Source organism: Arachis stenosperma, chromosome 3 (genome assembly GCF_014773155.1).
Source record: "Arachis stenosperma cultivar V10309 chromosome 3, arast.V10309.gnm1.PFL2, whole genome shotgun sequence".
Lineage (NCBI taxonomy): Eukaryota > Viridiplantae > Streptophyta > Magnoliopsida > Fabales > Fabaceae > Arachis > Arachis stenosperma.
The window spans coordinates 87,981,853-88,053,941 of NC_080379.1; the positions used below are offsets into that span (position 1 = coordinate 87,981,853).

The 72,089-nt window shown below is 38.9% G+C and overlaps 1 protein-coding gene and 1 non-coding gene across 2 annotated transcripts; one reads left to right on the plus strand and one right to left on the minus strand.

The window, feature by feature from the left end:
* Positions 1 to 37,304: 37,304 nt before the first annotated feature.
* LOC130966357 (uncharacterized) lies at positions 37,305 to 38,912 on the minus strand. The gene is made up of 2 exons (XM_057891148.1): positions 38,187 to 38,912; positions 37,305 to 37,682 (listed from the first exon to the last, which is right to left on the minus strand). Exons 1-2 carry the CDS (start codon positions 38,910 to 38,912, stop codon positions 37,305 to 37,307), a joined length of 1,104 nt encoding a protein of 367 aa, XP_057747131.1.
* Positions 38,913 to 67,670: 28,758 nt separating this feature from the next.
* Positions 67,671 to 67,778, plus strand: LOC130972450 (small nucleolar RNA R71). The gene has a single exon (XR_009083617.1). It is a non-coding gene; the product is annotated as a small nucleolar RNA R71 (small nucleolar RNA).
* Positions 67,779 to 72,089: the final 4,311 nt, after the last annotated feature.

The window sequence follows — 72,089 nt, forward strand, 5'->3', positions numbered from 1 at the left end:
CTCTTACTGTCCTCAAAGGGATTTTGGGCAGTGGTTTGGTTATCCTCTGTCAGTTGTTCCTTTCTTGGCTTTTTGCTACTTTGAGCAGTGTTATTCAATATCTTCCCACTCCTCAGTTGAACTGCTTGGCATTCTTCTGTTATCTATTTAGATAACTGCTGTTTTGTCTGATTCAACTGTGATTCTATATTTTTGTTAGCAATTTTAGTTTCTTGGAGCATCTCTTTAAATTCTGCTAAATGTTTTGTCATCAGGAGTAATTGCTGATTAAGCTCAACAATCTGTTCTTGAGGATTAGGATCAGTAGTTACTGCCATAGCTTCTTCTTTTGTAGAGGACTCACTGCTTGATTATAGATGTTGATTTCTAGCAACAGTATCTATGACCTCTTGAGCCTCTTCAATTGTCTTCCTCATATGTATAGATCCACCAGCTGAGTGGTCTAGAGACATGTGAGCTTTTTCTGTAAGCCCATAGTAGAAGATGTCTAACTGTACCCACTCTGAAAACATTTCAAAGGGGCATTTCCTTAGCATACCTCTGTACCTCTCCCAGGCATTATAAAGGGATTCATGATCCTCTTGTTTAAAGCCTTGGATGTCCAGTCTCAGCTGTGTCATCCTTTTTGGAGGGTAAAATTGATTCAGGAATTTGTCTGATAACTGTCTCCATGTTTTTATACTTGCTGTGGGTTGGTTATTCAACCACCTCTTAGCTTGATCTTTTACAGCAAATGGAAACAGTAATAATCTGTAGACATCATGATCCACTTCTTTATCATGTACTGTGTCAGCAATTTGTAAGAACTGTACCAGAAACTCAGTAGGTTCTTCCTGTGGAAGACCGGAATACTGGCAACTTTGCTGCACCATGATAATGAGTTGAGGATTTAGCTCAAAGCTGCTTGCTTTAATGGGAGGCATATAGATGCTACTCCCATATGCAGCTGTAATGGTGTTAGCATATGACCCCAGAGTCCTTCTGGACTGCTCCATTCCACTTAGGTCCATGATGGAGAAAGGAAAATGATATGGATTCACAAGTAAAGTAAATTTTTTTTTTAATTAGGAATGACCAAAAATAATAAAATAAAATAGAAAATAAAATAAAATAGAGTTTCGAAAGCTAAAAGAAAATAAAATCAAAGTAAATTGAAAACTAGATTAATTAATTAAAAAGATTTTGGAATTAGCAATTAGAAATATATGATTGAAAATTATTTTGAAAAAGGTATGATTGAAAAGATATAATTTTGAAAATTAATGCAAAATTTCAAAGATTTAAAGGAAAATACAAAAAAGACACCAAACTTAGAAATTTTTAGAAAATCACACACAAATTTTCGAAAACCTAAAGGAAAACACAAAGAAGACACCAAACATAGAATTTTTAAAGATCAAGAAAGGACTAAGAACATGCAAATTCGAAAAATTAAAAGAAAACAAAAGCATGCAATTGACACCAAACTTAAAATATGAAACTAAACTCAAATAAAAGACTCTAAACCAACAAAAAAATAAAACAGTCCTAATCTAAGCAACAAGATAAACCGTCAGTTGTCAAAACTCGAACAATCCCCGGCAACGGCGCCAAAAACTTGGTGCACGAAATTGCAATCACACTTTTGTAATTCCGCACAACTAACCAGCAAGTGCACTGGGTCATCCAAGTAATACCTTACGCGAGTAAGGGTCGATCCCACGGAGATTTTCGGCTTGAAGCAAGCTATGGTTATCTTGTAACTCTTAGTCAGGATATCAATAATTCTTAGGTTTAATTGTGAAAAGTAAAAGAACATGAAATAAATACTTGTTTTGCAGTAATGGAGAACAGGTTGAGGTTTTGGAGATGCTCTATCTTCTGAATCTCTTCTTTCCTACTGTCTTCTTCTTCATGCACGCAAGGCTCTTTCCATAGCAAGCTGTATGTAGGGTTTCATCGTTGTCAATGGCTACCTCCCATCCTCTCAGTGAAAATGTTCAACGCGCTCTGTCACAGCACGGCTATTCATCTGTCGGTTCTCGATCATGTCGGAATAGAATCCAGTGATTCTTTTGCGTCCGTCACTAACGCCCCAAAATCGTGAGTTTGAAGATTGTCACAGTCATTCAATCCCTGAATCCTACTCAGAATACCATAGACAAGGTTTAGACCTTCCGGATTCTCTTGAATGCCGCCATCAATTCTAAACCACGAAGATTCTGGTTAAAGAATCCAAGAGATATCCACTCAATCTAAAGTAGAACGGAGGTGGTTGTTAGGTACACGTTCATAGGTGAGAATGATGATGAGTGTCACGGATCATCACATTCATCAATTTGAGGAACAAGTGATATCTTAGAATGGAAGCAAGCGTAATTGAATGAAAAACAATAGTAGTTGCATTAATCCATCAAGACACAGCAGAGCTCCTCACCCCCAACCATGGGTTTAGAGACTCATGCCGTAGAAGATACAATAAGAAACGTGTAATGTGTCATGAGGTAAAGATACAATGTCAAAAGGTCCTATTAATAGTGAACTAGTAACCTAGGATATACAGAAATGAGTAAATGACATAAAAATCCACTTCCGGGGTCCACTTGGTGTGTGCTTGGGCTGAGCATTGAAGCTTTCATGTGTAGAGACTTTTTCTGGAGTTAAACGCCAGCTTTTGTGCCAGTTTGGGCGTTTAACTCCCATTCTTGTGCCAGTTCCGGCGTTTAACGCCGGGCAATCTTGAGCTGATTTGGAACGCCAGTTTGGGCCATCAAATCTCGGGTAAAGTATGGACTATTATACATTGCTGGAAAGCCCATTATGTCTACTTTCTAATGCAATTGAGATCGCGCCAAATGGGCTTCTGTAGCTCCAGAAAATCCACATCGAGTGCAGGGAGGTCAGAATCCAACAGCATCTGTAGTCCTTTTTCAGCCTCTGAATCAGATTTTTGCTCAGGTCCCTCAATTTCGGCCAGAAATTACCTGAAATCATAGAAAAACACACAAACTTGTAGTAAAGCCAAGAAAAATGAATTTTAAATAAAAACTAATAAAAACATACTAAAAACTAACTAAAATGTACTAAAAATATACTAAAAACAGTGCCAAAAAGCGTATAAATTATCCGCTCATCACTCAGCCCAAGCACACACCAAGTGGGCCCCGGAAGTGGATTTTTGAACTATCTGTAAACCTAAGTTACTAATTTAGTATAAATAGCACTTTTTCCTATTGTATCTTTATCTTTAGACTGGGATATCTTTTGATCACTTTGAGGGAGGCTGGCCATTCGGCCATGCCTAGACCTTTCTCTCTTATGTATTTTCCAACGATGGAGTTTCTACACCTCATAGATTAAAGTGCGGAGCTTTGCTGTTCGTCATGAATTAATGCAAGTACTATTGTTTTTCTTTTAATTCACGCCCACTTATTCTCCAAGATATACTCTCGTACTAAATTTAGTTAAGTCAAAATGAAGGGGTGATCCGTGACAATCACCCACTATATTTGTTACTCGCTTAGCCAAGATCCGCGTGCTTGACAACCACAAGCGGTCTACATGATGTTCAATGTAGTCATTGGACGATAGCCAAAGTATAGTCTCTTGGGTCTCTGATCCACAGACCAAGTCCGTGAGGTTGGAACCTTCGTGGTATAAGCGAGAACTGATTGGCAGCATTCCTGAGTTCCGGAAAGTATAAACCTTCTCTGTGGTATTCCGAGTAGGATCTGGGATGGGATGACTGTGACAAGCTTCAAACTCGCGAATGTTGGGCGTAGTGACAGTGTACAAAAGGATAGACAGATCCTATTCTGACACAAGTGAGAACCGACAGATGATTAGCCGTGCGGTAGCTGTACCTGGTATTTTTAACCGAGACGAGAAATTTGACAGTTAGTTAGCCATACAGAAATCGTAGCCTGGACTATTTTCACTAAGAGGATCATACAACTTGCCATGGAAGGGAGCACGCGTGATTGGATGAAGACAATAGGAAAGCAAAGGTTCAGAACCAACAAAGCATCTCCAAACACTTATCTGAAATTCCCACCAATGAATTACATAAGTATCTTTATTTTAATTTACGTTTTATTTATCTTTCAATTATCAAAACTCATAACCAATTGAATCCGCCTGACTAAGATTTACTGGATGACCATAGCTTGCTTCAAGCTGGCAATCTCCGTGGGATCGACCCTTACTCACGTAAGGTTTTATTACTTGGACGATCCAGTGTACTTGCTGGTTAGTTGTACTGGAGTTGTGAAAAGTGTGAATCACAATTCCGTGCACCAAGAAGGCTAAGAAATGGTATGAGCAAAAGATTGCAAGGAGAGAGTTTATAGAAGGCCAAAAGGTGCTACTATACAACTCAAGGCTCAAGTTCTTCCTAGGGAAGCTTAAGTCAAGGTGGTCTGGACCCTTCACCCTAGTCAAGGCCTCCCCTTATGGTCATGTGGAGCTTATGGATGAGAAGACTCAGAGGACTTTCACTGTCAATGGCCACAGACTTAAGCACTATTTGGGAGACTCACTAGAGGAGTAGAGGGTGAACTACAATCTCAGTTGAAGAAGGAAGAATCGTCAAGCTAGTGACGTTAAAGAACCGCTAGTTGGGAGGCACCCCAACATTCATATCATTTCAATTTCAAGCTTTCGAGATAGTTTATGTTTAAGTCACTTTGGTTGATTGTTTTTCAATTTCAGTTGTTAATTGTTTGCTGATAGTTCCTTTAGTTTGAACTCCAAAAGTGTTCTAGTTGCTAGAAGTACAATTTGCATGTTATATTATGTGATGATAATCGAGTTGAGAAGTAGGCTGAGGAATTAAGTTTGGTGTGGCCACCAACCACTTAAATTTTGGACTTACAATAATTGGATTAAATTTTAAGAATAGGCCAAAAATGTAAGTTTGGTGTGGCCACCATCATGAGCTAGAAGCAAAGAACTTAAGTTTGGTGTCCCGGAGACACGCAAAATGAATGCCATCTAGGAGGATAAGTTTTTGGAAGCTAAAGTACACCTCAGTACAAGAAGGAGCCTCCAGGATGTGTCATTCAGGAAGAGGATAAAGGAGTAGGAACGTATGCATTAAAGCTGCACTATAATGAGCAAAGGTTGTTGAGTTTCATGTTGAAAACTTACTCTCTTAATTTTCTGCCTAGTGCTCCTTTTGTTTTGATGTGCCTGCTGACAATTTTAGAATCATTCTATGAGTTCTTTGATTTCCAAGTTTTATTGTGAGAAAGAAAATGTCTCTGCTAACTTTTCACTTCATTGATTGAATTAGTTTGTTCCCATAAAGATTCAATGATGAGTTGTTGCAAAATAAGGATAAGAAAACTAGACCCAAGTGAGCTGGATTCAAAATAAGAAGATGAGAAATAAGTATAAAACCATGAATTGGAGTTTGGAAGTGAGTAATCCATAATGGAACAAGTAGACTCATGGGACATTACAAGTAGATGCTAAGGATGACCCTCGAAAATCAATAGAACCTAGAAGTAGCAAGCAAGACCCAAGGCTTTGAGCATCAACTACAAGGATAAAAGAAAGAAACAAATAGCTCAAAGAGCCAAGATCTTAGTAGATGCTTGTGGTGAAGATGTTTCAAGAAGAGAGACCTGAGCAAGTAGATTCTTAGGGGTATTTCAACACCTAGTACCCTAAAACCAACTGGTTTGGGAGTGCTAATTGAAAGCTTAACCTAAAGGGTCGTCTTGAGACAAAACACTTAGAGTCGTGGTCTGGAAATAAAAGAAGAATGAAGGAAAGAAAACATTCAAAAGAAAAATAACAAAATCTTACTATTTCAAGGTGACAATCAATAGAAGGGGCTCTGATGAGCAGATAATTTATACGCTTTTTGGCATTATTTTTAGTATGATTTAGTTAGTTTTTAGTATATTTTTATTAGTTTTTAAACAAAATTCACATTTCTAGACTTTACAATGAGTTTGTGTGTTTTTTTTTTATTTCAGGTATTTTCTGGCTGAAATTGAGGGACCTGAGCAAAAATCTGATTCAGAGGCTGAAAAAGGATTGTTGATGTTGTTGGATTCTGACCTCCCTGCACTCGAAATGATATTTTTGGCGCTACAGAAACCCAAATGGTGTGCTCTTAATTGTGTTGGAAAGTAGACATCCAGGGCTTTCCATCAATATATAATAGTTCATACTTTGTTCGTGTTTAGACGACGCAAACTGGCGTTCAACGCCAGCTTTCTGCCCTATTCTGGCGTTAAACGCCAGAAACAAGTTGCAAGCTAGAGTCAAAGGCCAGAAACAAGTTACAAACTGGCGTTTAACTCCAGAGAAGGCCTCTACACATGAAAGTTTCAATGCTCAGCCCAAGCACACACTAAGTGGGTCCAGAAGTGGATTTCTGCATTATTTACTTATGTCTGTAAACCCTAATAACTAGTCTAGTATAAATAGAACTTTTTACTATTGTATTAGGGGTCTTTTTCCCTATTTTTGAATTCATATGCCATTTGGGGAGGCTGGCCTCACGGCCATGCCTGGACCTTCATCACTTATGTATTTTCAACGGTGGAGTTTCTACACACCATAGATTAAGGTGTGGAGCTCTGCTGTTCCTTGAGTATTAATGCAAAGTACTATTGTTCTTCTATTCAATTCATGCTTATTCTTATTCCAAGATATTCATTCGCACACAAGAACATGATGAATGTGATGATTATGTGACACTCATCACCATTCTCACTCATGAACGCGTGATTGACAACCACTTCCGTTCTACATGAAAACAAGCTTGAATGTATATCTCTTGGGTTTCTAATCAACGATTCACATCGACTCCCTTCTAACAATTGGACATCTGAATCCGAGATTAGAATCTTCGTGGTATAGGCTAGAATCCATAGGCAGCATTCCTGAGATCTGGAAAGTCTAAACTTTGTCTGTGGTATTTTGAGTAGGATCTGGGATGGGATGACTGTGACGAGCTTCAAACTCGCGACTGTAGGGCGTAGTGACAAACGCAAAAGGATAGTAAATCCTATTCCTATACGATCAAGAACCAACAGCTGATTAGCCATACGATATCTGTGCATCGTATTTTTCATTCGAGATGAGAAATCTGACAGTTGATTAGCCGTACAGAAATCGTAGAGGACCATTTTCACTGAGAGGACGAGAATTAGCTAATGAGCGGATAATTTATACGCTTTTGGCATTGTTTTTAGGTAATTTTTAGTAGGATCTAGCTACTTTTAGGGGTGTTTTTATTAGTTTTTATGCAAAATTCACATTTCTGGACTTTACTATGAGTTTGTGTGTTTTTCTGTAATTTCAGGTATTTTCTGGCTGAAATTGAGGGACTTGAGCAAAAATCTGATTCAGGCTAAAAAAGGACTGCTGATGCTGTTGGATTCTGACCTCCCTGCACTCGAAATAGATATTCGGGAGCAACAGAAATCCAAACGGCGCACTCTCAGTTGCGTTGGAAAGTAGACATCCAGGGCTTTCCAACAATATATAATAGTCCATACTTTATTTGAGTTTAGACAATGCAAACTGGCGTTCAACGCCAGTTCCGTGCTGCATTCTGGAGTAAAACGCCAGAAACACGTCACAAACCAGAGTTAAACGCAAAAAACACGTTACAACTTGGCGTTTAACCCCAAGAGAAGCCTCTGCACGTGTAAAGCTCAAGCTCAGCCTAAGCACACACCAAAGTGGGCCCCGGATGTGGATTTCTGCACTTAGACTTATTTCTGTAAACCCTAGTAACTAGTCTAGTATAAATAGAACTTTTTTACTATTGTATTAGACATCTTTAACTTTCCTTAGATCATTTTTGGAGACTATTGATCACGTTTGGGGGCTGGCCATTCGGCCATGCCTGAACCATTATCACTTATGTATTTTCAACTGTGGAGTTTCTACACACCATAGATTAAGGTGTAGAGCTCTGCTGCTCGTCGAGCATTAATGCAATTACTATTATTCTTCTATTCAATTCAGCTTATTCTTATTCTAAGATATTCGCTGCACTTCAACATGATGAATGTGATGATCTGTGACATTCATCATCATTCTCACCTATGAACGCGTGCCTGATAACCACTCCCGTTCTACCTTAAATCGAGCGCGTGTCTCTTAGCCTCCATTCTGAAAGATCGAAGTCTTCGTGGTATAAGCTAGAATTATTGGTGGCCATTCCTAAGATCTGGAAAGTCTAAACCTTGTCTGTGGTATTCTGAGTAGGATCTGAGATGGGATGACTGTGACGAGCTTCAAACTCACGAGTATTGGGCGTAGTGACAGACGCAAAAGAATCATTGGATTCTATTCCGACATGATCGAGAACCAATAGATGATTAGCCCTGTTGTGACATAGCATTTGGACTATTTTCCCTGAGAGGACGGAAAGTAGCCATTGATAACGGTGAAACCCAAGATAAAGCTTGCCATAGAAAGGAGTAAGAAGGATTGGATGAAAGCAGTAGGAAAGCAGAGATTCAGAAGGAACAGTATATTCTTGCGCTTATCTGAAATTCCCACCAGTGAATTACATAAGTATCTCTATCTCTATTTTATGTTTTATTTATCTTTATATTCAAAAACCATTATAACCATTTAAATCCGCCTAACTGAGATTTATAAGATGACCATAACTTGCTTCATACCAACAATCTCCGTGGGATCGACCCTTACTCACGTAAGGTTTATTAGTTGGAGGATCCAGTGCACTTGCTGGTTAGTTGTGCGAAGTTGTGACAAAGTGTGATTCACTTTTGAGAGCTCCAAGTCTTTGGTGCGATTGTTGCTGATCACAATTTTGTGCACCTAGTTTTTGGCGCCGTTGCCGGGGATTGTTTGAGTTTGGACAACTGACGGTTCATCTTGTTGCTCAGATTAGGTAATGTTCTTCTTATTTTATTTTCAAAAAGTTTTCAAAAATCTTTCAAAAGATTTTTTTTTCTTTTTCGTTTTTCTAAAAATAATTTTCGAAAAAATCCAAAAAAATAATAAAAACATAAAAACTAAAAATATTTTTGTGTTTCTTGTTTGAGTCTAGTGTCAAATTTTAAATTTGGTGTCAATTGCATGTTTTTAAAAAATTTGTGCATTTTTCGAAAACTCATGCATGGTGTTCTTCATGATCTTCAAGTTGTTCTTGGTAAGTCTTCTTGTTTGATCTTCATATTTTCTTGTTTTGTGTCTTTTGTTGTTTTTCATATGCATTTTTGCATTCATAGTGTCTAAACATGAAAATTTTCTAAGTTTGGCATCTTGCATGTTTTTCTTTTCTTGAAAATTTTTCAAAAATAAATCTTGATGTTCATCATGAGCTTCAAAGTGTTCTTGGTGTTCATCTTGACATTCATAGTGTTCTTGCATGTTTTCTTTGTTTTGATCTTAATTTTTCATGTTGTGAGTCATATTTGTGTTTTTCTCCCTCATCATTAAAAATTCAAAAAATAAAAAAATATCTTTTCCTTATTTTACTCATAAAATTCGAAATCTTTGGGTTGACTTAGTCAAAAAATTTTAAAATTAGTTGTTTTTTGTTAGTCAAGTCAAGATTTCAATTTTAAAAATCTTATCTTTTCAAAATCTTTTTCAAAAATCAAATCTTTTTCAAAATATTTTTCAATCATATCTTTTTTCAAAATCAATTTCAAAAATCTTTTCTAACTTCTTTTCTATCCAAAATTGATTTTCAAATCTTTTTCAACTAACTAATTGACTTTTTGTTTGTTTCTTATCTTTTCAAAACCACCTAACTACTTTTCTCTCTCTAATTTTCGAAAATTTCCTCACTCTTTTTCAAAATTTTTTTAATTAACTAATTGTTTCAAATTTTAATTTTAATTGTATTTCTTCTCTCAATTTTTGAAAATCACTAACTATTTTTCAAAAATAATTTTCGAAATTCTCTCCCTCTCATCTCTTTCTATTTATTTAGTTAATTACTAACACTTCTCTTCATCTAAAAATTCCAACTCTCTCTTCTCCTCTATGTTCAAATTTTTCTTATCCTTCTTTTATTCTTTTCTTCTTCTACTCATATAAAGGAATCTCTATACTGTGACATAGAGGATTCCTCTTCCTTTTTTGTTCTCTTTTTTTTCATATAAGCAGGAGCAAGGACAATGACATTCTTGTTGGAGCAGATCCTGAACCTGAAAGGACTCTGAAGAAGAAGCTAAGAGAAACTAAAGCACAACAATCTAGAGAAACCCTTACAGAGAATCTCGAAAAAGAAAGAAACATGGCTGAACCCAATAACAATAGTGGAGGGGCAAGGAGGATGCTTGGTGATTATACTACACCTACTTCCAATTTTGATGGAAGAAGCATCTCAATCCCTGCCATTGGAGCAAACAATTTTGAGTTGAAGCCTCAACTAGTTGCTCTGATGCAACAGAACTGCAAGTTCCACGGACTTTCATCAGAAGATCCCTATCAATTTTTAACTGAATTCTTGCAGATCTGTGATACTGTTAAGACTAATAGAGTAGATCCTGAAGTCTACAAGCTCATGCTTTTTCCCTTTGCTGTATGAGACAAAGCTAGAACATGGTTGGACTCACAACCTAAAGATTGCCTTGACTCTTGGGATAAGCTGGTCACGGCCTTCTTGGCCAAGTTCTTTCCTCCTCAAAATCTGAGCAAGCTTAGAGTGGATGTTCAGACCTTCAAGCAAAAACATGGCGAATCTGTCTATGAAGCTTGGAAAAGATACAAGCAGTTGACCAAAAAGTGTCCTTCTGGTATGCTTTAGATATATTCTATGATGGTCTATCTGAGCTTTCTAAGATGTCACTGGACCATTATGCAGGTGGATCCATTCACCTAAAGAAAACGCTTGTAGAAGCTCAAGAACTCATTGACATGGTTGCAAATAACCAGATCATGTACACCTCTGAGAGGAATCCTGTAAGTAATGGGACGCCTCAGAGGAAGGAAGTTCTTGAAATTGATGCTCTAAATGCCATATTGGCTCAGAACAAAATATTGACTCAGCAAGTCAACATAATTTTTCAGAGTCTGAATGGATTGCAAAATGCATCCAACAGTACTAAAGAGGCATCTTCTGAAGAAGAAGTTTATGATCCTGAGAACCCTGCAGTGGCAGAGGTGAATTACATGGGTATACCCTATGGAAACACTTATAATTCATCATGGAGAAATCATCCAAATTTCTCATGGAAGGATCAACAAAAGCCTCAACAAGGCTTTAATAATGGTGGAAGAATCAGGTTTAGCAATAGCAAGCCTTTTCCAACATCTTCTCAGTAACAGACAGAGAATTCTGAGCAGATCCCCGCTAGCTTAGCAAACATAGTCTCTGATCAATCTAAGGCCACTTTAAGTTTTATGAGTGAAACAAGGTCCTCCATTAGAAATTTGGAGGCACAAGTAGGTCAGCTGAGTAAGAAATTTATCACTTATGTATTTTCAACGATGGAGTTTCTACACACTATAGATTAAGGTGTGGATCTCTGCTATTCCTCAAGTATTAATGCAGTTACTATTATTCTTCTATTCAATTCAGCTTATTCTTATTCTAAGATATTCGCTGCACTTCAACATGTTGAATGTGATGATCCGTGACACTCATCATCGTTCTCACCTATGAACGCGTGCTTGACAACCACTCCTGTTCTACCTTAGATTGAGCACGTGTCTCTTAGCCTCCATTCCAAAAGATCGGAGTCTTCGTGGTATAAGCTAGAATTATTGGCGGCCATTCCTAAGATCCGGAAAGTCTAAACCTTGTCTGTGGTATTCCGAGTAGGATCTGAGATGGGATGACTGTGACGAGCTTCAAACTTGCGAGTGTTGGGCATAGTGACAGACGCAAAAGAATCACTGGATTCTATTCTGACATGATCGAGAACCGACAGATGATTAGTTGTGCTGTGACAGAGCATTTAGACCATTTTCACTGAGAGGACGGGAAGTAGCCATTGACAACGGTGAAACCCAACATAAAGCTTGCCATAGAAAGGAGTAAGAATGATTGGATGAAAGCAGTAGGAAAGCAGAGATTCAGAAGGAACACAGTATCTTCATACGCTTATCTGAAACCAATGAATTACATAAGTATCTCTATCTCTATTTTACGCTTTATTTATCTTAATATTCAAAAACCATTATAACCATTTAAATCCACCTAACTGAGATTTACAAGATGACCATAGCTTGCTTCATACCAACAATCTCCGTGGGATCGACCCTTACTCACGTAAGGTTTATTACTTGGACGACCCAGTGCACCTGCTGGTTAGTTGTGCAAAGTTGTGACAAAGTGTGATTCACGTTTGAGAGCTCCAAGTCTTTGGCGCCATTGTTGATGATCATAATTTCGTGCATCAGTAGCCATTGACAACGGTGACACCCAACATACAGCTTACCATAGATAGGGGTATGAAGGATTGGATGAAGGCAAAAGGAAAGCAGAGATTCAGAAGGAACAACGCATCTCCATACGCTTATCTGAAATTCGCACCAATGAATTACATAAGTATCTCTATCTTTATTTTATGTTTTATTTATCTTTTAATTATCAGAACTCTATAACCATTTGAATCCGCTTGACTGAGATTTACAAGATGACCATAGCTTGCTTCAAGCCGACAATCTCTGTGGGATCGACCCTTACTCGCATAAGGTTTATTATTTGGACGACCTAGTGCACTTGTTGATTAGTTTTGCTAAGTTGTGAAAAAGAGTTGATATTACAATTGTGCGTACCAAGTTGTTGGCGCCATTGAAGATCACAATTTTGTGCACCAGGCTCTAAAAGCAGACACTTGAAATGATCCTCAAAGGTTGAAAGTTCATTATGAGATGAAAGCAATAACAAAGTTCATACATGATTTGATGCTTAGCCTCTATCTTTAATTAAGAACACAAGTTTTTTAATGGTCAAGTTTCAATCATTTAGAACAATTCATATTGATTTGCTTGGGGACAAGTAAAATTTAAGTTTGGTGTTGTGATGACTTACGTCATTTACCTATTTCTCTTATTTAAAAGGACCATAGAATTCGTGAAATCTCATTAAAAGATGCAATTATATGAGCTATATGATTAATTTATGAATATTGCTTTGAAATGAGTTTTGGCTGAATTTAAGGTGAAATAGAACAAAAAAAAAGGAGAGGTGCAGGAGAACCCTACGTTCATTAGATGAACGCTATGTTCACAAGTGACGCGCATGCGTACAAGGCGCTTACATATAGGATGACACTTTTGGAAATCGACACATATGCATGCATGGCGCGTACGCGTGGAAAGAGGATCAGCGTTCACCAGCAATGAACGCCAAGTTCACTTCGAATGAACGCCTGTGATACTTTCAGAATTGGAATTTGAATTTAGTCACTGATGTGTATGCTTGCATGACGCGCACGCGTCGATGTGACGATAGTGGTGATCGGCGCAAACGTGTACATGACACTTGAGCGTAAAAATTGTGATTTACCATCCACGCGCACGCGCAAAGGACGCGCATGATGCGTGAGCATCTTTCCTATCTTTTCCTAGTGAATTTGCATCTAATTTGTTGATTTTAATTAAGAATTAAATATATTTTAGCCACTATGGATGCTATTTTGAGTTTTGTGCAATTTTATTTATTTTAGGTAGCATTCGGCTGGATTTGATGGAGTTTTTTGCAGCACAAGAATCAAAGGAGAAAGCTGCGAGGAGTGACACGCACGCGTGCCTGACACGTGCGCGTGAATTGGAGGTATCCATGGCGACGCGTGAGCGTGACTGACGCGTACGCGTGAATTAAAGATTTGCCCAATGACGTGTACGCGTGACCAACGGGTACACGTGACCGACGCGTCCGCGTGACTCGCAGAAAAGACCATCGACGCATATGCGTGACTAATGCGTATGCGTGACATGTGCCACGTGCAGAAAATGCAGAAAACGCTGTGGGTGATTTTTGGGACCCATTTTAGCACCCGAGTTAGGCACGGATCCAGTGAAGCCAGGTGGTCCCCACGTTACAAGACGCGGAGTAGTTAGTTATTTCTGATTTAAATTCAAATTTAATTTTAAAATAGGAAAAGATAATTTCTTAATTTTAAATATTAGATTTTAAATTAATTAGGGTTAGTTATGAAAATGGGAGACTTCTCTTCTATTAGGTACATTCCATTAGGGGGGTTCCATTAGGGAATTCTATAAAAATTTACATTCCACATTCCATGAGCAACTAATCCTCCATTGTTAAGGTTAGGAGCTCTGTCTATTTGTATGGATTGATTTTATTGCTTTTTCTATTTTAATTTATGTATGGATTTATATTTCAATAATTGTTTTCGTTCTTTATTTTATGAATTTGGGTGGAATGGAAGTATGACCCTCTTTCTATTTGAGTTCTTGTAAAACTTGGAAAAGCTCTTTACTTGAACAACATGTTGAAAACATATTATCCTGAATTTCTAATTGTTTGTATTTAACGGGATACATGACATATAATCCCTTTATTTTTGGATAATTAGGATTCTTGTGGCATATAAACTGAAATTTGATCATCACCTTCTAATTGGAATTAATTGACCAAGGAATTGGCAGTTAATGAATTTTAGAGGAGACTAGCAAGGTCTGAGGAATTAGGGTCTAGTCACATATAATTTGCCATGAATTAAATCCTACATGATTAAAATAGTTAGGAAGACAAGTTAATCCGGAAAAATAGATAACTCTGAAGCCTTAACTGCCATCTCAATATTTTATTCCCAACTTATTTATTTGTCTATTATTTTTATATTCTGAGTTCGAATTTAAACATTTTGAATATCTCAAAACCCTTTTTTGCTTGCCTAACTAAGCTTATCACTCAATAACTGTTGCTTGATCCATCAATCCTCGTGGGATCGACCCTTACTCACGTAAGGTATTACTTGGTACGACCCGGTGCACTTACCGGTTAGTTTGTGGGTTATAAAATACCACACCAAGTTTTTGGTGCCATTGCCGGGGATTGACTGTGATTGACAACTACTGGTTGTTTGATTGCTTAGATTAGGCGTTTTATTTTTAATTTTATTAAAATTTATTTAAAAAAATTCGAATATATATATATATATTGATTTATTTTATTAAAATTTTTTTCCTGTTAATTTTTGAAATTAAGTTTGGTGTCCCCGTAGTATTTTTTCTCTAAAAAAATTAAAAAAAAAAATTTGTTCTATCTTCTTTGCTTTCCTGTTTACCCCATGATGCGTTTAATTTTTTTTGGTGTTTTGTGCTAAGAAAAATAATGGAGAGAGATCACATGGGTTACTACTCACACCCAAGTAGTGATTCATATTATGGTGGATGGAGGAACTATCCAAATTTTGGTTGGCAAAGTCAAAACCAAAGGAACTTCAATACTCTATATTCCAACTACCAAGAGCCACCACCTCCATACTCATACCAAGAACCACCATCTCAATATTCATATCAAGAACACATCTTTCTATCCATATCAAGAACCATCATCTTTCTATCCATATCAAGAACCATCATCTTTCTACCCATACCGAGAGCCACCATCTCCCTATTCATATCAAGAACCATCACCTCCTTCTTATGCATATCAAGAGCTACAATCTCCTTATTCATCTCAAATACCATCAGATTTTGAACTCCTCATGAAAGAATTCCTACATGATATAAAGACGAGTGTCAAAAATGTAGAGAATTATGTGCAGACGATGATCAAGAACCAAGAAGGGGAACAAGCAAATTCCTTCCCAAGAGATACAATGCAAGATCCTATGGAAGAAAGTGAGGAAACCAATCAAAGGAGTTTATACTCCAGTGAATTAGAGAACTTTCCATCCTCACACATGGAAGAAAAGGAAGATGCAAAAACAAAAGAGGAAGATGCACCCACAAAAGAGGAAGATGCACAACCTCCCATGCCCTTGGTAAGCAATAAAGAAGAGATTGAATTAGAAGAAAGCTACCAAGAGGAAAAGGTTGAAATTGAGGAAGCTTGCAAAAAGATAGATGAATTTAAAGAAGAACACAAGGGAGTGGAGCTTGCAAGACCTCTTCCAAAGCCATCACCATCCAATACAATATTCAAGTGGGTAAAATTCCTATCCTTAACCTTTACTTTCCCACTTGAATATGGGCTTCTAGAGATGGATGGTTAACTTAGAGCTCTTTGTGGCATTAAGAGTAAGAGGAAGATGGTTAGTGGCAAGAGTTGTCAAGCAAGGTTCAATATGGTTGCATGCTCCAAATTAAAGTGCAAGGATTGGTGTAGAGCTAAATTGAATGGGTCTAGAAGGTTGTTTGGATGTCTTTATGAGAATTCAGATTGCATGCCACCCGGTGGGAACAATGGTGATCCACAAGAAGACGGATGCAAAAGTAAGGTTTGGGAACCTGGAATTCATTCCCACAATCAACACTCTTGGGGCCTTGTCACGTGCTTCAACTTGCTCGAAGGCGTTATGCGCCTAGCATGGAATTTCGGTGGCCATTGGAAATGCAAACATTGGTGGAGATTCCTAGATCAGTACAAGCACAAGCCACCATGACAAGGAGCTCACCACATGTCCAACCTAAGGACTTTAACTAAAAGTGCTTGGTGGGAGACAACCCACCGTGGTATGATCGTTCCTTTTCATTCTTAGTTCTTTTTCGTAGTAGTAGTTTTCTTGCATATTTGATTTTTATTGAGTTCTTACTAATTTTCTGATCATGCAGCTATTTTAGAACAGGAACCGAATTTAAAAAAAATGAAAAGCACACGACGTGCAAACATCACTGACGCGTACGCATCAGATGGGTGTGCGTGAAAAATAAAAATGAACAGAGAGTTGCGCGAGAGTAGCGCAGGAATGAGGCCTTTCGCACAAACATGCCCACGCGTACACGTACCCCACGCGTGCGCGTCATTGGTGATTTTGGAACTCCACGCGTACGCGTCATTGACGCGTACGCGTGACTTGAATTTCGACGTAAATATGTGTTGGGCAGAAAGTTATGCTGGTTTGGGGTTGGAAGTGTGCTAGACACACAAAATTGACCATGCGTACGCGTCCCTGACGCGTGCGCGTCATTTGACCAAACAGCCATCCACGCGTGCGCGTCACTGACGCGAACGCGTCGTATGCCAATATTGGTTCCCTAGCCATGCGAACAGAGAGTTGTGCGTGCGCGCGGATGGTTTCACACGAATCGCACAAAACCACGGGCACGCGGACGCGTGCCTGATGCTAACGCGTCATTAAGAAAAATTTGGCGACCATTATAACCATAAGTATCTCTATCTCTATTTTATGCTTTATTTATCTTTATATTCAAAAACCATTATAACCATTTAAATCCGCCTAACTGAGATTTACAAGATGACCATAGCTTGCTTCACACCAACAATCTCCGTGGGATCGACCCTTACTCACGTAAGGTTTATTACTTGGACGACCCAGTGCACTTGCTAGTTAGTTGTGCGAAGTTGTGACAAAGTGTGATTCATGTTTGAGAGCTCCAAGTCTTTGGCGCCATTGTTGATGATCACAATTTCGTGCACCAAGTTTTTGGCGCCGTTGCCGGGGATTGTTTGAGTTTGGACAACTGACATTTCATCTTGTTGCTCAGATTAGGTAATTTTCTTCTTATTTTGTTTTCCAAAAAAGTTTTCAAAAATCTTTCAAATTTTTTTTCTTTTTCGTTTTTCTAAAAATAATTTTCAAAAAAATACAAAAAATAATAAAATAATAAAAACTAAAAATATTTTTGTGTTTCTTGTTTGAGTCTAGTGTCAAAGTTTTAAGTTTGGTGTCAATTGCATGTTTTCAAAAAAATTGTGCATTTTTCGAAAACTCATGCATGGTGTTCTTCATGATCTTCAAGTTGTTCTTGGTAAGTCTTCTTGTTTGATCTTCATATTTTCTTGTTTTGTGTCTTTTGTTGTTTTTCATATGCATTTTTGCATTCATTGTTTAGTGTCTTGCATGTTTTTATTTTCTTGAAAATTTTTCAAAAATAAATCTTTATGTTCATCATGATCTTCAAAGTGTTCTTGGTGTTCATCATGACATTCATAGTGTTCTTGCATGTTTTCTTTGTTTTGATCTTAATTTTTCATGTTGTAAGTCATATTTGTGTTTTTCTCTCTCATCATTAAAAATTCAAAAATAAAAAAAAATAATATCTTTTCCTTATTTTACTCATAATTTTTGAAATCTTTGGGTTGACTTAGTCAAAAATTTTTTAAATAAGTTGTTTCTTGTTAGTCAAGTCAAGATTTCATTTTTAAAAATCTTATCTTTTCAAAAAATTTTCAAAAATCAAATCTTTTTCATTTTTTTATTATTTTCAAAAATTAAAAAAAAGTGATTTCAAAATCTTTTTTTTAATTTCATTTCAAAATTTCAAAAACTTTACTAACAATTAATGTGATTGATTCAAAAATTTGAAGTTTGTTACTTTCTTGTTAAGAAAGGTTCAATATTTAAATTCTATAATCATATCTTTTAGTTTCTTGTTAGTCAAGTAATCAATTTTAATTTTAAAAATAAAATCTTTCTCAAAGTATCTTTTTAATCATATCTTTTCAAAAATATCTTTTTCAAATCAAATCTTTTTCAAAACAAATTTCAATTCATATGTTTTTCAAAAAAATTTTTTTCTCAAAATCTTTTCTAACTTCCTATCTTTTCAAAATTGATTTTCAAATCTTTTTCAACTAACCAATTGACTTTTTGTTAGTTTCTTATCTTTTTAAAAACCACCTAACTACTTTTCTCTCTCTAATTTTCGAAAATTCTTCCCTCTTTCTCAGAATTCTTTTAATTAACTAATTGTTTCAAATTTTAATTTTAATTTTATTTCTTCTCTTAATTTTCGAAAATCACTAACTTTTTTTTAAAAAATAATTTTCGAAATTCTCTCCCTCTCATATCTTTCTATTTATTTTATTTATTTACTAACACTTCTCTTCATCTTAAAATTCGAACCCTCTCTTCTCTTCTGTGTTCGAATTTTTTTCTTCTTCATTCTTATTCTTCTTTTCTTCTACTTACATAAAGGAATCTCTCAACTGTGGTAAAGAGGATCTCTATTATTATTTTCTGTTATCTTCTTTTTCATATGAGCAGGAGCAAGGAAAAGAACATTCTTGTTGAAGCAGATCCTGAACCTGAAAGGACTCTGAAGAAGAAACTAAGAGAAGCTAAAGCACAACAATCCAGAGAAAATCTTACAAAGAATCTCGAAAAAGAACACATGGCCGAACCCAATAACAATGGTGGAGGCGCAAGGAGGATGCTTGGTGATTATACTACACCTACTTCCAATTTTTATGGAAGAAGCATCTCAATCCCTGCCATTGGAGCAAACAATTTTGTGCTAAAGCCTCAACTAGTTGCTCTAATGAAATAGAGCTGCAAGTTTCATGGACTTCCATCAGAAGATCTCTATCAGCTTTTAACTGAGTTCTTACAGATTTGTGATACTGTTAAGACTAATGGAGTAGATCCTGAAGTCTATAGGCTCATGCTTTTCTGTTTCGCTATAAGAGACTGAGCTAGAACATGGTTGGACTCACAACCTAAAGATAGCCTGGACTCTTGGGATAAGCTGGTCACGGCCTTCTTGGCCAAGTTCTTTCCTCCTCAAAAGCTGAGCAAGCTTAGAGTGGATGTTCAGACCTTTAGGCAAAAAATGGTGAATCCCTCTATGAAGCTTGGGAAAGATACAAGCAGTTGACCAAAAAGTGTCCTTCTGACATACTTTCAGAGTGGACCATTTTGGATATATTCTATGATGGTCTATCTGAGTTCTCTAATATGTCACTGGACCATTCTACAGGTGGATCCATTCACCTAAAGAAAATGCCTGCAGAAGCTTAAGAACTCATTGACATGGTTGCAAATAACCAATTCATGTACACCTCTGAGAGGAACCTTGTGAGTAATGGAATGCCTTAGAGGAAGGGAGTTCTTGAAATTGATGCTCTGAATGCCATATTAGCTCAGAACAAAATGTTAACTCAGCAAGTCAACATGATTTCTCAGAGTCTGAATGGATTGCAAAATGCATCCAACAGTACTAAGGAAGCATCTTCTGAAGAAGAAGCTTATGATCCTGAGAACCCTGCAATGGCAGATGTAAATTACATGGGTGAAGCCTTTGGAAACACCTATAACCCTTCATGGAGAAATCATCCGAATTTTTCATGGAAGGATTCACAAAAGCAAGGCTTCAATAATAAACATGGTGGAAGAAACAGGTTTAGCAATAGCAAGCCTTTTCCATCATCTTCTCAGCAACAGACAGAGAATTCTGAGCAGAGCACCTCTAGCTTAGCAAACATAGTCTTTGATCTATCTAAGGCCACTTTAAGTTTCATGAATAAAACAAGGTCCTCCATTAGAAACTTGGAGACACAAGTGGGTCAGCTGAGTAAGAAAATCACTGAAACTCCTCCTAGTACTCTCCCAAGCAATACAGAAGAGAATCCAAAAAGAGAGTGCAAGGCCATTGATACAATCAAAATGGCCAAATCCAAAGAGGAAGGGGAGGACGTGAATCCTAATGAGGAAGACCTCACGGGACGTTCTCTAGACAGAAAGGAGTTCCCTATTGAGGACCTAAAGGAATCTGAGGCTCATATAGAGACCATAGAGATTCCATTAAACTTTCTTCTGCCATTCATAAGCTCTGAGAACTATTCTTCTTCTGAAGAGGATGAAGATACAACTGCAGAGCAAGTTGCTCAATATCTAGGAGCCATCATGAAGCTGAATGCCAAGTTGTTTGGTAATGAGACTTGGAAAGATGAACCTCCCTTACTCATTAGTGAACTAAATACATGGCTTCAGCAAACTTAACCTCAAAAGAAATAAGATCCTGGTAAATTCTTAATACCCTGTACCATAGGCACCATGACCTTTGAGAAGGCTCTGTGTGACCTGGGGTCAGGTATAAATCTTATGCCATGATGACAAGTCATCATATACCCATTTTTCAAGCTAATTTCACTTGTTTTATTAGTCTTTATGCACTTTCTTGCATCCTAAGTAAGTGATTTGGAATGAAAATGCAAAACTTTTTTTAAATCAAGCAACTACCATTAAATTGATGCTAAATCATAAGGTTTGAGCAAGAATTAATTGATTTTTAATGAATTATAAACCTTGTGAATTTAGAGGTACTTTGAGTGGTTGTTTTGGTTTTTTGAAGGTGAAGAAAAGAAGAAAAGAGAAAGCGTGGCCCAAGAGAGAAGAAGTGTGGCACATAGAAGGAGGAAGCAAACATTGCCCTCCACAAGGGCACACTGCCCTCCAGGAGGGCAACATAATGAAACAAGCTTGAGAAGAAACACTGCCCTGCCCTCCTCAAGGGCGGAGCACAAATTGATGCCAAGGATCAAGGAGAGCAAAAACTCTGCCCTGCCCTCCTCAAGGGCAATATCGGGCTCATCAAAGGAATAAATTCAAGGAAAAAGCTTACCAATGCTTGCCACAAGGATCGAACACGGCACCATGAGGAAGCAAGGAACTAGGCCTTAATTTGGTGCCAAGAAAACCAAGGAAAAGAAGTAGCGTGTGCATCCACCAAGTTTCGAACTTGGAACTTCACTTTTGGAAACACTGCCCTGCCCTCCGCGAGGGCAGGGCAGCATTTTGTGGTGCATAGCCAGCGCACCAGATTGGCACGCACCAAGGACTCTCGGCAGCATCAGCACGCACGGGCAGCAGAATCTGGCGCACCAAAAAACTCTGCCCTGCCCTCCACAAGGGCAGGGCAGCATCCTGCAGCACCAACACGCACCACCAAGGGACGCACGCACCATTTTCTGCCCTGTCCTTCACAAGGGCAGGGCAGCTTCCTGGAAGCAACTTTTCTTGGGCTAAAATTGGATTAAAAATCCAATAAAATTCATTTCTTCACCAAATCAAAAGCCCATCCAAATTCCAAAATTCAAGAATAGAAAGTGTATAAATAGGAGTTAGTTTGATGTAATTAGGACCTTTTTTCCTTTTGAGCTTTGAACCTTTTCTTTTATTTTTGACTTTTGAACCTTCTCTTGGAGACTGGACTGAGAGCTAGGAATGGATATTTCAGAGAATTGGGGAGAAGAATTTATCTCTCTTCTTCCTCATTCTTGTTGGAGCATTTTTACTTTTCTTGTTTGAGTCTTGGGTGTGAAGAATTGAGGAATTTCTGTCTCAATCTCCATTCAAGATCTCTTTAATTTCTCTTCTGTATAATTGAGTTCAATTTCATTTCCTTTACTACTTCTTCTTTAATTTCTTGTTAATTGCTTTGTAAACTTGGATCTGGGAAGGCAATTGAGATCTAGACTCTGCTATCTAGTCTTTGGAGCCCTGAGATCCCATTTTCCTTTTTGGTTCTTCTGTGAACCCCTGCTGCAATTTAACTTCCATTTCTGTTTGAGATCTAGTCAATTTTAATTCATCTCTTGTTTAGTTAATTGTTGCAATTTAATTTCCCTTGTTTGAATTCTGAAATCCCAGTCCTCAAATCCCTTTTCCATTCAAGCAATTTACATTTCTTGCATTTTAAGTTACTGCAATTTACATTTCTTGCACTTTAAGTTTCAGTCATTTAATTTCTTGTTCTTTAAGATTCAGCACTTTTACTTTCCATTCTCTTTAATTTCTGCAATTCATCCCTCTCCCTTTACATTTCCTGTTGTTTAATTACTGTTGGATACAAAACACTCAACCAATACTTGATTCGCTTGACTAAATCAACCACTAAACTAAAATTGCTCAATCCTTCAATCCCTGTGGGATCGACCTCACTCATGTGAGTTATTATTACTTGATGCGACCCGGTACACTTGCCGGTGAGTTTTGTGTCGGATCGTTTTCCGCACATCACACCTCAGCCTCCATGACTTGCAAGAATCACAAACAAACCAAATGAAACATGGACATTCTAATGCTAGAATATGGTTAGAGGGTTAGGTGACACAATGTGTCAAACAGTTAATGTGCTTAGTTAAAAAGAAAAAAAAATGCTTAATCTAGACCACCACCTTACTTAATCATTGTCAATCTAATTCAATCCCCGGCAACGGCGCCAAAAACTTGATGTGCGGAAAACGATCCGACACAAAACTCACCGGTAAGTGTACCGGGTCGCATCAAGTAATAATAACTCACATGAGTGAGGTCGATCCCACAGGGATTGAAGGATTGAGCAATTTTAGTTTAGTGGTTGATTTAGTCAAGCGAATCAAGTTTTGGTTGAGTGGGGTGTATTTAGCAGAAGATAAATTGCTTGGAATGTAAAGGGAGAGGGGGAATTTGCAGTAAATTAAAGAACAGAAAAGTAAACTTGCAGAATCTTAAAGAACAAGAAAGTAAATGACTGAAACTTAAAGTGCAAGAAATGTAAATTGCAGTAACTTAAATGGCAAGAAATGTAAATTGCTTGAATGTAAAAGGGTTTTGAGGACTGGGATTGCAGAATCTAAACAAAGAGAAAGTAAATTGCAACAATTAATTAAGTAGAAGATGAATTGGAATAAACTAAAATTCAAACAGAGATGGAAATGAAAATGCAGCAGAGGTTCACAGAAGAACCAAGTAAATTGGGATCTCAGGGTTCAAGAGACTAGGTAGCAGAGCCTAGATCTCAATTACCTTCCTAGATCCAAGTTCTCAAAGCAATTGACAAGAAATTGAAGAAGAAGCAGTAAAGGAAATTGGAATTGAATTTAATTGTGCAGAAAGGAATTAAAGAGATTTTGGAATGGAGGTTGAGACAGAAGTTCCTCAACTCTTCTCACCCAAAACTCAAAACAAGAAAAGGAAAAATGCTCAGGCAAGAACGAGGAAGAAGAGAGATCAATTCTCCTCCCCAATTCTCTGAACTCTCAGTGAAGACACCAAGAGAATTTGCCGAATTCAAAGCTCCAAAGGAAGTGTGAAATTCAAAAATCAAGTAAAAAGTAAATGTCCAAAGTTCCAAAGTCAAAGTAAAGGTTCCTAATTACATCAAACTAACTCCTATTTATACACTTTCTATTCTTGGATCTTGGGATTTGGATGGGCTTTTGATTTGGTGAAGAAATGAATTAACTTGGAATTTTAATTGAATTTTCGGCCCAAAATGATAGCTCCCAGGAGGCTGCCCTGCCCTTGTGGAGGGTAGGGCAGGATTTGGTGCGTGTTGGTGCTTGCTTGGTGCGGCTTGGTGCACCAGAAATGTGCCACGGTGCGTGCTTGGTGCTGCCAGATTCAAGCTGTGATGCGCGCTGGTGCTGCCAGGATCATGCCTTGGTGCGCAGAATGCTGCCCTGCCCTCGCGGAGGGCAGGGCAGAAAAACGTGGTGCTGCCAAGATCGTGTGTGGTGCGCGCTGGTGCTGCCAGGGTAGTGATTTGGTGCGCCAGACTCACTTCTTGGTGCGCCAGAGTTGTGCACCAACAAAATGCTGCCCTGCCCTCGCGGAGGGCAGGGCAGTGTTTCCAAAATGAGGTCCCGTGTTCGAATCCGGGCAGAAACACACGCTTCATCAATTTCCTTGGTTTCTTGGCATGGTAATGGACCTTAGTTCCTAGCTTCCTCATGGTCCCGTGTTCAACTCTTGTGGCAAGCATTTGGAGACATTTTCCTTTGATTTTCTTCCTTGGTGAGCCCGATACTGCCCTTGTGGAGGGCAGGGCAACATTTTCTTCTTCTTGATTCCAAGGCACAAATTTGTGCTCTGCCCTTGTAGTGGGCAGGGCAGAGCTGCCTTCTTTGCCTTGTTCCCTTATGTTGCCCTCCTAGAGGGCAGTGTGCCCTTGTGGAGGGCAATGCTTGCCTCCCCCATTGCATGCGGCACACTTTTCCTTCCTTTGACCACACTTTCTTTCTCCTTGGGTCACATTTCCTTAGGCCACGCTTTTCCTTTTTTTCTTTTCTTCACCTACAATAAACCAAAACAACCACTCAAAGTATCACTAAATTCAAGAGGCTTATAAATCAATTAAAATTCAATTAAAATTAGCTTAAACCTCATGATTGAACATTAATTTCATGGTGGTTGTTTGATTTAAAGAAGTTATGCATTTTCACTCCAAATCACTTACTTAGGATGCAAGAAAGTGCATAAATGCTAACAAAACAAGTGAAATTAGCTTGAAAAATGGGTATATGATGACTTGTCATCAAGGTGCGTGAAGAGGGAGTGAGCAACAATACCCAGCCTGCAAGAAGGGTGTTGGCCTCTTACACTTTCCCCCAATGCAAAAAACTGCGGGAGTAGCATACTCACTCCCAATGTTCATGCAAATAATTTTGAGTTGAAGCCTCAACTTATCACTCTAGTGCAGAACAATTGCTCCTATGGAGGAAGTCCACTTGAAGATCCAAACCAACACTTATCCATCTTCCTCAGGATTTGTGAAACTGTCAAAACAAGTGGTGTGCATCTAGACATCTACAAGCTACTGCTGTTTCCATTCTCTCTGAAGTATAAGGCCACTCAATGGCTAGATACATTTCCCAAAGAAAGCATCAATAATTGGGAAGACTTAGTGAGAAAATTCCTAGCCAAGTTCTATCCTCCCCAAAGGATTATCAAGCTGAAAACAGAGGTGCAAACATTCATTCAAATGGATGGAGAGTCGCTGTATGATGCCTGGGAGAGATACAAGGCCTTAATCAGGAAATGTCCCCCAGAAATGTTTAGTGAGTGGGATAGACTCCAAAACTTCTATGAAGGGTTGACCCAGAAAGCTCAAGAAGCATTAGATTATTCAGCAGGAGGCTCATTGCAGCTAATGAAGACAGCAGAGGAAGCCCAAAACCTCCAAGAAATGATGGCAAACAATCAATATTTCTTTGCTCATCAAAGACAACGCCAACCAGCCCAGAGAAGGGATGTGCTGGAGCTTGAAGGTGTTGACGTTCTCTTGGCACAAAACAAACAGATGCATCAACAGCTTCAACAACAAATAGAAATGATGGCCAAGAAAATTGATGGACTGCAAGGTGTTGCAGTAAACACACAATGCCAATCTCAAACCTCACATGGGTGGAATCAATCTGAAGAAAGTTTTGGGACATTCAATTTTGAGCAACAAAGCCCTGAGCAGGTGCAATGCATGAACAATACTTCAAGTTCATTTCAACACAATTTTCATGGTGATGCACACAAGACACCCTGGAAGACTCATTCTAATTCAAGGTGGGGTGAGCATCAGAATCAAGGACAAAAGGACTTCAACTCTGGCAGCCTCAGCAACACAAGCAACCATAACCATTCATCCAATAATACTACCCAGTTCAAAAATTCACAAAACACATATCACCAACCCCATAATAGCTCACAAAACCACCAGAATAACTTTTCCACATCCACATCCCACCCATAAAGTACCCCCATAATTAATTCAAACAACTTCCAACAACAACCATCTCATTTCACACAACCACAACCAAATTCAGACTCTCAAAGAATCTCAAGTCTAGAGAAAATGATGGAGAAACTCATGAAAAATCAAGAGATGGCAAGACAAGATCAGGAAGCTGCAAGGAAAGATCAGACCCTGGCATTCAAAAACCAAGAAACCTCAATCAGAAACCTTGAGAGACACATGGGGCAAATGGCTAAGCAAATTTTAGAAATGGATGAGAAGAGAGCAAATGCCATCCCCAATGTCACTGAAGAACACCCAAGGGACAAAGGAAAAAACACAAAATGGGAGGAGTGCAAAGTAATCACAGTGGGAAGTGAGAAGACTATGAAGAAGGAAGCCATCAATCAGGACAAACACAACAGAGAAGTTCCACAAGAAGAGACAGAGGGGAAAAGTAAAGAGGATCAAGAAACCAAAAATGTACAAATTTCAAAAGGATACAAGAACACCCTTGAATCACAACTACAAGAGAAGAGGGAAGGAGTGAATCCTTGTGTCCCCAAACTTCCATACCCTCAGAGGTTTAAAAAAGAAAATGAGAATAAGCAATACTCAAAATTCCTAGACATATTCAAAACACTCAGCATCAATATTCCTTTCTTGGAAGCACTTGAACAGATGCCATTATATGCCAAATTTATGAAAGAAGTGCTAACAAAGAAAAGACCCTTGAAGGAAGGACAAATTGTTGAGATGACAAAGGAATGTAGTGCTATCCTCCAAAGAGAGTTGCCAGAGAAGAAAGATGATCCTGGGAGTCTTTACATACCTTGCACCATAGGAGACGTAACAATTGAGAAGTCATTATGTGACCTTGGTGCAAGCATAAACTTGATGCCTTTGTCTCTAATGAGGAAACTCCAAATTTGTGAGCTGAAATCCACACGAATATTCCTGCAAATGGCTGACAAATCCATCCAGCAAGCACTTGGAGTTGTAGAGAATGTACTGGTAAAGGTGGGAAAATTCCTTCTCCCAACTGATTTTATCATCCTGGATATGGAGGAGGACCCTAACACTCCCATCATTCTGGGGAGGCCTTTCCTGGCTACAGTCAGAGCATTGATAGATGTTGAAAAAGGGGAATTGTTGTTGAGAGTGCATGATGAGCACCTAGCATTCCATGTTTTTAAAACCTTGCATGAACCCAGTCAAGAAGAAGATTGTACAGAGGATAAAGCCAGGGATCAAAGCTTGAAAGAGGCATTCAATGAGTTAACTCCAAGACTTCCAAATCCATGCTTCAAAGAAGTAGAGATGGTGCAACAGACCAAAGAAATCAAGGAGGAACTAGATCCAAAACCCCCAGATGGGAGCCTCAACACTCCAGATAAAGAGCCATCAAGGCATGAATTATCTCCTGAGAAAGAAGAAAAGAAGAAGAGGCCAAAAGGGTGGAGAAATAAGAAAATTCCCACTGAATGCTTCTCACCAGGGGATAAAGTGATGTTAAACACCCAACCAATGAAGGTGTCTCCACAATCATCTGAGTGCTATACTGTGAACCGGATCCTTTCACTTGAACACCTAGAGATCATCAAAGAGGAGACTGGAAGGAAGTTCACAATAAGAGGTGAAAAGCTGAGGCACTATGATTTTTAGCCTCCATGATCAAAGAATAGAGGATGTCAAGCTAATGACAATAAAGAAGCGCTTGTTGGGAGGCAACCCAACCTGAGGTAGTTTCCTTTTTCTAGCTTATTTCAATAAGAAGGTTGAATAATTGGTCTGTAACGCAAGGAGCTAAGTTTGGTGTTTCACACCAAAACAATCTAAGGGAGAATGAAGGATTCTAAGTTTGGTGTTCCACCAAAAATCTCATTTAAAAACACATTCTCACCTCTTGCATAGTGCTAGCTATAAACAATCAAATAAATTATCCAACTAATTAACTGCTTTCTAGCTTTAATTCCATAACCTTTAGCAAGGATACAAGGTTTCACATATGGTTAACTTGTTGCATAAGAGGCAGTGGCAAGCAATTAAGTTTGGTGTCTCCAACACCTAAATAAATTCAAAAGCCACACTCAATTTATGCATACTAACCATGCAATTAAGGGCTTGAGAAGCAAGCAACTTTGAGAAATATGCAGGACATGAGTCAACAATTGAAGATATTGTGCATCTTAACTCAAAGAAAACACAACAGAAGGAAGAATCAAAGGGCTGCAACTTCAAAGGTTGTATCTAAACTTAATCCTTGCTGCTGTGAATTGTTTTGAACATGGAAACCATTATATATCCTGCTAAAGTGTTTATCTAGTTGCAAGTGAAATTGTTTGATTATGTATGCTAAATCTGCATATTGCTTGTCATCCATCACGGAGCTGAATTTTGTGTTGTTTCCCACATGCTTGAATAAAAGAGAATTGTTTGAATTGGAAAGTAAATATCCAATGTTGCATGAGTTAGAATGGAAGTTAATGGTGGTGTATGTGTTTGATTAAATGCATAACTCATGAAATAATTGCTGCATAATATAATTTTCATTGAAGTGTGAGCTAGCTTGCTGTTATAAAGGTTCTTATCAATAAAGAAAAACCCTTGAGAACAAAAGAAAATAAAACAAAAAGAAAAGGAAGAAGAAAAAGCCAATGTGGCAAGAAAAACAAAGAATAAAGGCTGGACACCAATAGCTTGAACCCTAGGACACATGCCTGTGATGTTCTTGTACTAGGATATGCTTGGATAAGTAAATTCTAAGGGGTATTTTAAAACCCGATCACTTAGATCAACTGATTTGGGATGGCCAATTGAAAGTCCACAATAAAGAGCAACTTAGATACAGAACATTTAGTTATCCAAAGAGATGCTGGGCATCAATGATCCTAGGAAGAAATAGTGAGCCATGTGTCTGTGGTGGAAAGATGTTGAGTAAAACTAAAGCCAAAGGCTACTACTGCAACATTAGACACCAAGCCTCCAAAAGAATAATAAGCTTGTTAAGCAACATGAGAAAAGAAAAGTTAGCAAGGGAGCAAATAAAGAGTAAACCTTATAACAACAAGTTTAGTAAGCCTTTGAGGAAAAATGTATATTATGTAACAGCAACAATAATTGAGTTATCATTGTCTGCATAAAAACTCCATAAATCAAGTTCTGCTATATGCCTAATAAGGATATGTTTGCTATTCTTGTTCATTTCATTTTCTCTTAGTTTTGATGCTTGCTTGGGGACAAGCAAGATTTAAGTTTGGTGTTGTGATGACAAGTCATCAAATACCCATTTTTCAAGCTAATTTCACTTGTTTTATTAGTCTTTATGCACTTTCTTGCATCCTAGGTAAGTGATTTGGAATGAAAATGCATAACTTTTTTTAAATCAAGCAACTACCATTAAATTGATGCTAAATCATAAGGTTTGAGCAAGAATTAATTGATTTTTAATGAATTATAAACCTTGTGAATTTAGAGGTACTTTGAGTGGTTGTTTTGGTTTCTTGAAGGTGAAGAAAAGAAGAAAAGAGAAAGCGTGGCCCAAGAGAGAAGAAGTGTGGCGCATAGAAGGAGGAAGCAAACATTGCCCTCCACAAGGGCACACTGCCCTCCAGGAGGGCAACATAATGAAACAAGCTTGAGAAGCAACACTGCCCTGCCCTCCTCAAGGGCGGAGCACAAATTGATGCCAAGGATCAAGGAGAGCAAAAACTCTGCCCTGCCCTCCTCAAGGGCAATATCGGGCTCATCAAAGGAATAAATTCAAGGAAAAAGCTTACCAATGCTTGCCACAAGGATCGAACACGGCACCATGAGGAAGCAAGGAACTAGGCCTTAATTTGGTGCCAAGAAAACCAAGGAAAAGAAGTAGCGTGTGCAGGAACTAGGCCTTAATTTGGTGCCAAGAAAACCAAGGAAAAGAAGTAGCGTGTGCATCCACCAAGTTTCAAACTTGGAACTTCACTTTTGGAAACACTGCCCTGCCCTCCGCGAGGGCAGGGCAGCATTTTGTGGTGCACAGCCAGCGCACCAGATTGGCACGCACCAAGGACTCTCGGCAGCATCAGCACGCACGGGCAGCAGAATCTGGCGCACCAAAAAACTCTGCCCTGCCCTCCACAAGGGTAGGGCAGCATCCTGCAGCACCAACACGCACGCACCAAGGGACGCACGCACCATTTTCTGCCCTGCCCTCCACAAGGGGAGGGCAGCCTCCTGGAAGCAACTTTTCTTGGGCTGAAATTGGATTAAAAATCTAATAAAATTCATTTCTTCACCAAATCAAAAGCCCATCCAAATTCCAAAATCCAAGAATAGAAAGTGTATAAATAAGAGTTAGTTTGATGTAATTAGGACCTTTTTTCCTTTTGAGCTTTGAACCTTTTCTTTTATTTTTGACTTTTGAACCTTCTCTTGGAGACTGGACTGAGAGCTATGAACGGATATTTCAGAGAATTGGGGAGAAGAATTGATCTTTCTTCTTCCTCATTCTTGTTGGAGCATTTTTACATTTCTTGTTTGAGTCTTGGGTGTGAAGAATTGAGGAATTTCTGTCTCAATCTCCATTCAAGATCTCTTTAATTTCTCTTCTGCATAATTGAGTTCAATTTCATTTCCTTTACTGCTTCTTCTTTAATTTCTTGTTAATTACTTTGTAAACTTGGATCTGGGAAGGCAATTGAGATCTAGACTCTGCTATCTAGTCTCTGGAGCCCTGAGATCCCATTTTCCTTTTTGGTTCTTCTGTGAACCCCTGCTGCAATTTAACTTCCATTTCTGTTTGAGATCTAGTCAATTTCAATTCATCTCTTGTTTAGTTAATTGTTGCAATTTAATTTCCCTTGTTTGAATTCTGAAATCCCAGTCCTCAAATCCCTTTTCCATTCAAGCAATTTACATTTCTTGAATTTTAAGTTACTGCAATTTACATTTCTTGCACTTTAAGTTTCAGTCATTTAATTTCTTGTTCTTTAAGATTCAGCACCTTTACTTTCCATTCTCTTTAATTTCTGCAATTCATCCCTCTCCCTTTACATTTCCTGTTGTTTAATTACTGTTGGATACAAAACACTCAACCAATACTTGATTCGCTTGACTAAATCAACCACTAAACTAAAATTGCTCAATCCTTCAATCCCTGTGGGATCGACCTCACTCATGTGAGTTATTATTACTTGATGCGACCCGGTACACTTGCCGGTGAGTTTTGTGTCAGATCGTTTTTCGCACATCAGCATGATGTGTGGAAAACAATCCGACACAAAACTCACCGGCAAGTGTACCGGGTCGCATCAAGTAATAATAACTCACTGGAGTGAGGTCGATCCCACAGGGATTGAAGGATTGAGCAATTTTAGTTTAGTGGTTGAATTAGTCAAGCAAACAAGTGTTGATTGTGTGAATTTGTGTTGACAGAATGTAAATTGCATAGAATGTAAAGGGGAGTGGGTGAATTGCAGGAAATTAAAGGGAACAAAAAGAAAAAGAGCTGAATCTTAAAGTGCAAGTAATATAAATTGCAGAAACTTAAAGTGCGAGAAATGTAAATGACTTGAATTATAAAGGGGGAATGGGAATTGGATCTGCAGGAATTAAAGAAAGAAGGTAAAATTAAACAATCAGAAGGGTAGATGATGGATTCAATTAAACCAGATTTCAGATCAAAAGGAAAATAAGCTTGGTGTGGTAATTAAACAAGGAAATTAAAATAGAAATCAATAGATCTTAGGACCCAAGAGACTAGATAGCCAAGTCTAGATCTCACTGCCTTCCTAGATCCAAATCCAAAATTCAATAGCAAGAAATGTAAATATCAAGCAGTAGAAAGAAAATGAAGCAGTAAAGAGAAATTCAAATTCAATGGTGAAGAAAAGTAAACAAGAGATCTTAAGGTGAGATTGAGACAGAATTTCCTCAATTCTCCACACCCAAGACTCAGATAAAGCTTTGCAGGAAAGTAAATAAGAAAACCCAAAGGAAGAGAATTCAATTATCCTCCCAGAAACTCTCTCAAATGCAAAGTAAGCTCTCCGAAAACTCTCAATGAAAACTCAAAAGGAAAGCTCCCTTAAAACTTCAAATCCTAAGCTATTTATACACTTTCTTTACATGATCCTAGAGCCTTCAATTGGGCCTTCGCCTTGATGGAATTGGGTTGAATTAGGCCTCTGTTGCTTGCTCTTGGTGTTGGGAAGAAATCCACTTGTGAACCGGGCTGAGTGACTTTCACGTTTGAGGCAACGTTTGAGGTCAAACGTTACCTCAAACGTTGCCGTGTGAACCATGATGCAGAACCATTTGTTGCTGTCATCCACGTTTGGCTCAACGTTTGAGGTCAAACGTGAGCTCAAACGTGGATCCCCCATGCATTCTTTTTAGCCAACGTTTGGCCCAACATTTGAGGTCAAACGTTGGCGCAAACGTGGCTCAATTAGCTCATCAATCAGGGGTGTTCTTCCATGCTCCTTCTTGCCAAAATGTAGCCAATGTTTGACCCAACGTTTGAGGTCAAACATTGGCATAAACGTTGCTTCCAAAAGCTTGCTCTGCCTCCTCTTAGGTGCCAACGTTTGCCTCAACGTTTGAGGTCAAACGTTGGCGCAAACTTCACCCTCCAGAAGTGCCAATTTTCTTCTCTGTGGCGCCAACGTTTGCCTCAACGTTTGAGGTCAAACGTTGGCTCCAACGTTGCCATCTTTCTTCCTTGTGGCGCCAACGTTTGCCTCAACGTTTGAGGTCAAACGTTGGCGCAAACGTTGCCCTTCCCTGGAGCTTCTTCTTCAGCCAACGTTTGCCTCAAAGTTTGAGGTCAAACGTTGGCTCCAACGTTGGCCTCCCCTGGAGCTTCTTCTTCAGCCAACGTTTGCCTCAAAGTTTGAGGTCAAACGTTGGCTCAAACGTGGGCTCCTCTCCAGGGTGTTCTTCAAGTTTTTGTAACCTTCTTCCAAGCCTTGCTTCACCTGTCATCAATCAATCAAAAACATCAAAGTTGTGCTTCAAATCATGAGATTGTTTCTCTTCCAAAATATATGACAAATATTGCACAAAACCTCATGAAAAATGCATCATTTTATACATGATTGACTGAGGCAAAGATGATATGAAATTCAACCCAAAAGACTTACTTGTGGCTTAAGAAAGTGCATAAAACTAAATAAAAGTAAAGAAAAAGACTAGTAAAACTAGGCTAAGATGACTTGTCATCACAACACCAAACTTAAAACTTGCTTGTCCCTAAGCAAGAAGAGAATTTTTTGAGCAGAAAGAATGAAAGAAGAAGAGAATGCACATGTTAGTAGAGTATTATTGGTAGCTCTTGGGATTTCATGCAGATATGTGACTACTCACTTTTTATTGACTTATAGGTCTAGGAATTTTCCTCTAAGCATCAAGCAACACACTGCTATGACCTCTCATTATTCTTTTATCCTTGTTTGCTAATAAATTTTCTTTATAAGCTTTGATTCAGTGTCATGTGTAACAAGCTTCTTTTCTTTATTTGTACTTGACACATTATTCACTTTGGACACTTGGCTCATATGCCTTCTTAGAACATTGATGCCCAGCACCTCTTTGGGTTACTAAATGTCTTGTAGCTAGGTTGCTCTTGATAGTGGACTTTCAGTTGATAATCCCGGGTTAGTTAACCCAAGTTACCAAGTGTTGATGCACTCCAAAGAACTTAATAATCCAAGCAGATCCTAGTACAAAGACACCACAGGCATATATTCTAAGGTTCAAGCTATTGGTGTCTAGCTTTATTTCTTCTTTCTTTTGTTCTTGTTGCTACCATTTTTGGCTTTTCTCATTTCATTTTTCTTTTCTTTTTCAGCCAAGGACTTTTTATTTACTTGAGATTCATAGACAGTGAGCTACCTTCTACTCAAAAGAGAACATTCTATTCCTTTTATTCACTAAAAGTGAGTCATTCCACATAATCACACATACATACCTCCACTTACTATTATTTGACTCTTAGCTAACACTGAACCATATTACTTCCTGTTTCAAACATTTCTTTTTATTGAATTGAAAAGACTTAGGGACAAAGCATGCATTAGTTAAGTGAAAATAAACATACAAGCACACACTTAGACTAGCTCACTTATTTTAGGAAAGATAAACATAGAGCAACACTTAGAATAACCACTCAAGATGCAAAGAGAACTTTAAACAGATAGGATGCATGCTTTTTCTTGTGGTGATGAACAAGGAGTGAATCCACCTTTCATTTGTCATGCTTTTTCTTTCTTCTTGCATTTGCTTGGGGAGTGGTGCCCTCTGTGTCCAAGCCTGTTGTCTGCTGATTCTTCCAGAATCCAGCTTTATTCATTGTTTCTTCCACTCGATCTTCAAGGCTCATGGCTTTGCTTACTTCTATTTCACTTTTCTTGTTGAAGAATTCATCATAGGTTGGAAATGCTGGATCCATGTTGTGCAGATGTTCTCCAATATAATTCAATTTGATTTGGCTATTTATGTTGTAGTCGGCTTGGACTTCATATCTTGCATCTTGAAGGGTTGTGAATTCCTTGAAGGCTCTCATATTTTCAGCTTGCATTTGTGCCAATTTCCCAAATGATTCGTGAGATTGAAAAGCATGCTCCTCTTGCATACAAAGAATTTTGATTCAAACTCACTTTGTTGGTTCATCATTTTCAGCTGCCATTCCTCTTGCTCTTGGTGGTGCTTCATGTATTGTAGATGGTACTCCTCTTGCCTTTCTTGAATTCTTGTGTACTGTTGTGACAACCTTCCAATTGCTTCTTGCATCTGAGTCATATCCAGATTGTTGTATGATGGAATGTGTTGCTGTTCTTCTTCCTCTTCTTGTGACTCTTCTTCCTCCATTGGTTCATCTCCTTGTCTTCTTCTTTGTGGCCTTCGGCTCTGCTGTGCTTCAGTAACCATCATCATTCTTTCGATGGTTATAGGCATGCCCGGGACCAACCATGTTGGATCTTCATCTTCCATTGGCACTTTGGCTCTCATGCACAAACGCATAATGGTACTTGGGTAGTATAGCCAACCTTCGGCCGAATTCTTTTCTGCAATCCTTTGAATGTCTTTTGCAATGATTTCATGAACCTTTACTTCTCCTCCCATCATTATACAATACAACATGATAGCTCTATTCTTGTTGACCTCAGAAGTGTTCACAGTGCCCAAGATTGATCTCTTCAATAGCTCATACCACCCTTTTGCTTCAGGAGTGAGGTCTCCTCTTCTCAAATATTTGTACTTGTTTTTGGTGGTTCCTACCCACTCCGAGTTTACCACACAAATTTCACTAGCAATCTCATCATAGTCTTGTTCTTCATTTAGCCTTTGATGGTATCCTGGCTCATCAAAATGGGTTGCCCTTAGTTTCAACACTTTCATGATAGTGCTTGGGCTAAAATCTACTTCAGTTCCCCGTACATAACTCTTGTAAGTTGAAGCTTGATTCACTTCTATCCTTGGGGTGTTAGTGTAGAATTCCCATATAATGTTTGCATTGATCCTAGTGATTGGTGAAATGAGCTCTTCCCACCTCCTCTTTCTAATCTTGGCATTCATTTCTTGGCAATCGTCATCCTCCAAGAGAAGTGAAACTTCTGGATATATCTTTTTATCTCTCATACATCCCCATTGTGTTTGATGGTACCATGTTTTGAATCTCCACTGATCAAATTCAGGGACATTTTCTTCGTTCATAGGTTCTTTTCCTTTCCTCCGTTTGGTTCTTGAAGAAGAGGCCATACTTGGTCTTTTTGAGATTATGGTTGTATGTGGAGAGAGGTTAAGGTTTCGGCATGTTTTTGGAAGAAGAGATTTGTGAAGTTGAAAATATATGATGGGTGATGATGAAGGGAATGGAGGTTAGATAGTTAGAATGCAAGGAGTGTATAGCTTCTTCGGGTATGTGCATGGCTAGGTGGTGTTTTGTAGTCATTTATTTAAACAATGAAGGGCTAGGATGCAAGTGGATATCTTGTAAATCTAAGGTGTGCATGCAAAGTTGAATAAGGACAAAGCTTGCCTCCTCAAGAGTTTTCAACGTACTCTTCCCAAAGGTGTGCAGAACCAACTCTTGAAGCATGTGATGCATTTTTGTCTTCATGCTATGTCCTTCCTTGTCTTGTCCCTTTCATTGAATATTCTCTTGACCACCTAACCATCACTACAAGACAGCAAGAATACTATATTTAAATAAGGGAAAGAGAAAAAGAAAAGAAATAAATGCAAACTATTATTCCTTATGCTAGATCAACCGTGCTCTCTTCATACATTGCCACGGGTGACACCAAACTTAATGTTTGGTCCTATGGTCCAAGATGTTACTTCTTTAAACCATTGTTCTTTTGAAATTCCTACTTTGTTTTTGGTTAAATCTTTCATAAGGAATGCTTTATCAAATTATCCTCTAACAATTATAATTATTGTTAAACCTCCATGATATTCAAAACTTAAAGGACCATTGACTTTCATGACTTGTTCCTCTAAATTAGTTAGTGTAACCCATGGGTACACCAAACTTAGAATTTGATCATATACCCTCCAATGTCATGAACAATTGTCAAGTTTGTCCATAAGAGTCTGAATTCATATTGGTGCAACAATTATTATTTATCTTAAAATATTAAAAGACAAGAAAATTAAATCATGGGTTGCCTCCCATGGAGCGCTCGTTTACTGTCATTAGCTTGACATTGAACCCTTCTTTTATGGTGGTTGATAACTGTAGTGCCTCAGCTTGTCCCCTCTGACTGTGAGCTTCTTCTTTGTCCCTTGGTGCTCGATTTCCACATGCTCAAGAGAAAGCACTTTGTTCACTGTGTAGTAATCTTGTGCTTCTTGCTGTTGGTATACTAATTGCACCTTGTCATCCTTGGAGAATCCTTCAGTTGGGATTTTTTTATTCTTCCAACCTTTGTGAGCTTTTTTCTTGTTTTTCTTTTTTCTTATTAACCTTTCTTCCTTGATATCAGCTTTGGTTGTGGTACCTCCCTTTTTGTTTATCATCCTGATTCCTTTTTGAATTCCTTCTCCTCTTTGCACATGCTCATTCTTCTGCTCCCTATGTTATTGGTTGCTTGCCTTGGACAACAGTCACTGACTACCTTGCTTCCTTCTTCACTAATTTGTGGTTCTGGAAACACTTTCAAGATAATGCTTTCCTCATGAATCTTGAGAGTCAATTCTCCTTGCTCTACGTCTATGATAGCTCTAGCAGTGGCCAAGAAAGGTCTCCCAAGTATGATGGAGTCACTTTCATCCGTATCTGAATTTAAAACCACAAAATCCGCAGGATATATGAATTTGTCCACCTTGACTAGAAGGTTTTCAATCACTCCCCTGGGATGTACTATTGACTGATCCACCAATTCTAACGACATCTGTATTGGTTTCACCTTCTCTATGCCAAGCTTTTTCACTAAAGAGGATAGAATCAGATTTATGCTTGCTCCTAAATCACACATCCCCTTGTCGATAAATAGACTTCCAATGGTGCAAGGTAAGAAGAAACTCCCTGGATCTTCCAATTTGGGAGGGAGTCCTTTTCTGATGAGTGCACTGCATTCTTCAGTGAGAAGTACAGTCTCCTTCTCCAGCCAGCTTCTTTTCTTGTTGATGAGTTCCTTCAAGAACTTGGCATATAAGGGCATCTGTTCTAATGCCTCAGCCAGGGGAATGTTGATTTCCAGCTTCTTGAAAGTTTCCAGGAATGTGCGGAAGTGTTGATCTTTGGTTTCTTTGTTGAACCTCTGTGGATATGGTAGTGAAGAGATGAGGTTCTTCTCCTTTTTCTGTTGTCCTTGAGTCACTTCTTCTTCTTCCTTATGTGTATTGATTGGCTGCTCTTCTTCTCCTTTGGGGTTCTCTGTGTTCTTGTTTGGCACCATATCTTGATCATTGACTTCCTCTGCCTCTGTTGGCTTTTTGCTGCTCTCCACTAGTTTCTTTGCAGTGTCATTGTTACTCCCCAATGTTCTCCCACTCCTCAACTGTATTGCCTTACACTCTTCCTTAGGATTTGGAATTGTGTCACTTGGTAGGGAACTTGATGGCCTCTCTGTTGCAAATTGTTTAGAGAACTGGCCTATTTGTCTTTCCATGTTCTTGATGGAAGCTTCTTGATTCTTGGCCGTCATTTCTTGATGTTTCCACAACTTGTCTATCAAGGTTTCCAGGTTAGTGATTCTTTGAGATTCTGGAGATGTTTGTGGTTGGTTTTGAGGTGTGGGTGGTTGATGATAGGTATTTTGGTTGATGGATTGGTTATGGTTTGGATAATGGTTAAAGTTGGGGTAAGTGTTTTGTGGTTTTCTGAATGAATTTTGGTTGTTGTTCTGCTGGTTGTTCCTCGGGTTATTTTGGTTTATGTTTCTTTGCCATGACTGTTGGTTATGGTTATGGTTATCTCCCCATCTAAGGTTAGGGTGGTTCTTCCAGGAGGGGTTATAAGTCTCGCCATAAACGTCATTCTGACCAGAATTTTGGTTATGCATGTATTGCACTTGCTCCTGTTGTTGCTCTTCTTGGCTTTCTTCATTCTGCACCCATACATTGGATGGTTGGTTTGTGTTCACAGCTGCTACTTGAAGGCTGTCAATTCTTTTGGCCATTTGTTCAAACTGTTGTTGAATTTGTTGTTGCATCATCTTGTTTTGGGCCAAAATGGAATCCACTCCTTCTAGTTCTAATACCCCCTTTCTCTGTGATGGTTGGCGGGTTCTTTGATGAGCAAAGAAGTATTGATTGTTGGCCACCATGTCCACAAGATTCTGGGCTTCTTCAGCAGTTTTCATCAGTTGTAATGAACCTCCAACAGAGTGATCTAATGCCTCTTGAGATTTCAACGTCAAGCCTTCATAGAAATTCTGCAGCACATCCCATTCATTGAACATTTCTGGGGGACACTTTCTGATTAGAGCTTTGTATCTCTCCCATGCTTCATACAAGGATTCGGCATCTAATTGGGTGAATGTCTGCACCTCAGTTTTCAATCTAACGATCCTTTGGGGTGGGTAGAATTTGGCTAAGAATTTAGTCACCAAATCGTCCCAACTAGTGATGCTTCCCTTGGGAAAAGTTTCAAGCCATTGTGCAGCCTTATCCCTATGAAAATGGGAATAACAAGAGCTTGTATGTCTCAGGATTCACACCATTGGATTTGACAGTGTCACAAATCCTTAAGAAGGTGGATAGATGCTGATTGGGATCTTCCAATGGGCTTCCTCCATAGGAACAATTGTTCTGGACAAGTGTAATGAGTTGTGGCTTCAACTCAAAGTTGTTCGCGTTGACATTGGGAGTGAGAATGCTACTCCCACAGTGCCTTGGATTTGCAAAAGTGTAAGAGGCTAGGACTCTTCTTTGAGGGGGGTTATTGTTGTTGTTGTTAGCTGCTCCCCCTGGTGGATTGAGATTAGATGTATCTCCTTCCATTTCGTGGTATTCTTCCTCAGATTCTTCCTCTCCAACAATACCTTTCCCTCTTTCAGCCCTTCTTATTCTCCTGAGAGTCCTCTGATCAGATTCAGATAGAATAGGAATTACTCTCCCTGTACCTGACATACAAACAAGATAGGAGAAACTCACAACCAGTGATACTTCACTCTATTGCTAGAATGAAGTTTCAGTTAGCTTAAGCAAAAATTCAAACAGTTAGTGGGTTAGTCAAAATTAAAGAAAAAGTGCTTGATCTAAACTACCACCTCACTTAATCATTGTCAATCTATTCAATCCCCGGCAACGGCGCCAAAAACTTGATGTGCGGAAAACGATCCGACACAAAACTCACCGGCAAGTATACCGGGTCGCATCAAGTAATAATAACTCACTGGAGTGAGGTCGATCCCACAGGGATTGAAGGATTGAGCAATTTTAGTTTAGTGGTTGAATTAGTCAAGCAAACAAGTGTTGATTGTGTGAATTTGTGTTGACAGAATGTAAATTGCATAGAATGTAAAGGGGAGTGGGTGAATTGCAGGAAATTAAAGGGAACAAAAAGAAAAAGAGCTGAATCTTAAAGTGCAAGTAATATAAATTGCAGAAACTTAAAGTGCAAGAAATGTAAATGACTTGAATTATAAAGGAGGAATGGGAATTGGATCTGCAGGAATTAAAGAAAGAAGGTAAAATTAAACAATCAGAAGGGTAGATGATGGATTCAATTAAACCAGATTTCAGATCAAAAGGAAAATAAGCTTGGTGTGGTAATTAAACAAGGAAATTAAAATAGAAATCAATAGATCTCAGGACCCAAGAGACTAGATAGCCAAGTCTAGATCTCACTGCCTTCCTAGATCCAAATCCAAAATTCAATAGCAAGAAATGTAAATATCAAGCAGTAGAAAGAAAATGAAGCAGTAAAGAGAAATTCAAATTCAATGGTGAATAAAAGTAAACAAGAGATCTTAAGGTGAGATTGAGACAGAATTTCCTCAATTCTCCACACCCAAGACTCAGATAAAGCTTTGCAGGAAAGTAAATAAGAAAACCCAAAGGAAGAGAATTCAATTCTCCTCCCAGAAACTCTCTCAAATGCAAAGTAAGCTCTCCGAAAACTCTCAATGAAAACTCAAAAGGAAAGCTCCCTTAAAACTTCAAATCCTAAGCTATTTATACACTTTCTTTACATGATCCTAGAGCCTTCAATTGGGCCTTGGCCTTGATGGAATTGGGTTGAATTAGGCCTCTGTTGCTTGCTCTTGGTGTTGGGAAGAAATCCACTTGTGAACCGGGCTGAGTGACTTTCACGTTTGAGGCAACGTTTGAGGTCAAACGTTACCTCAAACGTTGCCGTGTGAACCATGATGCAGAACCATTTGTTGCTGTCATCCACGTTTGGCTCAACGTTTGAGGTCAAACGTGAGCTCAAACGTGGATCCCCCATGCATTCTTTTTAGCCAACGTTTAGCCCAACGTTTGAGGTCAAACGTTGGCGCAAACGTGGCTCAATTAGCTCATCAATCAGGGGTGTTCTTCCATGCTCCTTCTTGCCAAAATGTAGCCAACATTTGACCCAATGTTTGAGGTCAAACATTGGCTTAAACGTTGCTTCCAAAAGCTTGCTCTGCCTCCTCTTAGGTGCCAACGTTTGCCTCAACGTTTGAGGTCAAATGTTGGCGCAAACTTCACCCTCTAGAAGTGCCAATTTTCTTCTCTGTGGCGCCAATGTTTGCCTCAACGTTTGAGGTCAAACGTTGGCTCCAACGTTGCCATCTTTCTTCCTTGTGGCGCCAACGTTTGCCTCAACGTTTGAGGTCAAACGTTGGCGCAAACGTTGCCCTTCCCTGGAGCTTCTTCTTCAGCCAACGTTTGCCTCAAAGTTTGAGGTCAAACGTTGGCTCCAACGTTGGCCTCCCCTGGAGCTTCTTCTTCAGCCAACGTTTGCCTCAAAGTTTGAGGTCAAACGTTGGTTCAAACGTGGGCTCCTCTCCAGGGTGTTCTTCAACTTTTTGTAACCTTCTTCCAAGCCTTGCTTCACCTGTCATCAATCAATCAAAAACATCAAAGTTGTGCTTCAAATCATGAGATTGTTTCTCTTCCAAAATATATGACAAATATAGCACAAAACCTCATGAAAAATGCATCATTTTATACATGATTGACTGAGGCAAAGATGATATGAAATTCAACCCAAAAGACTTACTTGTGGCTTAAGAAAGTGCATAAAACTAAATAAAAGTAAAGAAAAAGGCTAGTAAAACTAGGCTAAGATGACTTGTCATCACATGCCACACTCTGTAATGGAGAAACTAGGGATCTTTGAGGTACAAGCTGCAAGAATCTCATTGGAGATGGCAAACAAGTCAATAAACAAGCTTATGGATTGGTAGAGGACGTGTTAGTGAAGGTTAAAGGCCTTTACATCCCTACTGGTTTCATAATCCTTGACACTGGGAAGGTTGAGGATGAATACATCATCCTTGGAAGACCCTTCCTAGCCACATGGTGCACGAAATTGTGATCATCAACATTGGCGCCAAAAACTTGGTAGCGCTCTCAAACGTGAATCACACTTAGTCACAACTCCGCACAACTAACCAGCAAGTGCAATGGGTCGTCCAAGTAATACCTTACGTGAGTAAGGGTCGATCCCACGGAGATTGTTGGTATAAAGTAAGCTATGGTCACCTTGTAAATCTCAGTCAGGCGAATAATAGATGGTTATGGATTTTTGAATAATAATAAATAATAAACATAAAATAAAGATAGAGTTACTCATGTAATTCAATGGTGGGAATTTCAGACAAGTGTGTGGAGGTGCTGTGTTCCTTCTGAATCTCTACTTTCCTACTGCTTTTATCCAATCTTTGTCACTCCTTTTTATGGCAAGTTGTATGTAGGGCATCACCGTTGTCAATGGCTACATCCCATCCTCTCAGTGAAAAAGGTCCAAATGCTCTGTCACGGCACAGCTAATCATCTGTCGGTTCTCGATCATGTTGGAATAGAATCCCTTGATTCTTTTGCGTTTGTCATCACGCCCAACAATCGCGAGTTTGATGCTCGTCACAGTCATTCAATCCCTGAATCCTACTCGGAATACCACAGACAAGGTTTAGACTTTCCGGATTCTCATGAATGCCGCCATCAATCTAGCTTATACCACGAAGATTCTAATTAAGGAATCCAAGAGATATGCACCCGGTCTGAGGTAGAACGGAAGTGGTTGTCAGTCATGCATTCATAGGTGAGAATGATGATGAGTGTCACAGATCATCACATTCATCATGTTGAAGTGCAACGAATATCTTAGAACAGGAATAGCTGAATTGAATAGAAAATAGTAGTAATTGCATTGAAACTTGAGGTACAGCAGAGCTCCACACCCTTAATCTATGGTGTGTAGAAACTCCACCATTGAAAATACATAAGTGATGAAGGTCCAGGCATGGCCGAGAGGCCAGCCCCCAAAACGTGATCACCGGATCAAAAATACAATTTAGGATCCAGGATGTCTAATACAAAGGTAAAAAGTTCTATTTATACTAAACTAGCTACTAGGGTTTACAAAAGTAAGTAATTGATGCATAAATCCACTTCCGGGGCCCACTTGGTGTATGTTTGGGCTGAGCTTGATCGTTACACAAGCTAAGGCTTATCTTGGAGTTGAACGCCAAGTTGTAACGTGTTTTTGGCGTTCAACTCTGGTTCGTGACGTGTTTTTGGCGTTTGACTCCAGAATGCAGCATAGAGCTGGTGTTGAGCGCCAGTTTACGTCGTCTAATTACGAATAAAGTATGGACTATTATATATTGCGGGAAAGCTCTGGATGTCTACTTTCCAACACCGTTGAGAGCGCACCATTTGGAGTTTTGTGACTCCATTTCGAGTGCAGGGAGGTTAGATTCCAACAGCATCAGCAGTCCTTTGTCAGCCTCCTATCAGAGTTTTGCTCAGGTCCCTCAATTTCAGCCAGAAAATACCTGAAATCACAGAAAAACACACAAACTCATAGTAAAGTCCAGAAATGTGAATTTAGCATAAAAACTAATGAAAATATCCCTAAAGGTAACTATATCATACTTAAAACTACCTAAAAACAATGCCAAAAAGAGTATAAATTATCCGCTCATCACAACACCAAACTTAAATTGTTGCTTGTCCCGAAGCAACTGAAGATCAATTAGGATAAAAAGAAGAGAATATACTATAAATCCCAAAATATCAATGAATATTAATTCTAATTAGATGAGCGGGACTTGTAGCTTTTTGCTTCTGAACAGTTTTGGCATCTCACTTTTTCTTTTGAAGTTTAGAATGATTGGCTTCTATAGGAACTTAGAATTTCAGATAGTGTTATTGATTCTCCTAGTTAAGTTTGTTGATTCTTGAACACAGCTACTTTTATGAGTCTTGGCCGTGGCCCTAAGCATTTTGTTTTCCAGTATTACCACCGGATACATAAATGCCACAGACATGTGACTGGGTGAACCTTTTCAGATTGTGACACATCTTTGCTAGAGTCCCCAGTTAGAGGTGTCCAGAGTTCTTAAGCACACTCTTTTTGCTTTGGATCACGACTTTAACCACTCAGTCTTAAGCTTTTCACTTGGACCTGCATGCCACAAGCACGTGGTTAGGGACAGCTTGATTTAGCCGCTTAGGCCTGGATTTTATTTCCTTGGGCCCTCCTATCCATTGATGCTCAAAGCCTTGGATCCTTTTTACCCTTGCCTTTTGGTTTTAAGGGCTATTGGCTTTTTCTGCTTACTTTTTTTTCTTTCTAATTTTTTTTCGCAAGCTTTTGCTATTCACTACTTTTTCTTGCTTCAAGAATCAATTTTATGATTTTTCAGATCATCAATAACATTTCTCTTTGTTCATCATTCTTTCAAGAGCCAACAATTTTAACATTCATAAACTACAAGATCAAAATTATGCACTGTTCAAGCATTCATTCAGAAAACAAAAGTATTGTCACCACATCAATATAATTAAACTAAACTCAAAGATAATTTCGAAATTCATGTACTTCTTGTTCTTTTGAATTAGAAACATTTTTCATTTAAGTGAGGTGAAGGATTTATGGAATTATTCATAGCCTTAAGACATAGTAACTACATACTAATTATCATGAAGTAGAGACACAAAACATAAACATACATATAGCATAGAAAACGAAAAACAGAAAAAATAAGAACAAGGAATGAGTCCACCTTAGTGATGGTGGCGTCATCTTCTTGAAGAACTAATGATGTCCTTGAGCTCTTTTATGTCTCTTCCTTGCCTTTGTTGCTTGATCCCTAGTGATTTTGATGCTCCTATCCTTAGTTGTCCCAATAATTGTGTGGAGGAAAATGTATCCCCTGAGGTATCTCAGGGCTCTCTTGATTTGCAGTCAAATGCTCTACTACTAAGCTATGGACCCTTGAGATGAATCTCTCCATCTCCTATGACTCAGAGGTGGAAGCTTTTGTCTTCCCTTTTCTCTTTTTTTTCTTTTTTTTTTTGAGATTTCTCTGGCCTTAGGTGCCATCAATGGTTATGGAAAAATAAAAAAACTATGCTTTTACCACACCAAACTTAGAATGTTGCTCGCCCTCGAGCAAAAGAAGAAAGAAGAGAAGAAGAAGAAGAAGATATGGAGGAGAGGGAGAGATGTTTATGTTTCAGCCATGTAGGGTGGGTTTGGGTGGGAAGGATGGATGGATGTGAGTGGTGAAGAGGTGATAGGGAAGAGAGATTGAGGTGATTGGTGAAGAAGAGAGAAGAGTGTTTATTGGAAAGAGAGGATGAATGTTGAGAAGAGGGGAGAATATGGTAGGTGGGGATCCTGAGGTGTCAAGGATTTACATCCCTGCACCAATTAGGCATGTAAAATGCCTTTGCATGCAATTCTGGCGTTCAAACGCCGAAGTGATGCATGTTCTGGGCGTTCAACGCCCATGTGAAGCATGTTTCTGGCATTGAACACCAGTTCCATGCTTGTTTCTGGCGTTCAACGCCAGTTTTCCTCAAAGTGCATTCCTGGCATTTGAATGCCAGGGTGTTGCTTGTTTCTGGCGTTTAACGCCAGATCCATGCTCTGTTCTGGTGTTGAACGCCAGCCAGATGCTCCTTACTTGCGTTTAAACGCCAGTAACTCCTTCCTCCAGGGTGTATTTTTCTTCTGCTATTTTTGATTCTATTTTTAATTTTAATATTTTTTTCGTGACTCCACATGATCATGAACCTAATAAAACATAAAAGAACAATAAGATAAAAAATAAAATTAGATAAATAAAAATTGGGTTGCCTCCCAATAAGCGCTTCTTTAATGTCAATAGCTTGACAGTGGGCTCTCATGGAGCCTCACAGGTGATCAGGTCAATGTTGTATAGTCCCAACACCAAACTTAGAGTTTGGTTGTGAGGATTCAACACCGAACTTAGAGTTTGGTTGTGGCCTCCCAACCCCAAACTTAGAGTTTAATTGTGGGGCCTCTGTTTGACTCTGTATTGAGAGAAGCTCTGCATGCTTACTCTCCCTTGTTACAGAAGAATAGCCGTATGCCTTAAACACAAGGTAGTCCCCATTCAATTGAAGGACTAATTCTCCTCTGTTAACATCTATCACAGCTTCTGCTGTGGCTAGGAAAGGTCTTCCAAGGATGATGCATTCATCCTCCTCCTTCCTAGTGTCTAAGATTATGAAATCAGCAGGAATGTAAAGGCCTTTAACCTTTACCAACACGTCCACTACTAATCCATAAGCTTGTCTTACTGACTTGTCTGCCAACTGTAATGAGAATAAGGCAGGTTGTACCTCAATGATCCCCAGCTTCTCCATTACAGAGAGTGGCATAAGATTTATGCCTGACCTTAGGTCACACAGAGCTTTTTCAAAGGTCATGGTGCCTATGGTACAGGGTATTAAGAATTTCAGAGGAAGAATAATCTTCAGAGCTCATGAATGGCAGAAGGAGATTTAATAGAATCTCTATGGTCTCTATATGAGCCTCAGATTCCTTTGGATCCTCAATAAGGAACTCCTTCCTGCTTGAGAGACGTCCATGAGATCTTCCTCATTGGGATTCGCGTCCTCTCCCTCCTCCTTGCATTCAGCCATATTGATTATATCAATGGCCTTGCACTCTCTTTTTGGATTTTTTCCAGTATTGCTTGGGAGAGTACTAGGAGGGGTTTAAGTGATTTTCTTACTCAGCTGGCCCACTTGTGCCTCCAGATTTCTGATGGAGGACCTTGTTTTATTCATGAAACTTAAAGTGGCCTTAGATATATCAGAGACTAAGTTTGCTAAGTTAGAGGTATTCTGTTCATAATTCTCTGTCTGTTGCTGGGAAGATGATGGATAAGGCTTGATATTGCTGAGCCTATTTCTTCCACCATTATTAAAGCCTTGTTGAGGCTTTTGTTGATCATTCCATGAGAAATTCTGATGATTTCTCCATGATGAATTATAGGTGTTTCCATAAGGTTCACCCATGTAATTTACCTCTGCCATTGCAAGGTTTTCAGGATCATAAGCTTCTTCTTCAGAAGATGCCTCTTTAGTACTGTTGGATGCATTTTACCATCCATTCAGACTTTGAGAAATCATGTTGACTTGCTGAGTCAACACTTTATTCTGAGCCAATGTGGCATTCAGAGCATCAATTTCAAGAACTCCCTTCCTCTGAGGCGTCCCATTATTCACGGAATTCCTCTCAGAAGTATACATGAATTGGTTATTTGCAACCATGTCAATAAGTTCCTGAGCTTCTACAGGCGTTTTCTTTAGGTGAATGGATCCACCTGCAGAGTGGTCCAATGACATCTTGAAAAACTCAGATAGACCATAATAGAATATATCTAATATGGTCCACTCTGAAAACATGTCAGAAGGATACTTTTTGGTCATCTGCTTATATCTTTCCCAAGCTTCATAGAGGGATTCACCATCTTTTTGCTTGAAGGTCTGAACATCCACTCTAAGCTTGCTCAGCTTTTGAGGAGGAAAGAATTTATCCAAGAAGGCCGTGACCAGCTTATCCCAGGACTTCATGCTATCTTTAGGTTGTGAGTCCAACCATGTTCTAACTCTGTCTCTTACAGCAAAAGGGAAAAGCATGAGCCTGTAGACTTCAGGATCTACTCCATTCGTCTTTACAGTCTCACAGATCTGCAAGAACTCAGTTAAAAACTAATAGAGATCTTCTGATCGAAGTCCATAAAACTTGCAGTTTTGTTGCATTAGAGCAACTAGTTGAGGTTTTAGCTCAAAATTGTTTGCCCTAATGTTAGGGATTGAGATGCTTCTTCCATCAAACTTGGAAGTAGGTGTAGTGTAATCACCAAGCATCCTCCTTGTATTATTGTTGTTAGGTTCGGCTGCCATCTCCTTCTCTTGTTCGAAAATTTCAGTAAGGTTGTCTCTGGATTATTGTAATTTAGCTTCTCTTAGTTTCCTCTTCAGAGTCCTTTCAGGTTCTGGATCAGCTTCAACAAGAATGTCTTTTTCCTTGTTCCTGCTCATATGAAAGAGAAGAGAACAGAAAAAGAAGAGGAATCCTCTATGTCACAGTAAAGAGGTTCCTTATTGTTAGTAGAAGAAGAAAGGGAATAAGAGTGAAGAAGAATGAATAGTCTGAACAAAGCGTAAAGGTAGGGGCAGTGATTTGAGATGAAGAGAGGTGAAGAGAAGTGTTAGTAAATAAATAAATAGAATAGAATAAGATGAGAGAGAGAAATTTCCGAAAATAAATTTTGAAAAGGAGTTAGTGATTTTCGAAAATTAAAGGTGAGATGGAATTAAAATTAAAATTTAAAACAATTAGTTAATTTAAAAAGAATTTTGAAAAAGGGATTAGATATTTTCGAAAATTAGAGAGGGAAAAGTAGTTAGGTGGTTTTGAAAAAGATAAGAAACAAACAAAAAGTTAATTAGTTAGTTGAAAAAGATATTAAAATCAAATTTGAAAAGATAAGAAGATAAGAAGTTAGATAAGATATTTTAAAATCAAATTTTTGAAAAAAAGATAAAATTTTGAAAAAGATATGATATAAAAGATAAGATAAAAGATATGATTAAAAAGATATGATTTTTAAGAAAAAGATATTTTAAAAAAGATTAAATTTTTAAAATTAAAATTAATTACTTAACTAACAAGAAACTAAAAGATATGATTCTAGAATTTAAAGATTGAAACTTTCTTAACAAGAAAGTAACAAACTTCAAATTTTTGAATCAATCACATTAATTGTTAGTGTAATTTCGAAAATTTGAAATAAAATTAAGAAAAAGATTTTGAAAATAATTTTAAAATTTTCAAAATTAATAAGATAAAAATGAAAAAGATTTGATTTTTGAAAAAGTTTTGAAAAGATAGGATTTTTAAAATTGAAAATTTGACTTGACTTGTAAGAAACAACTAATTTTTAAAAATTTTTGACTAAGTCAACTCAAATTTTCGAAAATTATGAGAAAATTAAGGAAAAGATATTTTTTTATTTTCTTGAATTTTTAATGATGAGAGAGAAAAACAACAAAAATGACTCACAACATGAAAATTATGAATCAAAACTCATGATGCATGCAAGAACACTATGAATGTCAAGATGAACATCAAGAACACTTTGAAGATCATGATGAACATTAAGAACATATTTTTGAAAAATTTTTGATGCAAAGAAAACATGCAAGACACCAAACTTAGAATTCTTTAATGCTTGGACTCTAACAAACGAAAAATGCATATGACAAACAACAAAAAATATAAAACAAGAAAACATCAAGATCAAACAAGAAGACTTACCAAGAACAACTTGAAGATCATGAAGAACACCATGAATGCATGAATTTTCGAAAAATGCAAGAGATTTTTTTAAAACATGCAATTGACACCAAACTTAAAAATTGACTCAAAACTCAAACAAGAAACACAAAATATTTTTGATTTTTATGATTTTATGATTTTTTTGTATTTTTATTTATTTTTTCGAAAATATTCTTTAGGAAAACGAAAAAGGGAAAAACTTTTTGAAAGATTTTTTTGAAAAATTTTTGAAATTAAAACAAAAAGAAAATTACCTGATCTGAGCAACAAGATGAACCGTCAATTGTCCATACTCGAACAATCCCCGGCAACGGCGCCAAAAACTTGGTGCACGAAATTGTGATCATCAACATTGGGGCCAAAAACTTGGTAGCGTTCTCAAACGTGAATCACACTTAGTCACAACTCCGCACAACTAACCAGCAAGTGCACTGGGTCGTCCAAGTAATACCTTACGTGAGTAAAGGTCGATCCCACGGAGATTGTTGGTATGAAGCAAGCTATGGTCACCTTGTAAATCTCAGTCAGGCGGATAATAGATGGTTATGGATTTTTGAATAATAATAATAAATAATAAACATAAAATAAAGATAGAGTTACTCATGTAATTCAATGGTGGAAATTTCAGACAAGTGTATGGAGGTGTTGTATTCCTTCAGAATCTCTACTTTCCTACTGCTTTTATCCAATCTTGGTCACTCCTTTTTATGGCAAGCTGTATGTAGGGTATCACCGTCGTCAATGGCTACATCCCATCCTCTCGGTGAAAAAGGTCCAAATGCTCTGTCACGGCACGGCTAATCATCTGTCGGTTCTCGATCATGTTGGAAATACAAAAGAACAAGGTCTAGGCATGGCCATGAGGCCAGCCCCAAAAACGTGATCTAAGATAGCATAAAACTCTCCAAGATAGCTACCAAGATGAGAATACAATAGTAAAAGGTCCTATATGTAGAGAACTAGTAGCTTAGGGTTTACAAAGATGAGTAAATGACATAAAAATCCACTTTCGGGCCCACTTGGTGCGTGCTTGGGCTGAGCATTGAAGCTTTCATGTGTAGACACTTTTCTTGGAGTTAAACGCCAGCTTTTGTGCCAGTTTGGGCGTTTAACTCCCATTCTTGTGCCAGTTCAGGCGTTAAACGCCAAAATTCTTGAGCTGATTTGGAACGCCTGTTTGGGCCATCAAATCTTGGGCAAAGTATGAACTATTATACATTGCTGGAAAGCCCAGAATGTCTACTTTCCAACGCAATTGAGAACGCGCCAATTGGCTTCTATAGCTCCAGAAAATCCACTTCGAGTGCAGGGAGGTCAGAATCCAACAGCATCTGCAGTCCTTTTCAGCCTCTGAATCAGATTTTTGCTCAGGTCCCTCAATTTCAGCCAGAAAATACATGAAATCACAGAAAGACACACAAACTCATAGTAAAGTCCAGAAAAGTGAATTTTAACTAAAAACTAATAAAAATATAATAAAAACTAACAAAAACATACTAAAAACATACTAAAAACAATGCCAAAAAGCGTATAAATTATCCGCTCATCACAACACCAAACTTAAATTGTTGCTTGTCCCCAAGCAACTGAAAATCAAATAAGATAAAAAGAAGAGAATATGCAATAAATTCCAAAAACATCTATAAAGATCAGTATTAATTAGATGAGCGGGGCTTTCAGCTTTTTGCCTCTAAACAGTTTTGGCATCTCACTTTATCCTTTGAAATTCAGAATGATTGGCTTCTATAGGAACTCAGAATCCAGATAATGTTATTGATTCTCCTAGTTAAGTTTGATGATTCATGAACACAGCTACTTTATGAGTTTTGGCCGTGGCCCAAAGCACTCTATCTTCCAGTATTACCACCGGATACATACATGCCACAGACACATAATTGGGTGAACCTTTTCAAATTGTGACTCAGCTTTGCTAGAGTCCCCAATTAGAGGTGTCCAAGGTTCTTAAGCACACTCTTTTTGCCTTGGATCACGACATCATTATTTTTTTCTTTTTCTTTTTCCCCTTTTTTTTTCGTTTTTTTTGTATTCACTGCTATTTTTTGCTTCAAGAATCATTTTTATGATTTTTCAGATCCTCAGTAACATGTCTCCTTTTTTCATCATTCTTTCAAGAGCCAACATTCATGAACAACAATTTCAAAAGACATATGCACTGTTCAAGCATACATTCAGAAGTCAAAGTATTGCCACCACATCAAAATAATTAATTTGTTATAAAATTCAAAATTCATGCAATTCTTCTCTTTTTCAATTAAGAACATTTTTCATTTAAGAAAGGTGATGGATTCAATGGACATTCATAACTTTAAGGCATAGACACTAAGACACTAATGATCATAAGACACAAACATAGATAAACATACGCATGAAAATTCGAAAAACAGGAAAATAAAGAAAAAGGAGATTAAAGAACGGGTCCACCTTAGTGATGGCGGCTTGTTCTTCCTCTTGAAGATCTTATGGAGTGCTTGAGCTCCTCAATGTCTCTTCCTTGACTTTGTTGCTCATCTCTCATGATTCTTTGATCTTCTCTAATTTCATGGAGGAGGATGGAATGTTCTTGGTGCTCCACCCTTAGTTGTCCCATGTTGGAACTCAATTATCCTAGGGAGGTGTTGATTTGCTCCCAATAGTTTTGTGGATGAAAGTGCATCCCTTGAGGCATCTTAGGGATTTCATGATGAGTGGGATCTCTTGTTTGCTCCATCCTTTTCTTAGTGATGGGCTTGTCCTCATCAATAAGGATGTCTCCCTCTATGTCAATTCCAACTGAATAACAGAGGTGACAAATGAGATGAGGAAAGGCTAACCTTGCCAAGGTAAAGGACTTGTCCGCCACCTTATAAAGTTCTTGGGCTATAACCTCATGAACTTCTACTTTCTCTCCAATCATGATGCTATGAATCATGATAGCCCGGTCTATAGTAACTTTGGACTGGTTGCTAGTGAAAATGATTGAGCGTTGGATAAACTCCAACCATCCCCTAGCCACGGGCTTGAGGTCATGCCTTCTCAGTTGAACTGGCTTCCCTCTTGAATCTCTCTTCCATTGAGCGCCCTCTTCACAAATGTCTATGAGGACTTGGTCCAACCTTTGATCAAAGTTGACCCTTCTAGTGTAAGGGTGTTCATCTCCTTGCATCATGGGCAAGTTGAATGCCAACCTTACATTTTTCGGACTATAATCTAAGCATTTCCCCCAAACCATTGTAAGCCAATTCTTTGGGTCCGGGTTCACACTTTGATCATGGTTCTTGGTGATCCATGCATTGGCATAGAACTATTGAACCATTAAGATTCTGACTTGTTGAATGGGGTTGGTAAGAACTTCCCAACCTCTTCTTTGAATCTCATGTCGGATCTCCGAATATTCACTCTTTTTGAGTTTGAAAGGGACCTCGGGGATCACCTTCTTCATGGCCACAACTTCATAGAAGTGGTCTTGATGCACCCGTGAGATGAATCTCTCCATCTCCCATGACTCAGAGGTGGAAGCTTTTGCCTTCCCTTTCCTCTTTCTAGAGGTTTCTCCGGCCTTAGGTGCCATAAATGGTTATGGAAAAACAAAAAGCAATGCTTTTACCACACCAGACTTAGAAGGTTTGCTCGTCCTCGAGCAAAAGAAGAAAGAAGAGAGTAGAAGAAGAAGAAATAGAGGAGATGGAGTGGGCTTTGTGTTTTGGCTAAGGGGGAAGAAGTAGTGTTGAGGTTGTGTGGAAATGAAGGGGTGAAGATGGGTTTATATAGGGGTGGAGAGAGGGGTAGGGTTCGGTCATGTATGGGTGGGTTTGGGAGGGAAAGTGGTTTGAATTTGAATGGTAAGGTAGGTGGGGTTTTATGAAGGATGGATGTGAGTGGTGAAGAGAATGGTATGATTTGATAGGTGAGTGGTTTTTGGGGAAGAGGTGTTGAGGTGATTGGTGAATGGGTGAAGAAGAGATAGAGTGGTAGGGTAGGTGGGGATCCTGTGGGGTCCACAGATCCTGAAGTGTCAAGGATAATTCATCCCTACACCAAGTGGCGAGCAAAATTGCTCTTTCTGCCAATCCTGGCGTTAAACGCCGGGCTGGCGCCCATTTCTGGCGTTTAACGCCAGCTTGATGCCCATTCCTGGCGTTAAACACCAGTCTGGTGCCCCTTTCTGGCGTTAAACGCCCAGAATGGTGCCAGACTGGGCGTTAAACGCCCATTTGCTGCCCATACTGGCGTTTAAACGCCAGCAAGGTTTTCCTCCAGGGTGTGCTATTTTTCTTTCTGTTTTTCATTCTGTTTTTGCTTTTTTTATTGATTTTATGACTTCACATGATCATCAACCTACAAAAAACATAAAATAACAGAGGGAAATAGATAAATATAACATTGGGTTGCCTCCCAACAAGCGTTTCTTTAATGTCAGTAGCTTGACAGTGGACTCTCATTGAGCCTCACAGATACTCAGAGCAATGTTGGATCCTCCCAATACCAAATTTAGAGTTTGAATGTGGGGATTCAACACCAAACTTAGAAGTTGGTTGTGGCCTCCCAACACCAAACTTAGAGTTTGACTGTGGGGGCTCTGTTTGACTCTGTTTTGAGAGAAGCTCTTCAAGCTTCCTCTCCATGGTAATAGAGGGATATCCTTGAGCCTTAAGCACAAAAGATTCTTCATTCATTTGAATGATCAATTCTCCTCTGTCAACATCAATCACAGCCTTTGCTGTGGCTAGGAAGGGTCTGCCAAGGATGATGGATTCATCAATGCACTTCCCAGTTTCTAGGACTATGAAATCAGCAGGGATGTAATGGTCTTCAACCTTTACCAGAACATCCTCTACAACTCCATAAGCTTGTTATCCATTACAGAGAGAGGCATGAGGTTTATGCTTGACCTTAGGTCACACAGAGCCTTCTCAAAGGTCATGGTGCCTATGGTACAAGGTATTGAGAACTTCCCAGGGTCCTGTCTCTTTTGAGGTAATGTCTGCCTAAACAAGTCATCCAGTTCTTTGTTGGGCAAAGGGGGTTCATCCTCCCAAGTCTCATTACCAAATAACTTGTCATTTAGCTTCATGATTGCTCCAAGGTATTTAGCAACTTGCTCTTCAGTGACATTTTCATCCTCTTCAGAGGAAGAATACTCATCAGAGCTCATGAATGGCAGAAGTAAATCCAATGGAATCTCTATGGTCACAGTGTGAGCCTCTGATTCCCATGGTTCCTCATTAGGGAACTCATTGGAGGCCAGTGGACGTCCATTGAGGTCTTCCTCAGTGGCGCTCACTGCCTCTTCCTCCTCTCCAAGTTCGGTCATGTTGATAGCCTTACACTCTCCTTTTGGATTCTCTTCTGTATTGCTTGGAAGAGTACTAGGAGGGAGTTCAGTAACTTTCTTACTAGGCTGACCCACTTGTGCCTCCAAGTTTCTAATGGAGGACCTTGTTTCAGTCATGAAACTTTGAGTGGTTTTGATTAGATCAGAGACCATGGTTGCTAAGTCAGAGTGGCTCTGCTTAGAATTCTCTGTCTGTTGCTGAGAAGATGATGGAAAAGGCTTGCCATTGCTAAACCTGTTTCTTCCACCATTATTGTTGTTGAAACCATGTTGAGGTCTCTGTTGATCCTTCCATGAGAGATTTGGATGATTTCTCCATGAAGGATTATAGGTGTTTCCATAGGGTTCTCCCATGTAATTCACCTCTTCCATTGAAGGGTTCTCAGGATCATAAGCTTCTTCTTCAGATGAAGCGTCCTTAGTACTGCCTGGTTGGTGGACGAAATTGTGATCCTCTTTGTATTTGCATGAGATTTAAAAATTGGCTCTATTGGAATTTATGATCACAACTTCATTCAACTTAACCAGCAAGTGTACTGGGTCATCCAAGTAATACCTTACGTGAGTAAGGGTCGATCCCACAGAGATTGTTGGTATGAAGCAAGCTATGGTCACCTTGTAAATCCTAGTTAGGCAAATTAAATGGTTATGGGTTTCGAAAATTAATAATAAATAGAAAATAAAAAGGGATAGGAATACTTATGTAAATCAATAATGGGAATTTCAGATAGGCGTGTGGAGATGCTAGAATCCTTTCGAATCTCTACTTTCTTATTGCTTTCATCCAATCCTTCTTACTCCTTTCCATGGCAAGCTGTATGTAGGGCATCACCATCATCAATGGCTACTTTTAATCCTCTCGGAAAAATGGTCCTATGCGCTGTCACTGCACGGCTAATCGTCTAGAGGCATCACCCTTGTTGATGGCTACATCCCATCCTCTCAGTAAAAACGGTCCAAATGCTCTGTCACAGCACGGCTAATCAGCTGTTGGTTCTCGATCATGTTGGAATAGGATCCATTGATCCTTTTGCGTTTGTCATCACACCCAGCAATCACGAGTTTGAAGCTCGTCACAGTCATTCAATACCGGAATCCTACTCGGAATACCACAGACAAGGTTAGACTTTCCAGATTCCCAGGATCCTACTCGGAATACCACAGACAAGGTTAGACTTTCCGAATCCTCATGAATGCCGCCATCTATCTAGCTTATACCACGAAGATTCTGTTGGGGAATCTAAGAGATATGCGCCCGGCCTAGAGTAGAACGGAAGTGGTTGTCAGTCACGCGCGTTCATAGGTGAGAATGATGATGAGTGTCACGGATCATCACATTCATCAAAGTGTTGTGCAACGTATATCTTGGAATAAGAATAAAAGAGAATTGAATAGAAAGTAATAATAAGGGATAAGTACTTTTTTCGTCCCCAAGGTTTGGGGTCAAAATCAAAATCGTCCTTGATCTTTTTTTGTTATTAAAATCATCCTCAACGTTACAAAACGTTATAAAATCGTCCTTTTCTATTTTTATTTTTTTATTTTTACCAAATTACCCTTTATTATTAAAAAATTATAAAATAAAATAATTATAAAATAAATAAAAAAAACAGAAGAAAAGGGGATTGGGGGGAGGGGGGAAGTCCACGAGAAAAAGGGAGGGGGAGGAGGGAGGGAGAAGGAAATCGGAGGGGAAGGGGCCGCGCTCCACGCCGTCCGGTCGCACCGCCGTCGCGCCGTGCTCATCCCGCCGCGCCTCGCCGCCAGATCCGCGCCTCACGCCGTCACCCATGGAGCCACGAGCTGCGCCGGTCGCCGCCGCTTCGTCGCCGCACCGCACCGCACCAACCCACCACCGCTTATTCTTCTTCTTCTTTTTCTTCTTCTTCTTCTGTGAAATATGTGAATTTTCTGTGAAATCTGTGAATTTTTTGGTGAAATCTGTGAATTTTCTGTTGATGATGATGATGATCATGAAGAGTGGGGTGAGGGGTGGGGGTGGGGGTGAAGCAGTGGGGTGAGGGGTGGAGGGTGAAGGAGTGGGGTGAGGTAAGGGGTGAGGTGGGCTTATGATGAGGAGGTGAGGAAGTGGGTGAGGTGGGCTTACGATGAGGAGGTGAGGAAGTGGGTGAGGTGAGGGGTGGGGTGAGGGGAGAGGCAGTGAGGGGTGGGGTGGCGGGTGAGGTGAGGGTGGGGGTGGCGGGTTGAGGGGTGGGGGGGAGGCAGTGAGGGGTGGGGTGGCGGGTGAGGTGAGGGTGGGGGTGGCGGGTTGAGGGGTGGGGGGGGAGGCAGTGAGGGGTGGAGGGTGAGGTGAGGGTGGGGGGTGAAGGTTGAGGGGTTGGGGGGGAGGCAGTGAGGGGTGGCGGTGAGGGTTGAGTGGGGGGGGGAGGCAGTGAAGGGTGGGGTGGTGGGTTGAGGGGTGGGGGAGGGGGAGGCAGTGAGGGGTGGCGGGTGAGGTGAGGGTGGGCGTGAGGGTTGAGGGGTGGGGGTGGGGATGAGGGTTGAGGGGTGGGGGGTAGGGGGTGAGGTGAGGGGGGGTTACGGTGAGGGTGAGGGTGAGGGGTGGGGGGTGGGGGTTTACCGGAGTAGGGTGAGGGAGTGGCGGGGGGAGGTTGGGTTTGTTTTTGTATTTGTGTCGGTGGTGGTGGTGGTGGTGGTGGTGGTGGTGAGGAAGGTGAAGAGGAGAATGATGATGATGAGGGTATTTTGGTCCAAAAATTTAAGAAAGGATGATTTTAAAGCATTTTTTAACGTTGGGGATGATTTTAATAAGAAAAAAAGGTTGGGGACGATTTTGATTTCGACCCCATACCTTGGGGACGAAAAAAGTACTTATCCCTAATAATAATTGTATTGAAACTTGAGGTACAACAGAGCTCCACACCCTTAATCTTTGGTGTGCAGAAACTCCACCGTTGAAAATACATAAGTGAAAGGTTCAGGCATGGACGAACGGCCAGCTCCCATGGTCTAAGGACTATGCGCCCCCAGATGTTCCTTAGATCTAAAGTGATCAAAAGATTTCTAATACAATAGTAAAATTTCCTATATATACTAGACTAGCTACTAGGGTTTACATGAGTAAGTAATTGATGCATAAATCCACTTCCGGGGCCCACTTGGTGTATGCTTGGGCTGAGCTTGATCTATCCACGAGCTGAGGCTTTTCTTGGAGTTTAACTCCAAGTTATAACGTGTTTTGGGCGTTCAACTCCGGATCATGACGTGTTTCTGGCGTTTAACTCCAGACAGCAGCATGTACTTGGCGTTCAACGCCAAGTTACGTCATCAATTTCCGAATAAACCATGGACTATTATATATTGCTGGAAAGCTCTGGATGTCTACTTTCCAACGCCGTTAAGAGCGCGTCATTTGGAGTTCTGTAGCTCCAGAAAATCCATTTCGAGTGCAGGGAGGTCAGATTCCAACAGCATCAGCAGTCCTTTTGTCAGCCTTTTTCAGAGTTTTGCTCAAGTCCCTCAATTTCAGCCAGAAATTACCTGAAATCACAGAAAAACAATAAACTCATAGTAAAGTCCAGAAATGTGAATTTAACATAAAAAATAATGAAAACATCCCTAAAAGTAGCTTGAACTTACTAAAAACTACCTAAAAACAATGCCAAAAAGCGTATAAATTATCCGCTCATCACAACACCAAACTTAAATTGTTGCTTGTTCCCAAGCAACTGAAAATCAATTAGGATAAAAGGAAGAGAATATACTGTAAATTCCAAAATATCAATGAATATTAATTCTAATTAGATGAGCGGGACTTGTAGCTTTTTGCTTCTGAACAGTTTTGGCATCCCACTTTTTCCTTTGAAGTTTAGAATGATTGGCTTCTCTAGGAACTTAGAATTTTGGATAGTGTTATTGAATTTCCTAGTTAAGCATGTTGATTCTTGAACACAGCTACTTATGAGTCTTGGTCGTGGCCCTAAGCATTTTGTTTTCCAGTATTACCACCGGATACATAAATGCCACAGACACATAACTGGGTGAACCTTTTCAAATTGTGACTTAGCTTTGCTAAAGTCCCCAGTTAGTGGTGTCCAGAGCTCTTAAGCACACTCTTTTTGCTTTGGATCATGACTTTAACCACTCAGTCTCAAGCTTTTCACTTGGACCTTCATGACACAAGCACATGGTTAGGGACAGCTTGGTTTAGCCGCTTAGGCCTAGATTTTATTTCCTTGGGCCCTCCTATCCATTGATGCTCAAAGCCTTGGATCCTTTTTACCCTTGCCTTTTGGTTTTAAGGGCTATTGGCTTTTTCTGCTTGCTTTTTCTAATTTTTTTTTCGCCATATATTTTTTTTCTTTTTTTTCGCAAGCTTTTTACTTTTCACTGCTTTTTCTTACTTCAAGAATCAATTTCATGATTTTTCAGATCATCAATAACATTTCTCTTTGTTCATCATTCTTTCAAGAGCCAACAATTTTAACATTCATAAACAGCAAGATAAAAAATATGCACTGTTCAATCATTCATTCAGAAAACAAAAAGTATTGTCACCACATCAATATAATTAAACTAAATTCAAGGATAAATTCGAAATTCATATACTTCTTGTTCTTTTGAATTAAAGCATATTTCATTTAAGAGAGGTGAAGGATTAATGGATTTTATTCATAGCTTTAAGACATAGTTACTACATACTAATGATCATGAAGTAGAGACACAAAACATAGATGAACTCAACATAAAAAACCGAAAATCAGAAAGAAGTAAGAACAAGGAATGAATCCACCTTTAGTGGCGTCTTCTTCTTGAGGGACCAACAATGTTCTTAAGCTCTTCTATGTCCCTTCCTTGCCTTTGTTGCTCCTCCCTCATTGCTCTTTGATCTTCTCTTATTTCTTGGAGAATGATGGAGTGCTCATGATGTTCCACCCTTAATTGTTCCACATTGTGGCTCAAATCTTCTAAGGAAGTGTTGAGTTGTTCCCAATAGTTGTTAGGAGGAAAGTGCATCACTTGAGGCATCTCAGGGATTTCTTGATGATGAGCTTCCTCATGCATCTCTTGAGAACCGTGGAGGGTCTCTCTTGCTTGCTCCATCCTCTTCTTGGTGATGGGCTTATCCTCTTCAATGGAGATGTCTCCTTCTATGATAACTCCAGCTGAGTAACATAGATGGCAAATAAGGTGAGGAAAAGCTAGCCTTGCCATGGTGGAGGGCTTGTCGGCTATTTTGTAGATTTCATTGGATATGACTTCATGAACTTCTACTTCCTCCCCAATCATGATGCTATGAATCATGATGGCCCGATTCACAGTAACTTCAGATCGGTTGCTAGTGGGAATGATGGAGCATTGAATGAACTCCAACCATCCTCTAGCTATAGGCTTGAGGTCCAGTCTTCTTAGTTGGACTGGCTTGCCTTTGGAGTCTCTCTTCCATTGAGCTCCTTCCACACATATGTCCGTAAGGACTTGGTCCAACCTTTGATTAAAGTTGACCCTTCTAGTGTAGGGGCATTCATCTCCTTGCATCATGGGCAAGTGGAATGCCAACCTCACATTTTCCGGACTAAATCTAAGTATTTCCCCCGAACCATTGTGAGGTAATTCTTTGGACTCGGGTTCATACTTTGATCATGGTTCCTAGTGATCCATGCATTGGCATAGAACTCTTGAACCATTAAGATTCCGACTTGTTGCATGGGGTTGATTAGGACTTCCCAACCTCTTCTTCGGATTTCATGTCGGATCTCCGGATACTCATTTTTCTTGAGCTTGAAAGGGATCTCAGGGATCACCTTCTTCTTTGCCACAACATCATAGAAGTGGTCTTGATGGCTCTTGGAGATGAATCTTTCCATCTCCCATGACTCGGAGGTGGAAGCTTTTGTCTTCCCTTTTCCTTTTCTAGAGGATTCTCCGGCCTTAAGTGCCATTGATAGTAATGGAAAAACAAAAATCTTATGTTTTTACCACACCAAACTTAAAATATTGCTCACCCTCGAGCAAGAGAAGAAAGAAGAGAAGAAGAAGAAGAAGAGTATATGGAGGAGAAGGAGAAGTGTAGGTTCGGCCAAAGTATGGAATAGGGGGTAGTGTTGTGTGAAAATGAAGTAGAATGGAAGGGTATATATAGGGAGAGGGGAGAGGGTAGGTTCGGCCATTTAGGGTGGGATTGGGTGGGAAAATGTTTTTGAATTTTGAAGGTAGGTGGGGTTTATGGGGAAGAGTGGATGGATGTGAGTAGTGAATAGGTGATTGGGAAGAGAGATTGAGGTGATTGTTGAAGAGTTTTTGGGAAGTGTGACATGGGGAAGAGTAAAATAGGATTAGGAGGTACGGTGGGAATATAGTTGGTGGGGATCCTGTGGGGTCCACAGATCCTGAGGTGATCCTGTGGGGTCCACAGATCCTGAGGTGTCAAGGAATTCCATCCCTGCACCAAATAGGCATGTAAAATGCCTTTGCACATTATTCTGGCGTTTAAACGCCGAGTGGTGCACGTTCTGGGCGTTCAACGCCCATGTAAAGCATGTTTCTGGCGTTGAACGCCAGTTTCATGCTTGTTACTGGCGTTCAGCGCCAGCTTTTCTTCTAGGCACATTTCTGGTGTTCAGCGCCAGTTTCATGCTCTGTTCTGGTGTTGAACGCCAGCCAGATGCTCCTTACTGGCGTTGAACGCCAGCCTGTGCTTCCTCCAGGGTGTGATTTTTCTTCTGCTGTTTTTGATTCTGTTTTTAATTTTTATATTTTTTTCGTGATTCCTCATGATCATGTACCTAATAAAACACAAAATAACAATAAAATAAAATAAAAATTAGGTAAAAATTGGGTTGCCTCCCAACAAGCGCTTCTTTAATGTCAATAGCTTGACAGTGGCTCTCATGGAGCCACAAGGTGATCAGGTCAATGTTGTATAGTCCCAACACCAAACTTAGAGTTTGGATATGGGGTCTTAACACCAAACTTAGAGTTTGGTTGTGGCCTCCCAACACCAAACTTAGAGTCTGACTGTGGGGGCTCTTCTTGACTCTGAACTGAAAGAATCTCTTCATGCTTACTCTCTTTTGTCATAGAGGGATGGCCATGTGCCTTAAACACAAGGTAGTCCCCATTCAATTGAAGGACTAATTCTCCTCTGTTGACATCTATCACAGCTCCTGTTGTGGCTAGGAAAGATCTTCCAAGGATGATGCATTCATCCTCTTCCTTCCTAGTGTCTAAGATTATGAAATCAGCAGGGATGTAAAGGCCTTCAACCTTTACTAACACGTCCTCCACTATTCCATAAGCTTGTCTCAATGACTTGTCTGCCAATTGTAATGAGAACAAGGCAGGTTGTACCTCAATGATCCCCAGCTTCTCCATTACAGAGAGTGGCATAAGATTTATCCCTGACCCTAGATCACATAGAGCTTTTTCAAAGGTCATGGTGCCTATGGTACAAGGTATTAAGAATTTGCCAGGATCTTGTCTCTTTTGAGGTAAAATTTTCTGAATCCAGGTGTCTAGTTCACCAATGAGCAAGGGAGGTTCACTTTCCCCAGTCTCATTACCAAATAACTTGGCATTCAGCTTCATGATAGCTCCTAAATATTGAGCAACTTGCTCTCCAGTCACATCTTCATCCTCTTCAGAGGAAGAATAGTCTTCAGAGCTCATGAATGGCAGAAGGAGATTTAATGGAATCTCTATGGTCTCTATATGAGCCTCAGATTCCTTTGGATCCTTAATAGGAAACTCCTTCTTGCTTGAGGGACGTCCCAGGAGGTCTTCCTCACTAGGGTTTTCGTCCTCCTCCTCCCTTGTGCATTCGGCCATATTGATTATATCAATGGCCTTGCACTCTCCTTTTGGATTCTCTTCTGTATTGCTTGGGAGAATACTGGGAGGAGTTTCAATGACTTTCTTACTCAGCTGGCCCACTTGTGCCTCCAGATTTTTGATGGAGGATCTTGTTTCACTCATGAAACTGAAAGTGGCTTTTGACAGATCAGAGACTAGATTGGCTAAATTAGAGGTGTTTTGTTCAGAATTCTCTGTCTGTTGCTGAGAAAATGATGGAAAAGGCTTGCCATTGCTCAGCCTATTGCGTCCACCATTGTTAAAGCCTTGTTGAGGCTTTTGTTGATCCTTCCATGAGAAATTTGGATGATTTCTCCAAGATGAGTTATAGGTGTTTCCATAAGGTTCACCCATGTAATTAACCTCTGCCATGACAGGGTTCTCAGGATCATAAGCTTCTTCAGAAGCTGCCTCTTTAGTACTGTTGGATGCATGTTGCCATCCATTCAGATTTTGAGAGATCATGTTGACCTGTTGAGTCAACACTTTGTTCTGAGCCAATATGGCATTCAGAGCATCAATTTCAAGAACTCCTTTCTTCTGAGGTATCCCATTATTCACGGAATTCCTCTCAGAAGTGTACATGAATTGGTTGTTTGCAACCATGTCAATGAGTTCTTGAGCCTCTTCAGGCGTTTTCTTTAGGTGAATAGATCCACCTACGGAATGGTCCAATGACATTTTTGAAAATTCAGATAGACCATAATAGAATATATCTAATATGGTCCATTCTGAAAACATGTCAGATGGACATCTTTTGGTCAGCTGCTTGTATCTTTCCCAAGCTTCATAGAGGGATTCACCATCTTTTTATTTGAAGGTTTGAACATCCACTCTCAGCTTGCTCAACTTTTGAGGAGGAAAGAATTTATCCAAGAAGGCTGTGACCAGCTTATCCCAGGAGTCCAGGCTATCCTTAGGTTGTAAATCCAACCATATTCTAGCTCTGTCTCTTACAGCAAAAGGGAAAAGCATGAGTCTGTAGACTTCAGGATCAACTCCATTCGTCTTTACAGTCTCACAGATCTGCAAGAACTCAGTTAAAAACTGATAAGGATCTTCAAATGGAAGTCCATAAAACTTGTAGTTTTGTTGCATTAAAGCAACTAGTTGAGGCTTAAGCTCAAAATTATTGGCTCCAATGGCAGGAATGGAGATGCTTCTTCCATCAAATTTGGACGTTGGCTTTGTGAAGTCACCAAGCATTCTCCTTGCATTATTATTATTTTCGGCTGCCATCTCCTTCTCTTGTTCGAAAATTTCTGAAAGGTTGTTTCTGGATTGTTGTAATTTAGTTTCTCTTAGTTTCCTTTTCAGAGTCTTTTCAGGTTCAGGATCAATTTCAACAAGAGTGCCTTTTTCCCTGTTCCTGCTCATATGAAAGAGAAGAAAACAAGAAAAGAAGAGGAATCCTCTATGTCACAGTATAGAGATTCCTTTATGTTAGTAGAAAAAGAGAAGGGAGAAGAATGAAGAAGAATGAATAGTTTGTATAAAGAGTAAGAATAGGGGAGGTGAAGAGAAGTGTTAGTAATTAAATAATTAAATAGAAGAAGAGAAGAGGAAGAGAATTCGAAAATAAATTTAAAAAAGGGTCAGTGAATTTCGAAAATTAGAGATAGAATGTAATTAAGATTAAAACATGAAACAATTAGTTAATTAAAAAGAATTTTTGAACAAGGGGTGAGATATTTTCGAAAATTAGAGAGGAAAGAGTAGTTAGGTGCTTTTGAAAAAGATAAGAAACAAACAAAAAGTCAAATAGTTAGTTGAAAAAGATATTAAAGTCAAATTTGAAAAGATAAGAAGATAAGAAGTTAGATAAGATATTTTGAAATCAAATTTTGAAAAAGATAAAGTTTTTGAAAAAGATAAGATAAAAGATAAAAAGATTTAATTTAAAAATTTGAAATTATTTACTTCACTAACAAGAAACTACAAGATAAGATTCTCGAACTTAAAGATTGAACCTTTCGTAACAAGAAAGTAACAAACTTCAAACTTTCGAATCAATCACATTAATTGTTAGCTAATTTTCGAAAAAAATATGATATAAAGATAAGAAAAAGATTTTGAAAATATTTTGAAAAAGATTTTTGAATTTTTTAAAAAAAATAGAATAAAATGAAAAAGACATAATTTTGAAAAAGATTTTTGAAAAGATAAGATTTTTAAAATTGAAATTTTGACTTGACTTGTAAGAAACAACTAATTTTGAAAATTTTTGACTAAGTCAACTCAAATTTTCGAAAATTTGGAGGGAAATAAGGAAAAGATATTTTTTTATTTTTTGAATTTTTAATGAGGAGAGAGAAAAACACAAACATGACCCAAAACATGAAAATTTTGGATCAAACATATGATGCATGCAAGAACACTATGAATGTCAAGATGAACACCAAGAACACTTTGAAGATCATGATGAACATCAAGAACATATTTTTGAAAAATTTTTGATGCAAAGAAAATATGCAAGACACCAAACTTAGAAATTTTTAATGCATGGAAAATATGAATGCCAATATGCACATGAAAAACAAGAAAAGACACAAAACAAGAAAATATCAAGATCAAACAAGAAGACTTACCAAGAACAACTTGAAGATCATGAAGAACACTATGAATGTATGAAATTTTCGAAAAATGCAAGAAAAATTTTTAAAGCATGCAATTGACACCAAACTAAAAAATTGACTCAAGACTCAAACAAGAAACACAAAATATTTTTGGTTTTTATGATTTTATTAATTTTTTTGGATTTTTTATTAATTTTTTCGAAAATAAAGTTTAGAAAAAACGAAAAATAAAAGAAAAATTTTGAAAAAGATTTTTGAAAAGAAAATTACCTAATCTGAGCAACAAGATGAACTGTCAGTTGTCCATACTCGAACAATCCCCGGCAACGGCGCCAAAAACTTGGTGGACGAAATTGTGATCCTCTTTGTATTTGCATGAGATTTAAAAATTGGCTCTATTGGAATTTATAATCACAACTTCATTAAACTTAACCAGCAAGTGTACTGGGTCATCCAAGTAATACCTTACGTGAGTAAGGGTCGATCCCACAGAGATTGTTGGTATGAAGCAAGCTATGGTCACCTTGTAAATCTCAGTTAGGCAGATTAAATGGTTATGGGTTTCGAAAATTAATAATAAATAGAAAATAAAAAGGGATAGGAATACTTATGTAAATCAATAGTGGGAATTTCAGATAGGCGTGTGGAGATGCTAGAATCCTTTCGAATCTCTACTTTCTTATTGCTTTCATCCAATCCTTCTTACTCCTTTCCATGGCAAGCTGTATGTTGGGCATCACCATCATCAATGGCTACTTTTAATCCTCTCGGGAAAATGGTCCTATGCGCTGTCACTGCACGGCTAATCGTCTGGAGGCATCACCCTTGTTGATGGCTACATCCCATCCTCTCAGTAAAAACGGTCCAAATGCTCTGTCACAGCACGGCTAATCAGCTGTTGGTTCTCGATCATGTTAGAATAGGATCCATTGATCCTTTTGCGTTTGTCATCACGCCCAGCAATCGCGAGTTTGAAGCTCGTCACAGTCATTCAATACCGGAATCCTACTCGGAATACCACAGACAAGGTTAGACTTTCCGGATTCCCAGGATCCTACTCGGAATACCACAGACAAGGTTAGACTTTCTGGATCCTCATGAATGCCGCCATCTATCTAGCTTATACCACGAAGATTCTGTTGGGGAATCTAAGAGATATGCGCCCGGCCTAGAGTAGAACGGAAGTGGTTGTCAGTCACGCGCGTTCATAGGTGAGAATGATGATGAGTGTCACGGATCATCACATTCATCAAAGTGTTGTGCAACGTATATCTTCGAATAAGAATAAAAGAGAATTGAATATAAAGTAATAATAATTGTATTGAAACTTGAGGTACAGCAGAGCTCCACACCCTTAATCTATGGTGTGCAGAAACTCCACCGTTGAAAATACATAAGTGAAAGGTTCAGGCATGGCCGAACGGCCAGCCCCCATGGTCTAAGGACTATGCGCCCCCAGATGTTCCTTAGATCTAAAGTGATCAAAAGATTTCTAATACAATAGTAAAATTTCCTATATATACTAGACTAGCTACTAGGGTTTACATGAGTAAGTAATTAATCCATAAATCCACTTCCGGGGCCCACTTGGTGTATGCTTGGGCTGAGCTTGATCTATCCATGAGCTGAGGCTTTTCTTGGAGTTGAACTCCAAGTTATAACATGTTTTGGGCGTTCAACTCCGGATCATGACGTGTTTCTGGCGTTTAACTCCAGACAGCAGCATGTACTTGGCGTTCAACGCCAAGTTACGTCGTAAATTTCCGAATAAAGCATGGACTATTATATATTGCTGGAAAGCTCTGGATGTCTACTTTCTAACGCCGTTGAGAGCGCATCATTTCGAGTTTTGTAGCTCGAGAAAATTTATTTCGAGTGCAGGGAGGTCAGATTCCAACAGCATCAGCAGTCCTTTTGTCAGCCTTTTTCAAAGTTTTGCTCAAGTCCCTCAATTTCAGCCAGAAATTACCTGAAATCACAGAAAAATACACAGACTCATAGTAAAGTCCAGAAATGTGAATTTAACATAAAAACTAATGAAAACATCCCTAAAAGTAGCTTGAACTTACTAAAAACTACCTAAAAACAATGCCAAAAAGCGTATAAATTATCCGCTCATCACTGGTGTAGCTTGCATTCCAGATAGACTTTGAGAAATCATATTGACTTGCTGAGTATCAATCTCAAGAACTCCTTTCTTCTGATTCGTCCCATTGTTCACAGGATCCCTTTCAGAAGTGTACATGAATTGGTTATTTGCAACCATTTGAATGAGTTCTTGAGCTTCTGCAGGCGTCTTCTTCAGATGAAGAGATCCTCCAGCAGAGCTGTCCAATGACATCTTGGACAGTTCAGACAGACCATCATAGAAGATACTTATGATGCTCCATTCAGAAAGCATGTCAGAAGGACACTTTCTGATCAATTGTTTGTATCTTTCCCAAGCTTCATAGAGGGATTCACCTTCCTTCTGTCTGAAGGTTTAGACTTCCACTCTAAGCTTACTCAATTTTTGAGGTGGAGAGAACTTTGCCAAGAAGGCATTGACTAGCTTTTCCCAAGAGTTCAGGCTTTCTTTAGGTTGTGAGTCCAACCATATCCTAGCTCTGTCTCTTACAGCAAAAGGGAATAGCATAAGTCTGTAGACCTCAGGGTCAACCCCATTAGTCTTGACAGTGTCACAGATTTGCAAGAACTCAGCTAAAAACTAATGAGGATCTTCCAATGGAAGTCCATGGAACTTGCAATTCTATTGCATTAGAGAAACTAATTGAGGCTTAAGCTCAAAGTTGTTTGCTCCAATGGCAGGGATAGAGATGCTTCTCCCATAGAAGTCGGGAGTAGGTGCAGTAAAGTCACCCAGCACCTTCCTTGCATTGTTGGCATTGTTGTTGTTTTCGGCTGCCATGTCTTCTTCTTTGAAGATTTCTGTTAGGTCCTCTACAGAGAGTTGTGCTTTAGCTTCTCTTAGCTTTTGCTTCAAGGTCCTTTCAGGTTCAGGGTTAGTCTCAACAAGAATGCTTTTGTCCTTGCTCCTGCCCATATGAAAGAGAAGAGAACAAGAAAATATGGAATCCTCTATGTCACAGTATAGAGATTCCTTGAGGTGTCAGAGGAAAAGAAAAATAGAAGGAAGAGGTAGAAGAATTCGAACTTATCAAGAAAGATAGAATTCGAATTGTGCATTGAGGAGGAGTGTTAGTCCATAAATAGAAGGATGTGAGAAGAGGGGAAGAAATTTTCGAAAATTAAAGTGAATTAATAAAAAATTTTGAAAAAAAAAACTATGATTGGGAAAGAAATTAAGTGATTTTTGGAAAAGATTTTGAAATCAGAAATAAAAAAGATATGATTGAAAACTATTTTGAAAAAGATGTGATTAAAAAGATATGATTGAAAAGATATAGTTTTAAAAAGATATGATTGAGAAGATATGATTTGAGAAACAATTTAAAAAGATTTGATTTTGAAAAATTAATGACTTGGCTAACAAGAAATTTAAAAGATATGACTCAAACATTAAACCTTTCTCAACAGAAAAGGCAACATAATTGAAATGTTGAATCAAATCATTAATTGTTAGCAAGTATTTTTGAAAATGGAAAGAAATTGTTTTTGAAAAGATATGATTGAAAAGATATGATTTGAAAAAGATTTGATTTTAAAAAATTTTGAAAACTTGAAAAAAAATTGAATTAAAAACAAAATCTTCCCTCTTGTGCCATCCTGGCCTTAAACGCCCAGAATGGTATACATTCTGGCGTTTAACGCCCAAAACTCACCCCTTTTGGGCGTTAAACGCCCAGCCAGGTACCCAGGCTGGCGTTTAAACGCCAGTTTTCCTTCCTCACTGGGTGTTTTGAACACCCAGCCTTTTTCTGTGTAATTTCTCTGCTGTATATTCTGAATCTTCAATTCTCTGTATTATTGACTTGAAAAGACACAAATTAAATTTTTTTTGGATTTTTAATAATGAGGAATAATCACAATGCAACTAAAATCAAATAACAATGCATGCAAGACACCAAACTTAGAAGTTTGTATACTATTGACACTAACAAATTGAAAATGCATATGAGAAACAACCAAAACAGTCAAGACAAGAGAATTTAAAGATCAGAGCAAGGAAATGATCAAGTACAACTTGAAGATTAATGAAGACACATGAATGAATTCGAAAAAAATGCAAGAAGAATAGAAACATGCAATTGACACCAAACTTAAAATGAGACACTAGACTCAACAGAAACACAAAATATTTTTGGTTTTTATGATTTTGTAATTTTTTTTGGATTTTTTTTTTTGAAAATTGAGTGAAAAAGAAAATAAGGATATCAAAATTCTTAATAAGAATTCCAGGAATTATGCAATGTTAGTCTAAAGCTTCAGTCTAAAGAAATTAGACATGGCTAGCCAAGCTTCAGCAGGACATTACATTCAAGAGCTAAATTGATGAGAATCAATCAGCTTTGGTGATGATAAGAACATCACCTTAAAACACTAGAATTCATTCTTAAGAACTCTGAAGAAAAATACCTAAGCTAAGCAACAAGATGAACTGTCAGTTGTCCAAACTCAAACAATCCCGGGCAACGGCGCCAAAAACTTGGTGTGCAGAATTGTGATCATCAATGGCGCCATCAACATGGTACGCTCAATTGCAATCTCAACTCTTTATCACAACTTCGCACAACTAACCAGCAAGTGCACTGGGTTGTCCAAGTAATAAACCTTACGCAAGTAAGGGTCGATCCCACGGAGATTGTTGGTATGAAGCAAGCTATGGTCATCTTGTAAATCTCAGTCAGGCAGATTCAAATGGTTATGGATGATTTATGAATAAAGCATAAAGATAGAGATACTTATATAATTCATTAGTGAGAATTTCAGATAAGCGTGTGGAGATGCTTTGTCCCTTCCGTCTCTCTGCTTTCCTATAGTCTTCATCCAATCCTTCTTACTCCTTTCCATGGCAAGCTATATGTTGGACATCACCGTTGTCAATGGCTACAGTCCCGTCCTCTCAGTGAAAATGTTCAACGTGCTCTGTCACAGCACGGCTATTCAGGTGTCGGTTCTCGATCATGTCGGAATAGAATCCAGTGATTCTTTTGCGTCTGTCACTAACGCCCCACAATCGCGAGTTTGAAGCTCGTCACAGTCATTCAATCCTTAAATCCTACTCAGAATACCACAGACAAGGTTTAGACCTTCCGGATTCTCTTGAATGCTGCCATCAATTCTAGCTTATACCACGAAGATTCTGATTAAGGAATCCAACAGATATCCACTCAATCTAAGGTAGAACGGAGGTGGTTGTCAGGCACACATTCATAGGTGAGAATGATGATGAGTGTCACGGATCATCACATTCATCAAGTTGAGGAACAAGTGATATCTTAGAACAAGAACAAGCTGAATTGAATAGAAGAACAATAGTAATTGCATTAATACTCGAGGTACAGCAGAGCTCCACACCTTAATCTATGGTGTGTAGAAATTCCACCGTTGAAAATACATAAGAACAAGGTCTAGGCATGGCCATGAGGCCAGCCCCCAAAACGTGATCTAAGATAGCATAAAACTCTCCAAGATAGCTACCATGATGAGAATACAATAGTAAAAGGTCTTATATGTAGAGAACTAGTAGCTTAGGGTTTACAAAGATGAGTAAATGACATAAAAATCCACTTCCGGGCCCACTTGGTGTGTGCTTGGGCTGAGCATTGAAGCTTTCATGTGTAGAGACTTTTCTTGGAGTTAAACACCAGCTTTTGTGCCAGTTTGGGCGTTTAACTCCCATTCTTGTGCCAGTTCCGGCGTTAAACGCCAAAATTCTTGAGCTGACTTGGAACGCCTGTTTGAGCCATCAAATCTCGGGCAAAGTATAGACTATTATACATTGCTGGAAAGCCCAGGATGTCTAATTTCTAACGCAATTGAGAGCGTGCCAATTGAGCCTCTGTAGCTCTAGAAAATCCACTTCAAGTGTAGGGAGGTTAGAATCCAACAGCATCTGCAGTCCTTTTCAGTCTCTGAATCAGATTTTTGCTTAGGTCCCCCAATTTCAGCCAGAAAATACCTGAAATCACAGAAAAACACACAAACTCATAGTAAAGTCTAGAAAAGTGAATTTTAACTAAAAACTAATAAAAATATAATAAAAACTAACTAAAACATACTAAAAACATACTAAAAATAATGCCAAGAAGCGTATAAATTATCCGCTCATCATCAGTCATGCGTTCATAGGTGAGAATGATGATGAGTATCACGGATCATCACATTCATCATGTTGAAGTGCAACGAATATCTTAGAACAGAAATAGCTGAATTGAATAGAAAATAGTAGTAATTGCATTAAAACTTGAGGTACAGCAGAGCTCCACACCCTTAATCTATGGTGTGTAGAAACTCCACCGTTGAAAATACATAAGTGATGAAGGTCCAGGCATGGCCGAGAGGCCAGCCCCCAAAACGTGATCACCGGGTCAAAAATACAATCCAGGATCCAGGATGTTTAATACAAAGGTAAAAAGTTCTATTTATACTAAACTAGCTACTAGGGTTTACAGAAGTAAGTAATTGATACATAAATCCACTTCTGGGGCCCACTTGGTGTATGTTTAGGCTGAGCTTGATCTTTACACGAGCTGAGGCTGATCTTGGAGTTGAACGCCAAGTTGTAAAGTATTTTTGGCGTTCAACTCTGGTTCGTGATGTGTTTCTGGCGTTTGACTCCAGAATGCAGCATAGAGCTGGCGTTGAGCGCCAGTTTACGTCATCTAATTATGTATAAAGTATGAACTATTAT

Bases quoted from the DNA above. Each gene is read 5' to 3' on its own strand.
- LOC130966357 (XM_057891148.1), bottom strand. From the start codon at position 38,912: ATGGCCAAAAGAATTGACAGCCTTCAAGTAGCAGCTGTGAACACAAAC. The intron at 37,683-38,186 runs GTGCCAAACAAG...AAACCAATACAG, and splicing joins AAGTCAATGATCAAGATATG to ATGTCGTTAGAATTGGTGGA.